The following is a 71,358-nucleotide window of genomic DNA, read 5'->3' on the forward strand; positions in this document are numbered from 1 at the left end:
TGTTTAAACTTTGCATCACCAGATCAACCGATTGGAGCTTTCCCAAAGAGGTCGGTAAACTCCAAATCCTAGCTGGTAGCGCAGAGGCCATACTAGGTTCATTTGACTGTTCTCCTACCATCCTAGAACTTTTCTATGCTACTGGAGGTCCAGCTCAGTTGTCCCTTGATTCCATGACACCTGGAAACTTCATTGCCACTTTTGTTGTTAGTAATGCAGGATTTCCAGAAGATGGCAGGAAGTATTAACAATAAACTGAAGTCTGGAGTCAGGACAGAGCTAGGAACTCTGACATGGATGATCTTACATGTAGAACAAACACAGAGGTTCTGACTTGATGATGTAATAGGGAACACACTCTGGAGCAGGCTTTTATCAGTGAAAAAGGTGCACTCCATAGCTGTTCAATTAGGTAATTACTCCCTTCCAGCCGGTTTGTAAAAAATAACCAAAAACGATATAAAATGAAAAATAAACTGCATAAAAAAAGGTTAGCGGAGCCGCATGTAAAGTAGATATTCTTCTGTATGTTTTGTGTGCTGCAACATCACTACCCTCCATGATGTGTAGCTACTATTCACTGCTACACTACGATAGCTAATTATCCTGCCCTGTTTCTATTATCTGCTGAAATCCTGTGACCTACAGATAAGAATGAGTCCTCTGATACAGTGGTTCTCACTTATTTTTTTTGGAGAGTACCATATAGCAACTATGGGAATAAATTGAGTACCACCTTGCATAAGGTATGAATTTATTGTAGACAGACATTTTTTCCACATAGCACATTTCCCCCTCCATAAGCCCCTCTGTCTCATCCATAGGCTCACCCTGCAGACCAGCTCTCTGCCCACTCCGCAGACCTCTCTTTGCCCCTGCACTTACCTTGAGGACGTTTCTTCATTTTGCTGCTCCACGCTGCATCCAGTTCAGCTTAGACAAGGTAGTGAACTCAAGTATCTCCACTGATCGCTCAGCGATCTGGGAGAGGCTGTGCTGCTAGATCAGCCTCATGCATTTGTGCTGAGCCCAGCTCCCAAAGTCATCTGCTACACTGCAGTGCTTATCCTAAGTAAGCACTTGGGAGAAACCAGCCGCAATCACCAACAAAAAGGTGCTGCAGTAGCTACATACAATACCCATATTTAAGCAGGTTCATGTACCAGTGGTACCTGATGGTGGCACCAACTACTCTCCTACAACTAGTGGGCGGTAGACACAGGCGGTGGACAAGATTTAAACCGGCTCCAAATTATATCCTTTATCTAATGTCTTCCATAAAGTAGAATTCTTAGTACATTCCTGTTTGGTACAGCCCAGAGGGAATGGTGGGAGTCCCTAAATTCCAGTCAGGGTCCCATAGAAGAGAATGGCGCCATCCCTGGGCACAATCCAAAAAAGTGGTATGATGGTGCCGCACCTTCAGAGAAGTATAGGGATTAATAACTGTTATAGGAAGTACCTTAGTAGGTTCTGCTTCATAATGCACCTGCCTCTAAGAGGCTATGTCCAGGTACACTGTAACCAAGCAAACTCCATAGCGCCATATTGCACACCAATTTCTCCAGTTGTACCAACAGGCCATAAATACTAATTATATGTATTCTATATTATATATCTATGTTAATATGATTTAGTTAGAGTATTCGATTTAGTTTCAATGAACCTCCATGTAGGTTCTAATAAATCCAGTTTATTGAATCAGTGTACAGTTTTTATTATAAAACAGCACTCATACAGTAGCCCAACCTACTAACCCTCTAAAAGGGTTCCCATGATGATACAGTACATATGCCCCCCTCTATATCTCAGGTTACCCATGGTGGCTTCTGGGTTCTCACCTGAGTCTCCTCACAATACCGTAAAAGAGGTCGCTCTAAAAACAAAAACAGCGTTGCATGATGCAAAGTCCATGATTTCCTCATGTCAGGATTGGACCAACAAGCAGCTAAGGTCAGGGACTGGGTAATTACACTAATGAGGCCATGTACCTGGTAGAGGAAGGGCGTGACTCAGACCTGCACCCAATTCCGCACCATAGAGGGGTTTCACAGTGTTTAGCACCTGAGCCTGCATCAGTACCCCCATCGGCAACTTTACATAACTACAGGCGATTCAGGGTCATACCCATCTCCCCTTGCAGCTTACAAGGTGTAAATGGGCGTTGGCAGATAGGATGTGTGCCGTGGGCATGTAAATAGAATTGCAGGTGACTCAGATGGGCGTATGCAGAGACCCGGCTGATATCAGACAGAGGGCAGGGCTGGTGCCAGTCCTTAGTGTTAGTGATGTGGCCACATTGCATGCAGTATACCTATAGGAACCTGATTGCAGACCCCTAAAGGACATAGTATGATATACAGCCAATGTGTAATGCACATGGGACCACCCCAAACACACCCTCTCTCTTATTTGTTTTTTTTACTTACGTTCATATAATTTTAACAGAAACAAGAACACAACTTGGTTGATAATAATACGTTTTATTACCTTATTTATGTATACAGCATAAAGTAGCATACTATGTCCTTATACACAATGTACTGTTATGTCATCTACCTACTCACTATATAAACAGTACCACAATATAGATATAACATCAAACTGAACGTAACACATATTCCTATAGCCACTGTGCAACCTACAGCACACAATACACAGTATTAATATAAACATAGGGCAGCAATAAACATGAACTTTGAATAGACATAATACAGAAATATAAAAATAAATCACGATTAAGTGTTACATATAAACCAGAACGGTCAGCGACACACAGTGCTGGCAGCCATTTTGGGGGTATCCTTCAGAATACAGTCGATCGAATCATTAAGCTCCACAATAATGTCACTCGTTCCAAATTGATAGGTTGCATTCTCATGTATGGTGTTTCATCCACAGAATGGCTGCTTCTACTCTTTGTTAAGCTGTAGTTCTCATAAGAACCATCCGACAATTAATAGAGCATTGACAGCCTTTATTTTACACATGCTAAAGACAAGTGGAGCAAGAGTTCGAAGGGGGGTGGATACACCTACAAGTCCCCTACTGACTGTTACTACTGGTGCAGGCCCGGGGGAGATGGCAGAATGATGTCACTGAGGGGCAGGGACGTGCGATCAGGGTAGGCAGATCCTCCCCTCTCCTATCATAATCCCTGTCATGATGCGCCAGAGTTTTGATATAAAAACTGTGTTTTTATACATGTGTGCCTCCCCAGCCATTGACCTCACCACATATCACTGCTGAGGGGGTGGGGCGTAGCCTACTGCAGTATAAAGCCAGCTGCAGGTTTATTATGAAAACCTATGGGCTTTTTGTAGCTTTGGAAAGGTGGATCAATGCGCAAGCAAAAGCAACAAATTATTTATGATTTACTCTCCCAATTTAACTAAAAAAAAAACAAAACATACAAAAACACTTCCTTGGCCATTTTGGGTGGATTGCATTTGCCGTGTCAAGAGGAATGAGCACACTGATGGTGTTTTCTGAAAATGAGGAGCCTTCTGAAAGGAAGACAAAAAGCTATAACTTGTGTGGGTTCTGCATAAAGCAATCACTGATACTGGAATATGGCCGGGCCTGGAAGTGTCTTCAGGTTCCTGTGACATTATATTACAGAGATGTCCACGTACACTTATCCTTAAATCACGCCAAATAGTCCTATTTGGGGCACCATGAATGCTGTCATGCAACTTTTTCTTAAAACGTGTCTTAGTCTGCTATTTCGTACCAATAACTTTGTGACCAAAAAATAAAATATATCCCAAGAACTTAGCACACTATTAGCGCATTAAAGCACAAAACTCAGGAAAAAGTACATAAGCTGAGTAAAAAGAAAAGAAGAAATGTCCTGTACAAGTGACTCGCGCCATGACTCGTTATTCATGATGTTATTAATCGTCAGCGGCTGTAACACTAAAGGTGCATACACACACGATTTTTTTAACGATTATCATTAACGATATTGTTTATCATTCAATCGTTGAAAAAAATCGTTCACTTTCTAAGTTAAAACTAACGATTATCGTTCATGCGCGTTCACGTTTGTAGTTCAGTCAGACTGACCAACTGAACGATTTTAATTAAGGGAATATGCAAAAATCGTTTATAGTTCAAAAAAATCGTTCATTACATTTAGTAAATGAACGATTTTCGTAAATTTTTTTCCCTTGAAAAAATGAACGAAAATTTACTAAAATCGTTCATTTACAAAATCGTTGTGTGTATTTTGCATGCAGATACACCGCAGTCGCACACAGAATATAGGCATGCTGCATATCAATATAATCAGAAGCCGATTGCGCGTCCTATTTGCATCGCTTTGTGAATAAGACACATCTGAAGGGAGAAAGTTGCACGAAAAGATGATCATCGATACAGAGTCGTGCCATGGCATGTCCTGACTAGAAGGGCTGTTCTAGGCCCGCTCAGGTCCTGGCCCTCAGCAAAATTAAGCGGGAGACCTGTCACTCTTCACAGACAACTGTAAAGAAGCAGCAGACACGCGGGCTGTCAGAGAGGGTACATCCCAAGAGGATGGGGAGCGGAATAGTCCCCTCCCACTGGGCCAATCACTATTAATCTAAATAGTGTCCCATTAATAGAAGCATTGTCCCTGGTGGTTTAGTGAAGGTTTTCAGCCTGCTCCCAAGTCTGCGAAGGCCGATCTTCTGCCTGTGGCGACAGTGCTTTGTCCGCTGCAGCTGGGGAGTCAAAACGGGTGGCGGATGTGAGTGCTGCAAAGCAGCAACTCCGCCCGCCAGCCCTAGTAGTAGAAATAAAAAAGGAAAATAAACTAAAATAATATATGTAAAGAGCAGCTTTAAAAATATTATGCCCAGCACCTTTGGTGACTAAAAAAATAATGCCTGCCCTGGGCAGGAGTATAGGAGAGGAGCCTGAGCTGTCACAAAGTTAACTTTTTAGTGACCAGACTCCAACAGCAGCAGCTATACCCCATGGATTTCCAGTGTCCCCCCATGGCTGAAAGAGAAAAAATGTGTATGTCCCTACTCTGAATGAGCTCACTGCCAGCCAGAGTGTGAAATCTTACGTGAGGTAACACGCAAATGTGCAAGGTGGAGAAAACTAGGCCACAAAATATATTTTCTTCCAAAAATACTGGGGACTTCAGCTGACTTCATGTGTATTTATGTCCCTATAAATGTGCTTTTCTGTATGAATAGTGACTGGGAGGCACACAATCCGTCCCTTTTCATGTCAGACATCTTTTGCAGAAATGTACTTGATGTTTGCATGTGGAAAAATACAATGTTTTTCCAGGGTAGAAATGTTGCGCTCTCCATCCCGAGACCATTATTTATACATCACACTCTGCGAAACAAAATAATGTTATCACAGGTGGCGCAATACAAGGTGCATGAGTGGGACCACAATTCCTCACACAACGCCCAGGTCTACTCAGCTCATTCAGAAAGAGCAAAGCTTTGCGCCACTGTAGATGCCACTTAATGATCCTGGCAAGCCAAAACATTTGGACCACCTGTCTAATATACTGTTTCTCCTCTATGTGCCACCTACACCACTATGACTAACCGAGGTGTGTACTCTACAAGACCCCTGAAGGTGACCTGTGGTATCCGGTACCAGGACGTCACCAGCATATCCTTTAGCTCTTGTATGTTGCAAGGCAGAGCTGTTGCAGAGCGGAGTTTTTGATCCTGATACCACATGTGCTCAAGTGGATTGAGATCTAGTGAATTTGGAGGCCAAGACAATACTTTGAACTCTTCATCACGCTCCTGAAATCATTCTCGAGCAGTGCATGCAATGCGGCAGGGCGCATTATCCTGCAGAAAGAGGTCACTTCAATGGGACAATGCTGTTACCATGGAAGGATATATTTGGTCAGCAATGAAGTGGAAAGGTGGAATGTGTCAAATTTAAATGCACATGAATGACCCGTAACAAGGGTTTTCTTGCAGAACATTGGCCAAAGCATCACACTCCCTCCTTCAACTTTTCATCCCACAATGTATCCTGGTCTCGTGTCTAGGTAAATGGTGCACACGTACTTGACCGTCCAGATGGTGCAACAAAAGATTCATGAGATCAGGCAACATTCTTCCATTGAGCCAAGGTCCATTTCCATTGCTCATGTGCTCATCGTAGATGCTTTCAAAGTTGGACAAGGGTTAGCATTGAAACTTCATGAACTGGGTGTCGTGTCTCATTACTCCAGTCATCATCAACAAATTTTCTATTTGTGCAACAGTAGCTATCCTGTTGGTTTATACCAGACAGGTTATACTTACGTATTCTCGCGCATCAATAATTACACAGGTCTGTGATGAAAAAGCTTTTTTTAAAGAATTTATGTGATACTGATAGATTTTTGGCTACTAAACACGAAAATGAAAATGACTCCCGATTTTGCACATCACCTCACGTTTTTCTGCAAAACGTGTATTTATGAATGTCAATTAATGTATTCTGCCTACATTTATTATAAAAAACAGTGTCTTAAATGAATCCTGTCGGTAGTATAGAACGTTGCAATTCAGTTCTCGTCATAAAACTCCCCCCCCCGCCCCAGTGCCAGATTAAGGTCCACATGGGCCTGGAGCTGAAATTTACAAAAGGCTTAAACCCCATACTGTCTAAAAGAACATTGCACACACACAACACCTACAAGGTGAGCTGGCGAAGGTGGAACCAAATACAACAGATGCAACACAGTTTTGCCCTGTGCCAGCTCATTTTAACCCCTGCCTACCACCACAAACACACACACAGTACACACACACCGTACATATAGTTTGTAAAAGCACTGCCTAAAGATGGAGAAAATTTCAAATATCTTTGCACCAAATTCCCTAACCTCTCCGATGCTAAACTGAACTAAGGCATTTTTACAGGCCCTGACATTAGAAAGTTAATAAAAGATGAACATTTCGGGCATGTAATGAATATTGTGGAGCTTTCGGCGTGGACTTCGTTCAAACAAGTGATTTCAAAATTTTTAGGCAATGTCAAGGATCCAAACTTCAAAGAAATTGTCAGGGAAATGCTTAATAGTTACAGAAACCTTGGCTGCAATATGAGATTAAAAGGTAAATTTTTTTAGAATTTTCATATTGAGCATTTCCCGAATAATCTTGCAGACTACAATGAAGAACAGGGTGAACGGTTCCACCAAGACATTAAAGATGTAGAAAGAAGATACCAGGGTCGTTGGCTGACTACTGCTGGATGATACACAGAGACGACACAGAAAAGCTTATAAGCGAAAAGCGACAAAACTAAGTTTGAAGTAAAAGAAAACAAGATAAACGATTTTTTCAATAATTATGGTTTTGTTTCTATTATTGTTTGATTTTATTATTTAATTATGTAATTAAGAGAAAAACACAATGATATCATCTACACTTCGGATTTCACAATAAATAAAACTTTCTTAAAAATGTATGTAACCCCCTTATAGGTAAATGTGTTGTGGTAATTTTTTTAAATATACAGGTTGAGTCTCCCATATCCAAAATGCTTGGGACCAGGGGCATTTTGGATAACGGAATATTCCGTATTTTGGAATATTTGCATATCATAATGAAATATCTTGGGAATGGGGCCCAAATCTAAACACAGAATGCATTTATGTGTTATATCCACCTTATACACACATCCTGCAGGTAATTTTATACAATATTTTCATTAATTTTGTGGCTCAAGCAAAGTTTGTGTACATACATGAAATTCATTTGTTTCATATACACCTTATACACACAGCCTGAAGGTAATTTTATTCAATATTTTTAATAATTTGTGCCTTAGACAAAGTTTGTGTACTTTGAACCATCAAAAATCAAAGGTTTCATTATCTCAGTCATGCCAAAATTATGCCGTATTTCGGAATATTCCGTATTTTGGATATGGGAGACTCAACCTGTACTATTTATTGATGTACACAGGAGTATAAGTAAGAATATAAAAGTATTATTAAAAAAGCTTTCAATACCCTAAATTTCGCAGAACTGCGTTTTTTGCCAATCAATACATTGTCTTCAGTTTGTGGATTTTCCCCTGCTTGGACCACTGTCGGTATGTACTCACCAAGCCTTGACATTTTGGAGAATGCTGACCCAATCATGTGGCCAGAAAGAATTGTCCCTTATCAAAGTCACTCAATTTTTTACACCCGACCATATCTTCTGTATGCAACATGTCCACTTCGAGCATCTAATGTCATCTTACAGTCAAATATATCCGTGACCTTGGCATGCAATGGGAAAGTTAACGTAATTCGCTCGATATGAACGTGGTCATAATGGTTTGGCTCATGGGTTTATCTAACCCGTTACTTTTATTACATATTCTTTAGGCGGCTATAGAACAATGAGATCTTATTACTGTGCAGAGCTATAGCCAATGTCAAATAGAAGTAAACTGCTGTACGTTCCAGTCATGTTGACAAAACACATTCCACCTATGCCGATGGCTGGTAATTAAACAATAACATGTTAATATACTGTGTGAGTGAAGTATTAAAAGGCCCTCCATAATTCAGAGATGTCAATACAATCTGTAAATATATCAAAACAATTTATCATTTACATTAATGTCTTTTTACAATATTTAGAATATAGCTGCAAACCTATTTCGTCTATCACCTCATTGTAATGATTTTTGATTTCCTGTGTGAATTTTCTGATGTACAACAAGGGTTGATTTCTTTATAAAACTTTCCCCACACACAGAACATTGAAATGGTTTCTCACCTGTGTGAGTTCTCTGATGTATAACAAGCTCTGATCTCTGTCTAAAACATTTCCCACACTCAGAGCATGAAAACGGCTTCTCGCCTGTGTGACGTCTCCGATGTGTAACGAGAGCGCATTTATGTGTAAAACTTCTCCCACACTCAGAGCATGAAAATGGCTTCTCACCTGTGTGACGTCTCTGATGTGTAACAAGAACTGTTTTCTGTGCAAAACCTTTCCCACACTCAGAACACAGAAATGGCTTCTCACCTGAGTGAGTTCTCTGATGTAAAACCAGATCTGATTTCATTGTAAAACATTTCTCACAGTCAGAACATGGAAATGGCTTCTCACCCTTATGATTTCTCTGATGTGAAACTAGAGCTGGTTTCTGTGTAAAACATTTCCCACACTCAGAGCATGAAAACGGCTTCTCACCCGTGTGAGTTCTCTGATGTGTAACTAGAGCTGTTTTCTGTCTAAAACATTTCCCACACTCAGAGCATGGAAATGGTTTCTCACCCGTGTGAATTCTCTGGTGATTAACAATATCTGATTTCTTAGCAAAACCTTTTCCACAGTCGGAACAAGAGAACGGTTTCTCACCTGTGTGTGCTCTAAGATGTCTAGCAAGATGTGATGTCTGTGAGAAACGTTTTCCACACTGTGAGCACGGAAAAGGTTTCTCACCTGTGTGACTTCTCTGATGTATAACAAAGACTGAATGGTGTAAGAAACATTTACCACATTCAGAACAGGGAAACATTTTAGCGCTTGTAGGACTTGTTCTTTGTGTTACAACATCTAAATTATCAGCAGAACAATCTTTATGATTAGAGGGAGCAGATGAATCTTCACTGTCAAACACTGGAAGTATATTTAGTGTAATAGGGTATTGTCCTGGAGAATCATGCTTGATGTTATCTTCTGTTTTAAAATCTGAAGACAACAGGAGATGTCCATCCGAGGTATTCTTGCTTTTGCATCCATCTGCTGGAAATAAAATACATATTTGGCAATAGATATTTTATTTCTGCATTGAGTAAAAGTTCATACTATGGGGGGAATTAGCTTGCGCAGCCCCATAGGAGCCTCTAGCGCTGTGGGCGCCGCTCTAACTAGCAAATACGGTAGAGGCGCCTTTGCGGATTTCTGCTTGCACCTCCTGAGGTCACAAGCAGAAATCGGAATAAACACTAAAGTAAACCCTGTCTGAGATCACACCCATTGACCGCGACTTAGCTAATTTAATGGCTTAACACGTGCTTTCTAACATGTACAATCCAAAATTATTTGGCTCTTTTGATGAGATAAAAAATTCTATCTAACTGGCTGACAGGACAATCAGCGTCCTGGCTGTTGATTGACAACCAGGGCACTCACAGCCAATCAGCGGGCAGTTACGATAGTAGCCGCCGCTGATTGGCTGGCGGTCTACAAGTGCAGGAAACCTTGTGGGTCCTGTCACTTGTGGAGAAGAGCTGCACGTGTTTACACGTACAGCTCTTGTGTGTCTGGTACGGCATGGGACAATGCTGTTTGGTTTTATAAATGCCCGGGAGAAGATAACCGACCTGCGCCAAGGGGTAAGTATTTTTTTTGTGATATATCAAACTAATCAGCATAGTCTCCTGGTGCGTCCTAGTCGCCTCGCATTGCTATTTTCTGAGTTTTTTGGGGGGGAAAAAAAAAAAAGATTGACACTAGGAGAGTTTCACAGGACCTGGCGGCTCTCTCACACCCGGCATTCCGTGCTGCATGGCAAATTGATACTAGATGAGGAAGAATACATCTGTAGGTAGACGACACACAAGTACAAGAGATCTCAGAATAGCTTGTTCATTAATCCAAGGAAGACCGTCAGGGTATTGCAGAGCCAGAAGGGTATCACCAAGTATTCGAAGTGCCCATCCCATGTGTTAAAAGTGGTTTTCCACTTATCTCCTTGTCAAATCCAAATAAGTTTGTGGGCCTTCCTCTAGCCTAGTTGCTGAAGACAGTGGCCTTTTCAGGGGCTCGACTAATTGCGAAATGAGTGGAATGGGGACACATTTTTAATGGTTAGGGCATTGAGTCCGCTGTAGTTGATGCAAGGACGGAGCGCTCCATCCTTCATGGCTACAAGGAAACACTCAGCTTTGGTGGGTGATTTGGACCTTCGAATAATACCCCTCAGCAGGCTCTCCTGGAAGAGGCCTGGGTATCCTGGTAAAGTGTGCTCTACCCAGCTGAGTTTCTCATATTGGTCATAAGGTGGTTGGTATGGGTTGCCCAGTTGGGTGACAGGTCCTGGAACCCTCCTCTCTCAGCTGACCTTTTGGTCAGTCAGAAGTCACACTTGATGAATTCAGCAATCATGCTATCTAGTGGCTGTGGATCTCTGGGTGCTAGGGCATCCTTGATATAGTCTGCCAATTCCTTTCAAATGATGGCTAGGAGTGCTTAGTCAGTCCATGACAGCTCGGAGGACAGACGACCTCATTTAGACCCGGTCGCAAGCGCTGAGCGCTCGCAACTGTGTCGATGTTTAGGCCCTGCGCCCACACAAGCCCCGGAGCGAGAGAGAAATTCTCTTGCCCTGGGGCCCGCTACCAACGTGGCAGCTGTCGATGTTGATCGGCAGCTCGCCCCATTTGATAGGCGGGCCGGGGGGGGGGGGGTGGCTGAACAAACTGAGGAGTTCCTTAAGGAACGCATGCCGTTTGTGGGCAGCCGCACTGACATCAGCAGTGATGTCAATGGGGAGCTTCCTGCTCGATCAGAGCAGGAAGCTCCCTGGGGCTTGCGGTTGCCGAGACCCAACCTTAGAGTCTCGTCGCAAGCCGTGATGGTCTTGACCATCGCGACCATCAACCTGGTTGGTCGCTAAAGCTGTGGGTGGTAACCCACACCTTAGCTAGCGACCAGGATGCCGCACTTGAAAAATCAAGCGGCCGCCCTCATTCAGAGCGAGCGCTCGCTTCTTGCGACCGCCTCTGAATGAGGGCCAGAGTCTGGAATTGGAGGACATACTCTCCCACTCTCAGAAAATAAATCACAGGAATACTTCTAAGTGAATCGATACTTGATGGAGGAATCCCCAGCAACCACTTGGGTCCCCTATATATACACCCTTAGGTTGGGGATCCATAAGTGGCTGGACATTGTCCTGTCCAACCAAGGCATAAGGCTGGCAGGCGGAACTGTTGATTTCCCAGAGGGTGTTAGGAGTTGGTGGAATTCATGAAGATGATGTGACATGTCCTGCGTTTGGTTGTTTGCTTGGTTGTCCACCTTTCCAATGAGGGCTTGCAGGAGATCAATTTCAAATAGAGTTCTGGCCATAAGCAAGGCCTGAGTATTTTGTGAAGCGTTGCGATTTTGCTTCTATGGGGGAACATACTGAAAGAGATATAGCTGCGATACTCCAAGAGGTGGTAGTTTGGTAGTGTGCAATACCGCACACAGATACGTTGGCACAGTCTGTACAGCGCATAACGTACAAGGAGGAAAGCAGTAGTCTAATAAAGAGTTTTGGGTCAGGATGGTCTTTACTGAGTAATTACCTAGTCTGGCCTCCCTTCTTCTTGGGCATCCCTCTAGCAGGTGATCAGAGACAGCACAGAACAAACATAGTTTGTCCTTAAGATGGCGCTTCCGCTCCTATTGGGCAATATGTACTCTACCGAGCTACATGGGTTCCTCGTATTGGTCACAAAATGGTTGGTACAGTGGTGCCCGTTTGGGTGACATGTTCTGAAACCCTCCTCAGCTGCCCTTTCGTTGTTGATGGTCTCCTTCCATCAACAACAAAAGGGCAGCTGAGGAGGGTTTCAGAACATGTCACATGGGGTTGGGGATCCATAGGTGGCTGGACACTGCCCTAAGAAACGGAGAAGGGCATGCAGGTGAATCTATTAAATTCCCAGAGGGTGTTAGAAAGAGTTGGTGGAATTCATCCAGAGGATGAGACATGTCCTGCTGACACAGTGGGCCTGATTCAGACCCGGTAGCAAGCGCTCAGCGTCCGCAACCGGGTCGTTTTTTGCCCACTGGGCATGCGCACGACGGAGCCGGCTCCGACGGGTCTCGCACCAAAGGGGGTGAGCTGTCGATGGTGATTGACAGCTCGCCCCGTTTGTTAGGCGGGCAGGGGGGTGGCTGGCCAAACAGGCGTTCCCGTAGGAACGCCTGCTGTTTTGGGGCGGCCCCACTGACATCACCAGTGATGTCAGTGGGAGAGCTTCCGGCTCTATTAGAGCCAGCTCTCTGGGGCTTGCGGCCACAAGACCCTACCACTAGGGTCTCGTCGCAAGCCCAATGGTCTTGACTATCGCCCTGGCCGCTCGCAATAGCTGTGGGTGGTCGCCAACAGCTATGCGAGCGGCCAGGGGGCTGAACAAAGAAAAAACACCCTGATTCAGAGCGAGCACTCATTCAGAGCGTCCATCTCTGAATCAGGTCCAGTATTATTTGCATTTGGTTGTTTGCTTGGTTATCCACCCTTCCAGTAAGAGCTTGCAGTAGACTCATTGCGAATGGAGTTCCGGCCGTAGTCATGGTGTGAATATTCCTTCAAGTCTTGCAATACTTCAAGAGGTACAATACGTTATACGGAGGTATTGGCACTGCTGGAACATCGTGCAGAGGCAAGGATGTGTTGGCACTGTGGGAACAGCGCAGCATGTAGCGTGCAATGTGATACACTGAGTAGATGCAATAATCCTGGAGATCAACACCAGATAGGGAATGTATCAAAGTACTCACATGCATATGGATCATACATGCAAAGAGTTAAAAATTTACACAACCAAGAAAACTATATTGGAAAAGAGGAGAACTTACCTTAGTATCAGGCATCAGGCACCATGCAGTTAATCTTTTTCCTCCCAGGATGCACTGGTCCCCCTCCATACCCCGCCTCCCAGCCAGGGCACTACTCAGTTTAGTAGCAAGTCAGAGGCCGGAGGAGAGTACTGTGAGAGAGAGAAGGAAGTCCGGAACATACAAGAATCACATTCTTGCTAGGAAGGAGACAGAGACTGTAGACCGGACAACCTCATAGCTCCCGTACAGAGCGTAAGGACGGATGCCTTGTGGACCCTAAGGACCTCATAGAAAGGGAGATAACTAAGGTAAGTTCTTACCATCTCTCCTCTTTTCTACTACGGGTTCCTTAGGGTCCACAGGTGACCTTGGGGATGTCCCAAAGCAGTTCCCCCTAAGGGTGGGTACACTCCTGTACAGAAAGGAGGAACTGCCACCCAAAGGAAGCATCCTGAGAGGCGAAGGTATCAAATGAATAATACCTCACAAAGGTCTGGACTGAAGACCAGGTGGCTGCCTTACAAAGCTGAACCGCTGAGGCGACACGCTGAGCTGCCCATGAAGGGCCCACAGACCTCGTAGAATGAGCAGATACAGAAGTCGGAGGTGGAAGGCCCTCCCTAGAGTAAGCCTCCGACAAAGCCAACGTGCCAAAGTCTGTTTAGTGGCAGGCCAACCCTTTTTATGGAACCCAAAAAGGACAAAGAGAGAGTCCGACTTCCTGTAGGACCCAGAACGGTCCACATAAACACGGAGGGCTCGCACCACATCCAAAGAGGCCTCCCCTGCTGAAAGACCCGGCCCAAGAAAGGCCGGAACCACAATTTCCTCATTAATGTGGAAACTTGTCACCACTTTAGGAAGGAAAGCAGGGCGAGTTCGCAGAACAGCCCTGTCCTGGTGGAACACCAGATATGGAGAGCGACACGAAAGGGCTCCCAAATCTGACACTCTTCTAGCTGAAGCAATAGCCAGAACGTAAGCCATTTCAAATCCACTGATTCCAGTGGTTCAAAAGGTGGGTCCTTCAAGGCCCGAAGGACAAACGCCAAATCTCAAGGCTCCACCGGAGGCACAAAGGGTGGCTGAATTCGCAGCACACCTTGTAAAAAGGTGCGCACATCCTGCAGTCGCAATCCGTCTCTGAAACCACACAGACAGGGCCGAGATCTGTACCTTCAGGGAAGCCAGTCGGAGTCCTAGGTCCAGGCCTGCCTGGAGGAAAGCCAGTATCCTGGAAATCCTAAACATCCGAGGATCATAATCCCTTAGGGGTGCACCACTGAAAGTAGGAGTGCCACACTCTGTGGTAAATCCTGGCAGAGGCTGGCTTCCGTGCACTCATCAAGGTGTTAACCACCGCACCAGAGAAGCCCTTTGACCTTAAGAAGGATGTCTCAAGAGCCATGCCGTCAAAGCCAAGCGACGCAGATCCGGGTGAAGGCAGGGACCCTGTGGCAACAGGTCCTGACGCAACAACCACGGAGTGTCTATCGACAGACTCTGAAGGTCTGAGTACCAGTGCCTCCTTGGCCACGCCGGAGCCACCAGCAGGAGCCTGCATCCTTCCTGCTTGAACTTCCTGAGTACGTGAGGAAGAAGGAACACCGGAGGAAAAAGGTACGCAAACCGAAAGGTCCACCTGACCGATAGAGCATCGACTAACAGAGCGCCTGCGTCTCTTGTCCTCGATCCGTACCTCGGTAGCTTGTAATTGTGTCGGGAGGCCATTAGGTCCACGTCCGGAACACCCCATCTGTCCAGGAGTTGAAATACCTCTTGGTGAAGAGACCACTCCCCTGAATGCATGTTGTGACGGCTGAGGAAGTCCGCTTCCCAATTGAGGACTCCGGATATGAACACTGCCGATATGGCCGGCAGATGGTCTACCGCCCATGTCAGGATGCGTGACACTTCTCGCATAGCCGCCTGACTTCGAGTCCCTCCCTGGTGGTTGATGTATGCCACCGTTGTGGCGTTGTCTGACTGAACCTGCACAGGTCTTCCTTGTAGGATGTGTCTTGCTCTTTGAAGAGCCAGGAAGACCGCCCTTAGTTCCAATATATTGATTGGAAGGACGGCTTCCTCTTGCGTCCACCGACCCTGAAAAGAGTGGGGACCTGACACTGCACGTCAACCCCGCAGACTGGCATCCGTTGTCAGTAGGGTCCAGTCCGGTATCCAAAAAGGGCGGCCCTGGATGAGATGCTGAGTCTGCAGCCACCAAGCCAGGGATAACCTGACTTCCGGGGAGAGCACCATTGTCTGTGCCTTAAATTTCCGAGGTGATCTGTCCCATCGGGCAAGAATCAATGTCTGCAGAGGCCTCAAATGAAATTGTGCATACTCCACCATGTCGATTGTTGACACCATCGACCCCAGCAATTGCATTACTGCATGCACAGAGACCTGGCGACTGTGGAGACATCTGCGTACCCGCGTCTGTAACACAGAGATCTTGTCTGACATCAGGAAAATCCTTTGCTGCTGCGAATCCAATAGAGCTCCTAGATGCAGCATCCTCTGCGACGGAATTAGAGACGACTTGTCCCAATTTATGACCCATCCATGCGACTGAAGCACCGAGATGGTCACCTGGAGGTGATGGAGAATTACCTCTGGAGATCCTGCCAGGAGCAACAGATCGTCCAGATATGGTAATAGGTGAATCCCCTGCAGCCGCAGATGGGACGCCATCACTGCCATCATTTTTGTAAATACCCGAGGGGCCGTGGATAGGCCAAAGGGTAACGCCTGGAACTGGAAGTGTTGCACAGCGAACCTGAGAAACCGTTGATGCGAAGCCGCAATCGGGATATGCAGATAGGCATCCCTGATGTCCAGGGATACCATGAAATCCCCCGCTTCCATAGCCAGTATGATAGTACGTAGCGTCTCCATCCGGAAACGAGGAACCCTGAGGAACCTGTTTAGGCACTTGAGGTTCAGGATAGGGCGGTAGGTCCCATTGGGCTTTTTCTCCAAAAACAAGTTGGAATAAAACCCCATAACCCGCTGGGGCTCTGGTACTGGGACAATCACTCCTGCCTTGCGCAGGGAACATACCGCCTCCTGTATCGATAAGGCTTTGTCCTTGTTGGAGACGTCCGAATTGAAGAGGGCATAACCCAGAGAGACCACCTCTCTTACCCAGGCATTTGTTGTGGTTTGATGCCAGTAGTGGGCAAACTGAAGAAGTCGGCCTCCCACTGTGGGGTCCCCCAAAGGGAGGCCCGTCTCGTCATGCTGTGGACTTGACGTCCGGTTTAGAGGCTGGACTCCTTGTACTCCAAGCTTGCTTTTTGGGTCTGCTAGTCTTCCTGACCGCCGTCTGCTTGGGAAATGACTGGCTTTTAAGCCTATTCTGCGCTCTGTAGGGCCGAAAGGATGAAGTTCGGGAACCAGAGGGGACTGAGGCTGATGGGAGGCGAGCCGACTTGGCCGCTGTCAAAGTGTCCACGATCTTGTCTAGATGTGGGCCAAACAATACCTTCCCATTGTAGGGTAAAACTTCCATTCCCTTTTTAGAGTCTGCATCCGCCCTCCAGAACCGGAGCCATAAGGACCTGCGCGTTGTGACAGCCGCGGCTAACACTCTGGAGGATAACAGGCTGACATCTAGAGCTGCCTCATTCATATAGGTAGCCGAGTCACGTATCTTGCCCACCAGCGACAGCTGGTCCTCTGAAGCATCAGGAGACAGGGACTACTCCAACAGATCTGCCCAGGATTCCACGGCCCTAGCTACCCAAGAGATAGCCATAGACGGTCTGGCCACTGCTCCTGACAAGGAGTAAATGGACTTTAGGCAGTTTTCCACCTTCCGGTCAGTTGAGTCCTTTACGGACGCAATGGAAGGCATAGGTAAGGTCACACTTCTGACTAAGCGTGTTACATGGGAGTCCACTACAGGAGGTGAAACCAACTTCTTGAAGTACTCCTCAGGAAAGGGGTATGCATTGACCAGACGCTTTTGCGGCTGGAACCGCCTCGCCTCGCCGAAACCTTCCACGCCTCCTCCAGATGATCCACTAGCCGATCTGACAGAGGGAAAATGGCTGTAGTACTTTTAACCCTCTTAAACAAGGGGTATTTAGATTTAACAGCCGGAGGGGGATCTTCCTCCTCAATGACCAACACCTCTTTTACTGCACGGACCAGGCCCGGAATGTAAACACTGAACTTGTGCTGCTCATCCCTTGGGGATAGTCAAGTACCCCATCGTCTTCGGACTACATAGGGATGGCGTGGAGACACAGACAGCCTTTTTGCCAGCACCCTAGGGGTCCTTGATAGTGAGTCAGGGTCAGAGCCTGCAGACAGGTTGACCTGAGACCCCTGTGGTACATTAACCACCTGTGGTGCCAACTGGATCTGCGGCACAGGAGCCAGAACCAGCGGTTGCTGTGAAGACCCCACTTGGGGGATTACAGGGGGCACAGTCATGCGAACCATAAGCGTCTGCAGTGCCTGAACAAAGCACGCCCACGGGGGTTCTTGCGCAGTCCCAAGGACTGAAAAGGGACCTGGAAGTACATAACACCTACCGCATAAGCCCTCACGCAGCACATCAGTCTCCCCGATGCCCGCAGCACAACGCACACAAGACTGCAAAGCGGGGATTGACACCCGGGTATTATCCTCACCGCTGGACATGGTGAAAGGATATATATATACAGGTAAACTGTTTGTGACCTAACCAGACCTGGACAGCAAGTCCGAGTTAAACGGAAAAATAGTGTACAGCAATAGTTATAGTAGAAAGTAAAGCAGACACATTCAGATGCTAGCAACAGTCACAAACAGTGCAGGAGAAAAACTACACACTACCTGGCACTTTAAATTAAGTCTTAAAGACTGAAAGGGTTAAAAATGCTGCAAATCAACTTCAAAACCAAAGGGTTAATGAAGGCTGCAACTACATACCAGACCTGGGAATCAGAGTATGTAGGGGGATACAGGACACCAGCTACTCACCTCTGCCTGGGGAAAATGGCCACCAAACGCTTGCTGTGGGGTGATGCCTGCAGGAGGAGTCCACTGCAGCATGTCCTGAGAGCAGAGCAAAGGCGCGCTGAGGGGGGGGAGGGGCCGGCTGCTGTGCAGGCGTGCCATCTCCCCCGGCCAGGCTGAGATCCTCCTCCAGAGCCCGGCGGTTTACTTGTCCCCGGTGGTCTAGTGGACGCCGGGGTATGGGGGCCGAGCGTCACTGCTGACTGGCGCCGGGCGTCCCCTACCCGGTGCTAACAGGCTGCCCTGCGGCGGTTCCATCACCTTGGATACCGCGCGCAGCATTCTATCTAACCTCCCGCCCCCCAGCTGTGCAGCCTTGGAAGCCGGCATGTCCCGCTAGCAGGGCCATGCCGCTCCCTGCCGAGACTCACGGCACAGTGCCGGGACGCAGCTCCAGCGGGTGAGGGGGGGGGGGGGGTGTAGGAGCGGCGGTCCTGACTTCCGCTGGACTGTCAGGGCTGCAGCTCATCCCGCTGACTCCAGTCAGCAGAAATGTTCTTCAGGGGCTCTTTTGATAGCCCCCCTGCAAAGCAACCTCTCCGGCCAGGGCACCACACTAAACTGAGTAATGCCCTGGCTGGGAGGTGGGGTATGGAGGGGGACCAGTGCTTCCTGGGAGGAAAAAGATTAACTGCATGGTGCCCGATGCCTACGTCATCCACCTATACCCCAAGGTCACCTGTGGACCCTAAGGAACCCGTTGTAGAAAGAATAGTTCTTGGAGCAGGAGCATTTATGTAGACACAATTGATACTCTGCAGAAATTCACTGAGCTGGTTTATATAGTGACTGATTGATAAGTGATTTCCCTCATCTGAGAGAGGTGTCATGTCATCTCTAGCTTGAGGCTGAACCCAGATGGCTTCTGTTAAGGATTTTAATTGAGAAGTCCAGCAATTGGAAACCTGCTAAGTGATGGAGGCAGGCTAGTGATGTCCAATACTGCTGGTCATATCTCTGGGCTGGCAACACACAGTGACATGATGTGAGGGGGAGAGCAGGAGTCTAATAGGGGCTGATGGCTCCTGATGTATGAGAAACACCAGAGAGTGTGGGGAGGAGACAGGTCAGATCTCTGGGCTGGTAACACACAGTGACATGATGTGAGTAGGAGAGCAGGAGTATAATAGGGGCTAATGGCTCCTGATGTATGAGATATACCAGAGTGTGAGAGGAGGAGACTGGTCAGATCTCTGGACTGGTAACACACAGTGACATGATGTGAGGAGAGCAGGAGTATAATAAGGGCAGATGGCTCCTGATGTATGAGATACACAGAGAGTGTGGGGAGGAGACTGGTCAGATCTCTGGACTGGTACCACACAGTGACATGATGTGAGGGGGAGAGCAGGAGTATAATAAGGGCAGATGGCTCCTGATGTATGAGATACACAGAGAGTGTGGGGAGGAGACTGGTCAGATCTCTGGACTGGTACCACACAGTGACATGATGTGAGGGGGAGAGCAGGAGTATAATAGGGGCTGATGGATCCTGATGTATGAGATATACCAGAGAGTGTGAGGAGGAGACTGGTCAGGTCTCTGGGCTGGTAACACACAGTGACATGATGTGAGTAGGAGAGCAGGAGTATAATAGGGGCTAATGGCTCCTGATGTATGAGATATACCAGAGTGTGAGAGGAGGAGACTGGTCAGATCTCTGGACTGGTAACACACAGTGACATGATGTGAGGAGGAGAGCAGGAGTATAATAAGGGCAGATGGCTCCTGATGTATGAGATACACAGAGAGTGTGGGGAGGAGACTGGTCAGATCTCTGGACTGGTACCACACAGTGACATGATGTGAGGGGGAGAGCAGGAGTATAATAAGGGCAGATGGCTCCTGATGTATGAGATACACAGAGAGTGTGGGGAGGAGACTGGTCAGATCTCTGGACTGGTACCACACAGTGACATGATGTGAGGGGGAGAGCAGGAGTATAATAGGGGCTGATGGATCCTGATGTATGAGATATACCAGAGAGTGTGAGGAGGAGACTGGTCAGGTCTCTGGGCTGGTAACACACAGTGACATGATGTGAGTAGGAGAGCAGGAGTATAATAGGGGCTAATGGCTCCTGATGTATGAGATATACCAGAGTGTGAGAGGAGGAGACTGGTCAGATCTCTGGACTGGTAACACACAGTGACATGATGTGAGGAGGAGAGCAGGAGTATAATAAGGGCAGATGGCTCCTGATGTATGAGATACACAGAGAGTGTGGGGAGGAGACTGGTCAGATCTCTGGACTGGTACCACACAGTGACATGATGTGAGGGCGAGAGCAGGAGTATAATAAGGGCAGATGGCTCCTGATGTATGAGATACACAGAGAGTGTGGGGAGGAGACTGGTCAGATCTCTGGACTGGTACCACACAGTGACATGATGTGAGGAGGAGAGCAGGAGTATAATAGGGGCTGATGGCTCCTGATGTATGAGATACACAGAGAGTGTGGGGAGGAGACTGGTCAGATCTCTGGGCTGGTAACACACAGTGACATGATGTGAGGAGGAGAGCAGGAGTATAATAGGGGCTGATGGCTCCTGATGTATGAGAAACACCAGAGAGTGTGGGGAGGAGACTGGTCAAATCTCTGGACTGGTAACACACAGTGACATGATGTGAGGGGGGGAGCAGGAGTATAATAGGGGCTGATGGCTCCTGATGTATGAGATACCCCAGAGAGTGTGAGGAGGAGACTGGTCAGATCTCTGGGCTGGTAACACACAGTGACATGATGTGAGGGGGGGAGCAGGAGTATAATAGGGGCTGATGGCTCCTGACTCCCCCACTGGGCAGATAACTTTCCCTCAATAGTCTGTAGTGATGGAGGAGGGTGTAGGAAAGATTGCTGTAGTGACTGAACAAGGAGAATGTGTGGTATATTTACTAAAGTGAGAGTTTTTAGAATAGAGATGGTGCCCATAGCAACCAATTATATTCTACTTAACATTTAACTAGCACCTTCTAGAATATAATAGCTAGAAACTGATTGGTTCAGTGGGCAACATCTCCACTTCTAAAAACTCTCACTTTAGTAAATATACCACTGTGACTCTGTTCTGTACTTAGTGATTATTACTCACCTGTGCTGATACCTGTAGGGATTTCCTCCTCCTTACACTTATGATCACCCATCATATACATCTCTTCTCCCTGTATATCTTCTATTTTAATATTAATCCGGTCTTCACCCTAAGTAGCCCAAACACAAATTGATATTAAAGAATAAGATCTGTCTAAGACATGTATAACTTGTAATTTAGTGCAGAGTCATTCTTAGAATTGGTGAGACCCCCCCAATCCCACCTACCTGATCCTCCTGTGGGACACTGTGATTCTCCTCTGTATCATCCTGGGAATATAGAGGACGGGGACATCTCTCTGGGGTATTCCTGTTACTGGCCCCATCTGTAGGAGACACACAGTGACTGATTACATTGTATATATGTGATTATCAGATGATGTGCATCTAAGTGGACAGTAGGACTACTCTCTGCATTGTGGATGGAGTTCTGGCCATGGTCATCGCCTGAGCATTCTGTGAAGCCTTGGGAATTTGCTTCAATGGGTGGAGATGGGTGGGGGGGGGGGGGGAGAACACTCTGAAAAAAGTACAGCTGCGATACTCTGAGAGGTAGTAGTTTGATAGCGTGCCATATGGTACATAGATACGTTGACACTGTTTGTAAAGCGCGCAACCTGCAATAAGGTCCACAGGAGTGTGGAAACAGCATATTGTGTGCAAAAAGGTCCACAGAGGTGTTGTTATGGTTTGCACAGCAAGTAGCGTGCACTGAGAAGCACAGATGTGTTGGCACTGTGGGTACAGTGCATTGCATGCAATGAGAAGCACGGATGTGTTGAAACAGCGCTTATTGTGCAATGATATACACGAAGTATAGCCAATAACCCTGGAGCTAAAAAACAGACATTGAACGTATCAAAAGTGCACACATGCACATAGATCATAATTGCAAACAGGTACAAATTGACAACAAAATACACTGGTGTGGAGAGTAACACCCTCAACGCACTTAACCAAGGATCCCAGCCAGATATGCTGCTGTCGAGACCGAAGACCAGAGTTGAAACAACACTGGAAGCAAACTATATTGGAAAAAATAGTTCTTAGAGCAGGAATTCTTGTAGAATTAGAGAATGCTGCAGTGACTGAACAAGGAGAATATGTGACTGTTCTGTACTAAGTGATTATTACTCACCTGTGCTGATAGCTGTAGGGATTTCCTCCTCCTTACACCTATGATCACTCCACACATACGTCTCTTCTCCCTGTATATCTTCTATTTTAATATTAATCCGGTCTTCACCCTAAGTAGCTCAAACACAAATTGATATTAAAGGATAAGATCTGTCATAGACATGTATAACTTCTCTACGTGTCACTTAATCCTTTTTGTGTGTTTAATCATTTTTAGAAGTGATGAGACCCTGAGATCCACCTACCTGACCCTCCTGTGGGACACGGAGATTCTCCTCTCTATCATCCTGGGAATAAAGAGGACGGGGACATCTCTCTGGGGTATTCCTGTTACTGGCCCCATCTGTAGGAGACACATAGTGACTGAGTACATTGTATATATGTGATTAACCAGATGTGTATCTAGGTGGACAGCAGGACTAATCACTGTTTTGCAATTATGATCTTTTGAATCTAAGGCAGCACAAAGAGCCGTACAAGGTGTAAACATAATGTAAAATTACACAGCATACACAAGGTTCACAACAGTAAAACCACAGACCTCAAATACATACACATAAAAACCACAGGGCCTGATTCAGTGATGGACGCAGGTCACGTCGCTGGTGGGGCTTCGGACACAGCAGCGATGTCAAAATATGCTAATACCGCAGGAGGAGTCTGATGGAGAAAGATGGCTACTGCCGGCATCACAGATCTGAGTGCTGCATCCTAAGATGCAGCATCAGATCATTTGCGAGACCAGCGCCCATTTGAGTAAGCTCGAGGGCACTCAGATTGTCCCTTGCAAGCTCCGTAGCTGAGGCCAGGAAGACGAAGACTCTGGCCTCAGCACCCCAAAAAAAATGAGGGCGCACAGACCCATTTTTTGGAACAGAGGCCAGCACCACTCCTACCCTGGCTCCGCACTGCTTGAATTGACACAGGATGGCACGGCTTGAAATGTATGCTTATCATCAGGTTTGCCAACATCTATGAATTCGTCCCACAGACTCTTAAAATCACAGACAGGATAGACTGGTACATAGGGAACAGATATAGGACAACTCGCAGTAGCTTTATAAGGCAAGTGGAGGTGAGTCGCAGGGAGGTTAAGATGATCCAGCACTCAATGAGCTCGTACCCACCATATGTGCCAACACTCAGTATCAGACTCACTGAGAAGGAACCAAAGCTAGGCAGCACCTATGGCATGGACACTGCAAGGGGAAACACAGCCCTGTCTTACATAGTAAAGGGAAGGGTTAAAAAGTTTTAGAGGTGACCTGGCAAGAAGAGCAGGTAAAAAAACAAAGTCTCCTCTCTTACCCAGTGATGTGAGGGGCCTGTGATTCTCCATCATAACATCCTTGTATAGACCCCTGTGTCCTTCTATATACTCCCACTCCTCCATGGAGAAATAGACAGTGACGTCCTCACACCTTATAGGGACCTGACACACACAATGATACAGTCATCACCCAGACACATCCCCCGGTGTTACTGTATAATGTCCCATTCCCAGCAGTCACCTCTCCAGTCATCACCCAGACACATCCCCTGGTGTTACTGTATAATGTCCCATTCCCAGCAGTCACCTCTCCAGTCATCACCCAGACACATCCCCTGGTGTTACTGTTTAATGTCCCATTCCCAGCAGTCACCTCTCCAGTCATCACGCAGACACATCCCCTGGTGTTACTGTATAATGTCCCATTCCCAGCAGTCACCTCTCCAGTCATCACCCAGACACATCCCCTGGTGTTACTGTATAATGTCCCATTCCCAGCAGTCACCTCTCCAGTCATCACCCAGACACGTCCCCTGGTGTTACTGTATAATGTCCCATTCCCAGCAGTCACCTCTCCAGTCATCACCCAGACACATCCCCTGGTGTTACTGTGTAATGTCCCATTCCCAGCAGTCACCTCTCCAGTCAGCAGCTGAATGATCTTGTTGGTAAGTTCCAGGATCTTCTGGTCATTGTCTCTCTGATGTATCAGTGAGTAAGGTGGAGGCACCGTGATGGGGCTATGGGTCCTGCTCAGTCCCTCTGACACACGGGGGTGGCCGCTGGGTGTCTCACACTCTCCTGATGTTTCATTTACCATTGTGTAAGACTGTTTATTGAGACAGACACAATCATTGATAACATTTCCAAAAATGCCCACCATTCCCATTAGGCCCCTGTGTTAGTAATGGAGATAAGAGTGATGTCACTGTGACACTTTCCAGAACCCCACACCGCCCTAGTGAGGTCCCTAAGAGTGATGTCACTGTAACACTCCCATACTCCCTCACCTCCCCAGTCAGTCCCTGTGTTAGTAATAGAGATAATAGTGATGTCACTGTGACACTCCCAGACTTCCTCAACTCTCCAGTCAAGTTCCTCTATTAGTAATAGTAAGAGTGATGTCATTGTGACACTCTCAGACTCCCCTCACCTCCCCAGTCAGGTCCCTGTGTTAGTAATAGATATAATAGTGATGTCACTGTGACACTCCCAGACTCCCTCACCTCCCCAGTCAGGTCCCTGTGTTAGTAATAGAGATAATAGTGATGTCACTGTGACACTCCCAGACTCCCTCACCTCCCCAGTCAGGTCCCTGTGTTAGTAATAGCGATAATAGTGATGTCACTGTGACACTCCCAGACTCCCTCACCTCCCCAGTCAGGTCCCTGTGTTAGTAATAGAGAAAATAGTGATGTCACTGTGACACTCCCAGATTCCCTCACCTCTCCAGTCAGGTCCCTGTGTTAGTAATAGAGATAATAGTGATGTTACTGTGATACTCCCAGACTCCCTCACCTCCCCAGTCAGGTCCCTGTGTTAGTAATAGAGATAATAGTGATGTCACTGTGACACTCCCAGACTTCCTCAACTCCCCAGTCAAGTTCCTCTATCAGTAACAGTAAGAGTGATGTCATTGTGACACTCTCAGACTCCCCACACCTCCCCAGTCAGGTCCCTGTGTTAGTAATAGAGATAATAGTGATGTCACTGTGACACTCCCAGACTTCCTCAACTCCCCAGTCAAGTTCCTCTATCAGTAACAGTAAGAGTGATGTCATTGTGACACTCTCAGACTCCCCACACCTCCCCAGTCAGGTCCCTGTGTTAGTTATAGATAATAGTGATGTCACTGTGACACTCCCAGACTCCCTCACCTTCCCAGTCAGGTCCCTGTGTTAGTAGTAGAGAGAATAGTGATGTCACTGTGACACTCCCAGACACCCTCACCTCCCCAGTCAGGTCCCTGTGTTAGTAATGGAGATAATAGTGATGTCACTGTGACACTCCCAGACTCCCTCACCTCTCCAGTCAGGTCCCTGTGTTAGTAATCGAGATAATAGTGATGTCACTGTGACACTTCCATGACCGCTCACCTCCCCAGTCAGGTCCCTGTGTTAGTAGTAGAGAGAATAGTGATGTCACTGTGACATTCCCAGACTCCCTCACCTCCCCAGTCAGGTCCCTGTGTTAATAATAGAGAAAATAGTGATGTCACTGTGACACTCCCAGATTCCCTCACCTCTCCAGTCAGGTCCCTGTGTTAGTAATAGAGATAATAGTGATGTTACTGTGACACTCCCAGACTCCCCCACCTCCCCAGTCAGATCCCTGTGTTAGTAATAGAGATAATGGTGATGTCACTGTGACACTCCCAGACTTCCTCAACTCCCCAGTCAAGTTCCTCTATTAGTAACAGTAAGAGTGATGTCATTGTGACACTCTCAGACTCCCCACACCTCCCCAGTCAGGTCCCTGTGTTAGTTATAGATAATAGTGATGTCACTGTGACACTCCCAGACTCCCTCACCTTCCCAGTCAGGTCCCTGTGTTAGTAGTAGAGAGAATAGTGATGTCACTGTGACACTCCCAGACACCCTCACCTCCCCAGTCAGGTCCCTGTGTTAGTAATAGAGATAATAGTGATGTCACTGTGACACTCCCAGACTCCCTCACCTCCCCAGTCAGGTCCCTGTGTTAGTAATAGAGAGAATAGTGATGTCACTGTGACACTCCCAGACTCCCTCACCTCCCCAGTCAGGTCCCTGTGTTAGTAATAGAGATAATAGTGATGTCACTGTGACACTCCCAGACTCCCTCAACTCCCCAGTCAAGTTCCTCTATTAGTAACAGTAAGAGTGATGTCATTGTGACACTCCCAGACTCCCTCACCTCCCCAGTCAGGTCCCTGTGTTAGTAATAGCGATAATAGTGATGTCACTGTGACACTCCCAGACTCCCTCACCTCCCCAGTCAGGTCCCTGTGTTAGTAATAGCGATAATAGTGATGTCACTGTGACACTCCCAGACTCCCTCACCTCCCCAGTCAGGTCCCTGTGTTAGTAATAGAGATAATAGTGATGTCACTGTGACACTCCCAGACTCCCTCACCTCCCCAGTCAGGTCCCTGTGTTAGTAATAGAGATAATAGTGATGTCACTGTGACACTCCTGTGACCGCTCACCTCCCCAGTAAGCAGGTAAATGATTTCCAGAGTGAGATTTAAGATGTTCTCAGTTATGTGTCTCCTGTCCTTTTCCATCTTGAAGACTATGAGAAAGTGCTCTGGTTCTGGTGACTGACCTGAGATGTCCTCTGTAGAACAGAAAATATACATCAATAAAATTGCAATCTTCTTTGTATCTATGTGGCCTGTGTATTATGTACCCATGGTCCTTCTCATGTGTCTGGCTGCACAGCATATAGGCAGTTTGTGTTTATACTATTTAGAAAGAATAGGCAAAACAAAACAATAAAGGCATTTTAAGTATATAAAGTCATATAACCCTGCTGGGTTTTCTGGCTGTGAGGAATTAGGCCCTAATAGCCAGGCTTTCATGAGTTATAGTCGAATTTCTCCTCGCATCCCCAGGCGGGTGCGAGAAGAAATCCTTTGCCCGCCCAAACAGCGCGGTGTACTGAATAGCTGCGGGAGCTATCTCCCTCAGCTATTCTACACTGAATTCCCCCCTATATCTGTATCTAGGAGTCTACATATAGATAAGTTTATATAGTTATTTATTTCTCTATGTATGCATATATCTACGGAGCTATCAATATGGGCCTGATTCAGAGATGGACGGATTTGCAGAGAGGCACACAAGCAGCTGTGCAATTCCGTCCATCTCAGATACAAATGCACTGCGACCAACGTCACAGGCTGGGATCACCATTGCTACCGATGATCTTATGGTCAGGCTGTGGGAGCTGAACATTCCTGTAGCCTGACTGGGTCCTGGTCGCTTAAGAGGCCAGGAATCTGCTCATTCCCTGACCTCGTCCCTCCCAGAAAACAGGGACGACATGCCCCCGCTTCTGGGAACGGTGATCAGGCACGCCCCCCAAACGCAGCAGCATTTTAATTATGCTGCGGCGTGGGAGAGTCAGTGAGCGAGATTGCAGGACCCAGTCTGCACATGCACAGAACAGGTCCTGCGCAGGCCCCTCAACATCAGAGATGTACAGTAAAATGTTGATTACTGTACATCTCTGAATCAGGACATATATATGAATTTATATAGGTATGGATTTATTTATGAGTCTACATAGGATATATATATATACACACGCATATATCCATAGAGCTGTCTATGCCTATATATATTAATGTATACAGGAGTCTATATAGCTATGTAGTGTATCCCTGCGCAGCTCTTGGTCAGTGACTGGATCATTACACCCTTTACCCCATTGCTAGCGGCGGCTGCTTCCAGTTCCCCTCACCCTCCACATGTACATACCCGGCTCCGACTGCGGAACCTCTTGTGTAAAGGTCGGTGACCCGCCCGAACTTTCGGACTTTTGCGTTCCAGCCGGGCCCAGGGCCACGTTTCCTGTCTCCGCCCCCTGACTTCCTACCAAGCCCCGCCCACCCTCTGTAACCTCTCTGCGTTCCATCGAGCTCCGCCCTCTGCGTTCCACAGTGGGGAAGTGATTTTCCGGCGACCGCTTAGTGGGCGGGGCCAGTGACCAGCAGCTTCACAGGGAGAACATTGTGATTGTTATCATATTTGGCAGCAGGTAATGAGGTTCCTCTCCTTACTGTTACGGTGTCACCTTGTTGTGCTGCTAGGGGGGACCCAGGTGTCACCTCACTGTGCTGCTAGGGGGAACCCAGGTGTCACCTCACTGGGCTGCTAGGGGGGTCCCCGGTGTCACCTTACTGTGCTGCTAGGGGTGGGGGTAGCCAGGAGGAGTCACCTGACTGTGCTGCTGGGTGGGGGGTATAGGTATAGCAGAGAGTCTGGTGTCATATCTTATAGGTATAGTAGACTCTGGGCCTGGCTCAGCACGGATCGCAAGTTTGCACACGCACCCGGCCGCTGCGAAAACATGCTAACGATTGCAACCGCAGCGCAATAAGCCGACGCCCAGCAATACATAATGCCGCCCACATCCGCAATACCTCGCTAGACAGCGAAAACATCGGGAACCATCGGACCCACACGCTCAATATTGGTTGTCCAGACCTCACTCAGAAACTTAAACTTCCTGTGTGCATCTAAAACTCTGGCTGCGTATTCCGGCGCAGGGGCTTAATTATGCACGCCCCTGTAACAGCGTTCAAACGCTCTGGCACGCCTGCGTTTCACTGACCACCCCCCTTCACCACCCTCAAATGGTCACTTCCTTTCAATCAATGTGTGCCGAGTCTGCGTGCTCCCTGCAATCGCTACCCGATCGCAGCAGCCTATTCTCACACTGCGAAACAATCAATCGGGTGCGTGCGAATTTACGACTGCGTTCCATGATGAATCAAGCCCTCTGTTGTCATATTATAGGGTTCACTCTAGGGAAGGCAGGGAGCAGGGCATCTATATAAGAAGGGCACTTCAGTGTGCTCCTGAAAAAGGGCCGTGGACACTCAAGAAGTGGGCATGACCATGAGAAGTGCTCCACTTTCACCACTGTAGATGGTGTGCCCAGCACTCATTGAGATTTTGGGCTGCTCCCAAGCTCTCCCCGCAGTGTATATAGATGCCGGGCTCTCCTGTGTACTCTCCCCCTCCCCCACGTTCTTCTCTTCCCATTGCTATATTCCTTCTCTCTTATGTACTATCCCCTTCCACCCCTGTGCACCATGTCTTTATCCCTTCTGCTCTCCTGTGTCCCCTATCGTCCCACCCCTGTGTCCCCCGATCACCTCTCCCCATGTCTATATCCCTTCTGCTCTTCTGAAGAAAGTCAAGTCCTTTTGCTAGAGAATTTGGAACAGAGTAGCTACTACGCTTAACTTGAATAGTAATTTCTTCTACAGGGTCCATGGGCTCCACAGGGGGACCTTGGGGTGTAGGCGATGGGAACCAATCCGGGCACCACGCAGTTAAAGCTTTAGCTCCCAGGATGCACTGGGTCCACTCTCCCTATACCCCGAGCCAGAGGCACCTCAGTTTCGTTGGTGCCCGGCCGGAGTCGGGTCACCATTTTGCAGGGGGGCTGTTCATTAGCCCCTAAAGCCTTTTTCTTTATTTTATTTAGCTACTTCTACAAGCGACTAGAGCGCACAGCAGCAGACTGTCCGTGGGACGTCTGCGCTGTCGCTCCGCCACACCCCCGGTGCCACGACGCCAGTACTGATCTGGGGATCTCGGCGTGCTTTCCGGGGGTCAGCGCTAGCCAAGGGCCTCCCGGAGAGGACCCAGACATCAGGGGACAGGTTAGGCGGGTCGCCGCTTGCCGTGATCCGCGTATAATGGCAGTTGATACCTTCGGTGTCAAGGGACAGACCGGAGGTGCTGGGTGTGGACGCAGGCTCCAGCCATCGCGCTCCAACTTGACCACCAGGGACATATTGGTTGCGGGAAACCAGCGTCCCAGGAGTTTATAACCGCCCAGGAGAGACAGCTTCCCTGTTTAAGCGGCTCCTTAGCTCAGCACGCCTTTCCACTGCTTTCCTCCTCTGGACACACTCCCTTTGAGTTCTCCTGCGGCCATTTTCTAAGTGTTCAGTCACAGTTCTCCCAGGACAGCGCGTAGTCCGGTCCCCCTGCATACCTCTTCCCAGGGTCAGCGTACTCTCCCCAGGGTCAGCGAATGTAGCACTATTTCCTACCAGACACTGCGTCTGTGTAGTTGAGTATAGTGCCGCTTTGCAGCGTCTTATCTGAATTGTATGTGACTCGTGCTAGCGCTATCACTCTGTCTTTTTTTTCAATCTGTCAATTTATGACTATACCCTTTCTCTCATTCTGCCCTAAATACATGTGTTGTTAAGGGTAGCTCATACCTGACCTCAGATAGATTTTATATTTTTATATATATATATATATATATGTATGTATATATATATATATCTATATATATATATATATATATATATCTATATATATATATATATATATATGAATGAGGGCCAAAAAAAATAGTTTTTGGACAGCCACCGATTGTGCAAGTTGTTGCACTTTAAAAGATGAGAGAGGTCTGTAATTTCCATCATAGGTACACTTTAACTGTGAGAGACAGAATCTGAACAAAAAATTCCGGAAATCACATTGTATGATTTTTAAACAATTTATTTGTATATTCTTGCGGGGAAAAAAATATTTGGACAATCAAAAAGTTTAACTAAATACTTTGTAAAGTAACCTTGGTTGGCAATTACAGAGGTCAAATGTTTCCTGTAGTTCTTGACACTGCCGCAGGTATTTTGGCCCACTCTTCAACTTTTGCGAGCCGCCAGGTGATGGTCGCGACCATCACGACCATCGGGCTTGCGACGAGACCCTTGTGGTAGGGTCTCATCTGCCGCAAGCCCCAGTGAGCTTCCGGCTCTAATAGAGCTGGAAGCTCAGTATGGCTGCCCCCAAACGGCGGGCGTTCCTTCGGGAATGCCTTAGTTTGGCCAGCCACCCCCCGACCCGCCTACCAAACGGGGCGAGCTGTCGATCAACATCGACAGCCGCCCCTTTTGGATGCGAGCGCCGGAGTGAGTGATTTCTCGCTCGCTCCGGGGCACGTGCGCACTGCCCCGCCATCAACCCGCTTGCGAGCACTAAGCGCTCGCGAGAGGGTCTGAATCAGGCCCACAGTTCGCTATTGTGCGTCATTTACCCTGCAGACATTTCTGACACAGGTAATGGACACATGCCTGTATTTTTGTTGCAAACTTGCAGACTATGTACTGTGGCTTTGAGTGAGGAGGATGTGGTTCGGGATGGGTTATATATGAGATGTTATAACTCGCCATGTGCCCCAAACTCCCCAACATCAGTACAGGAGCCCCCTTGGGCATTTTTTTCTCAGATGCTGGCCTCTATCGTGGATTGCCTGGCGGTCCCGACTGTTGTTCCTCCTATGGGGGTACCACAGCAGCCCGTCCCTCACTCACAGGGACTTCCACTAATTGTGCAGACCCCTCCTGTACCACAGGAAGCGGTCATTCCCACAGTAGGATTATTGCAGGGTGGTCCTCCACCATGGGTGGATGTGTGTCTACCTAAGTACAGAGTCTGGCTACGACCTCTATGGCCATTCAGACCATGTTGCAGAGTGAGAAACCTGGAAGACCAGCTAAGCGTCCTGTGTTGTCATGTCAATCCACTCAGCTATCAGAATCTGAGAAGTCATCTGATGACTGAGAGGTGGCTCTATCCCTCTCCCCTCAGCAGGAGACGGAGCCCAAGTCCAGAAGTAATATTCCTGCCTTGCTGCGTGCGGTCAGGTCCGCATTGCTTATAGAGGATGAAGAACCAGCCCCTAAATCCAAACACCCTCTGTTTAAACAGATAAGGGCGTCTTCGGCAGTATTCCCTCTATCAGATCAGCTGGTGGAACACATGGCTTAGGCCTGGCAATCGCCTGGTAAGAGGTATCAACCTCAGAGACATTTGACCTTATGTTACCCATTTCCTGAGGCTCATTGTAACAAGTGGGAATCACCCCCTGCGGTGGATTCACACGTTTAATTAAAAGTGCAACGTTACCTATGCCTTCAATTTCTTCCTTAAAGGACCCCATGGATAGGAAGGTGGAAACTTGCTTGAAGTCTATATACTCTCTTGCAGGAGCTGTTGCCCGGCCATCCATGGCTATCTCCTGGGTAGCTAAGGCTATAGAGAGTTGGGCTGATACAGTAAAGGACTCCTTGGAAGTTCCAGAGAATCAGGTGTCACTGGTCAGCCATATTAGGGATACAGCTGCTTATATCGGTGAGGCCACTCTGGATGCAAGTCTACTGACCTCTAGGGTCTCGGCTGCGGCCATGTCTCCTCGCTGTTCCCTGTGAATACGTTATTGGAGCGTGGATGCCTATTCTAAGAAAGGCCTGGAGGCTTTACCCTATAATGGGGAGATTTTGTTTGGCTCAGAACTGGACAAGATTGTTGACACGTTGGCCAAATCCAAATCTGCATTTCTGCCCTCAGCATCTGCTCCTGCAAAGTCTCGAAGCTCCTCCTTTCGTACCCAAGGAAAATCCAAAGGGCAGTCCTTCCCTAGGAAGTCCACTGCCAAGAAAACTGCCAAGGCTAACAAACAGGCCTGGAGCACAAGACGCCCGGCCTCCAAACATCAGGATAAACCCGCAGCCTGGTGGGGTGGGCCTCCCTCTGGGGGACCCCAGAGTGGGAAGCAGACTTCTTCAGTTCGCTCCAGTACTGGTGTCAAACCACCAAGGATGCTTGGGTAAGAGAAGTGGTCTCTCAGGGGTACACCCTCTCATTCCTTCGAAGGCCTCCCCACCAGTTTTTCTGCACAGACCCTCCTTCAGACAAACCCAAGGCCTTGCAGATGCAGAAAGTCATACAGTCCTTGCTGCAGGCAGGGGTAATTGTACCAGTTCCGCTATCTCAATGAGGGACTGGTTATTATTCTACTCTCTTTCTGGTTCAGAAACCAAATGGGTCTCATCGGCCTATCCTCAACCTCAAAGCTCTGAACAAGTTCCTCATGGTGTCCAGGTTCAGGATGGAAACCTTATGATCCATCATACTGGCTTTGGAGTACAAGAAGGAAGGTGCACTGTTTAGCAGATGTTGCCCTATATAGAAACTTGCTGCTGACAACCGAGGGGTTTTGTCAAAGAACCCTCACAAAAAACATAGAAATTTAAATAGTGTCTGCGCTAGTGTCTATACAAAAAATCCCCCCAAAAAGCCTTAGGGATCTTTGTATAGACACTAGCGCAGACACTTTCTATTTATACTGGCTATGGAACCTGGGGATTACATGGTATCGCTGGACATTCAGGATGCATACCTTCATGTTCCCATAACGCCTTCTCAGCAGTTTGCTATACTGCAACAACACTTTGGCCTATCTACGGCTCCAAGGGTATTTACCAAAATTATGGCGGTCATGGCAGCCCACCTGCGGAGTCAAGGTATCCAACTCTTACCATATCTGGATGACCTCTACTTGTTGGCGAGTTCTCCAGAAGTGCTTCACCACCACCTGCAACTGAGAGTTGCTTGTCTACAAACACACGAGTGGTTGATAAATTGGAAAAAGTCCTCCCTAATCCCCTGAGGATGGTTCATTTGGGAGCCCTTCTCGACTCTCACTAGCAGAGAATCTTTCTGACTCCAGAAAAGATCTCTACGCTGCAGCTGCGAGTACGCAGATGTCTCCGCAGTCGGTGTCAGTCCACTTGGCGAAGCAGGTTCTGGGATCCATTGTATCCACATTCGACTTGGTGGAATATGCTCAGTTCCATTCCAGGCCCCTGCAGGGTCTGATCTTCTCCAGGTGGGACGGATTACCCCACCGGATCAAAGCTCAGACATGGTACTCTATCCGGAGGTGCATCTGTTCCTCTCTTAGTGGCTACAGACAGAAGTTCAAGCAAGACTGGCCCACATGTCATTAATTCTCAGATCTTCGGAGACTCTCCTTCGATACTCCGTTCCTGCTGCCTCAACGTCCGGACTTGTTATCTCAGGGTCCTTACCTTTACCCGGACCTGGATCATCTGTCTTTGAAGGCGTGACTCTTGAGACATCCCTCCTAAGGTCCAAAGGATTCTGTAACTCTGTCATCGACACAATGATTAGAGCACGTAAACCTGCCCGCCAGGATCTACCACAGAATGTGGCATACATATTTCCAGTGGTGTCGTACAAAGGCTTACTACCCTCAAGTGTTTTGAATTTCCAGAATACTGGCTGTGAGGTTCTGAATTTGTTGTGGACCCGGGGTGGTGATAGGAGCAGACACAGAAACAGACTTAAATGAAAAAGTGGAGTTTTTAATAAGTGACTTAGAAGCCAATAAGCAAACATTGGCTAGATGGCTTCGTATGACTATCTCAGAAGCTTACACAGAGGCCTGTTCCGTCTTCTGTTAAGGCTCTCATTTTAATCGGTCTGTGGGTCCCTCGTGGGCAGCTCGCCATGGCGCCTTGGCTATTCAGGTTTGTAAGGCGGCCATGTGGTCTTCGGTCCAGACCTTTCTATGCATTTGATACCTTTGCCTCTCAGGATTCTTCCTTTGGGCACCGGATTCTCCTCTCAGCACAGGAGCGTCCCCACCCTTAAAAGGACTGCTTTGGGACATCCCCAAGGTCTCCCTGTGGACATAGAGAATTTATGGGCAAGATTTTGGAGCATAAGGAAGCAGATCCAGGTCTGTGTAATCATAGCCAAAGCAGACCCCCGATCTGACCCAGGGTTGTGAGTTAGTGTGTGAGAGCCCCACAGGGAAATCTTATTTGTCCCATAGTGTAGATATAACAAAGGCGTACTCGCCCTGCTTTTATACATGTCCCATTTCTTCCCCGAAAAGCGCAGCTTAGGGAGAGAATTAGCCCGATTTGGTCAGCTATGCTTAGAAACCTCACATATGTTAAAGGTGGAGGTCACTGGCCTCTAGGTCATGCCAAAACAATGTGGCTGGTGGGGCAAAAGAGGCCATAATTTGAGAGCTGCAAGTCTTTTTGACTTGCCATGATCCTTCCCAGCTACAAAAGTATTATTTTGATTATTTCTAACGTCATGGATCTTGCAGAAATAATAAAACATATTTTTAACTTGAATTAATAATAATAATTGTAAGTTTAAAAGTACATGATACTTGAGTCCTCCCACACACATTGTTATTTTTCTGCTTTGTGTGTGTCAGGTTCCTATAAGGTGTGAGTACGTTACTGTCTATTTCTCCATTGCAGGAGGGGGAGTATATAGAAGGACACAGGGGTCTGTACAAGGACGTGATGATGGAGACTCACCGGCCCCTCACATCACTGGGTAAGAGGAGACTGTCACTTACTGTAATGGGTAGAGCAGCTATGGGGCCACCTATATACACATCATCTGATAATCACATATATACAGTGTAATCAGTCACTGTGTGTCTCCTACAGATGGGGCCAGTAATAGGAATACCCCAGAGAGATGTCCCCGTCCTCTTTATTCCCAGGATGATGCAGCGGAGAATCACAGTGTCCCACAGGAGGATCAGGTAGGTGGGATTGAGGGTCTCATAATATAGAATAACACAGTGACTTTTCACTATATGATCTGTAGGGAAGCTGATTGGCTGTTTAGACTGAGAATCTTCTGTTTCAACTCAGTTAATTAGTTCAGATATGATTAAAGTGTTATTTTATTGGTTGGTTTGTTATTTAGGGTGACGGCCTGACTATTATTAAGGTAGAAATTGTAGAGGGAGAAGAGACATATATGAAGGCTGATCAGCAGTGTAAGGAGGAGGAAATCCCTACAGCTATCAGCACAGGTGAGTAATAATCACTAAGTACAGAACAGAGTCACATATTCTCCTTGTTCCACCACTACAGCAATCTCTTATCCTACACCCTCCTCTGTCAGTGCAGACTAATAAGGACACAGTATCTGCCCAGTGGGAGAGTCAGGAGCCATCAGCCCCTATTATACTCCTGCTCTCCCCCTCACATCATGTCACTGTGTGTTACCAGCCCAGAGACCTAACCAGTCTCCTCCCCACACTCTCTGGTGTATCTCATACATCAGGAGCCATCAGCCCCTATTATACCCCGGCTCTCCTCCTCACATTATGTCACTGTGTGTTACCAGCCCAGAGACATGATCAGTCTTCTCCCCAGACTATCTGGTGTATCTCATACATCAGGAGCCATCAGCCCCTATTATACTCCTGCTCTCCCCCTCACATCATGTCACTGTGTGTTACCAGCCCAGAGATCTGACCAGTCTCCTCCCCACACTCTCTGGTGTATGTCATACATCAGGAGCCATCAGCCCCTATTTGCTCCTGCTCTCCCCCTCACATCATGTCACTGTGTGTTACCTGCCCAGAGATCTGACCAGTCTCCTCCCCACACTCTCTGGTGTATCTCATACATGAGGAGCCATCAGTCCCTATTATACTCCTGCTCTCCCCCTCACATCATGTCACTGTGTGTTACCAGCCTAGAGATCTGACCAGTCTCCTCCCCACACTCTCTGGTGTATCTCATTCATCAGGAGCCATCAGCCCCTATTATACTCCTGCTCTCCTCCTCACATCATGTCACTGTGTGTTACCAGCCCAGAGATCTGACCAGTCTCCTCCCCACACTCTCTGGTGTATCTCATACATCAGGAGTCATCAGCCCCTATTATACTCCTGCTCTCCCCCTCACATCATGTCACTGTGTGTTACCAACCCAGAGATCTGACCAGTCTCCTAATTTTTTTACCCACACTGTGCACCAGTGTACATGTCTCATTACCTAGCGTCAGTGCCCTGGTATTATGCCTTTCTGTTGTGTGCCAGATTCCTGCTTACTCCTGACCTTAATCCTGTGCCCCTGATTTACTGATTACGAACCTAAGCCTGTGACTCTGCCCACCTCCTAGGACTGACCATTCTCTCTTGTGATTCTGTCCCACTCTACGCCCCACCTAGTTGCAGTAAGGGGGCAAGTAGAGGGTCATGGCCTGTGAGCTCCTGGCAGAGAAGCCCATATCTACATGCGGTAGTATCAGGTGAAGACCAGGGGTCTGTTAGCCTCTGCACTCCCATGCTGCCAGCGTCAACCATAAGCCTACAACACAACCCTTCCAACTAGTCTACCTCGTGACAGTCTGGTGAGCTTCATATATGAGTACCCCTGACCCACTGCAGTAATAGTCACTGGAAGGATATTCCCCATGATAATATATAATATTACCCATTATTTCTGTTGTGTAATAATACCTGAATATTGTTTTTCTGCATATGCTTTAAAGAAACAGTGCAATAATACCGCAAACTCCCAGGTCATACCACTCCTCCCAAAACTCACACACACCTTATTACAGCACTCACTTCACACAAACTGCACATTTAGACCCACATATCCACACAGCTGTCATTGCACATGTGATCCCCTCCAGTCTCGGTGCTAGCTCTTCATCCCCTGATCATCGTCCTCTATATCCTGTGCTGCCCTTATGCATTTTTCCACTGCACCCGGCTCCATTCTCCTTCTCTGTCCCGATGTCTACCCTCCGCTCTCTGCTGTCATCATTCTGTGTTTTTTCCCATTCTGCTGTCCCTTGATGCTGTACTGTGCTGTACTGCCGTGTCTATCTGCTTTCCTTCCCATGTCTGAAGCCAATGGTTTGTTTGTTCAGCAAGAGCCATATTCGCCTTGTGTACATGGAGATAAAGTGGTCATGGTTTGCAAATTGACATTTACCAATGGAACATTTTGAACCTACTAATAGTATGAAAGTTTCGTGGCATTTTTGGCTGCTCCTAAGCTACTTCACTGAAGAGGATGAGTGAGGCTCATCCTCCACATATGCCTTAAGACTGCTGAGAATGAGCCCCACTCGTCCTCCACAGTGACGGGGGGTATTGAAAAGAAAGAAAAACTTTTTTCCCCACAGGTCATTCCATGCCAAATATTCACAAAAGAAGTAACTTTTCAACCCGACCATCTCAGATTTTCGTGAAATTAGGTAGGATGATAGATGGCATAAAGTAACTTTCATATATAAACTTTTAGCCCTCAGTGATACATGTTGCTACAGGATTTCAAACATGACAAAAAAAATTTAATTTATGCTTGGTATGGGCAACATCTCCACTTCTAAAAACTCTCACTTTAGTAAATATACTCCGTAGTGTGTCACTGTGTTCTAGGGATAACCACCGGTGGGTTTCTATCGATGGTCACCATCGGTGATAACCATTGATGGTACAATATCAATCTATGCATTGAGTACTAGTGGGTGATACAAGAAATACTTTCCTTCGGGAGGGGGCACCCAGGTTGGCATAGGAGGGGGGTGGGGGGCAGCATAGGGGGCGTGGCTATGGAAATTACCCGGCATTAGAATCATTTCAAGGGAAGAATTTTCAAGGGAGATCGCATCGTGTATGGGCACCTTAACAAAGAGAGATTGTATTTAAGTGTATAACATACTTTATGTACAGAAACATTAAACATACACTTTTTTTTTTTTATTAGATATTCAAGGTCAAAGGTTACATCATGTGACCTTGAAATGTAAAAGTCAATATTTAAATATAAAACTATTTTTTATGAAAACTCCGGTTCCTTAGCTTTAAAACAAGACCAACATGAAAGTTCTACCACAATTAGAAGCAAAGTTATGATTGGTTTTAGTTGACCTTACAAGCATACATTTTACATTTGTTGTCATGTTTGCAACCCTGTAGCATGAACACTGTGTATCACTAAGGGCTAAACTTCTACATACAAAAGTTACTATGTGCCGTCTATCACCCTACCTAATATGATGAAAATCTAAAGGCCCCCATACACGGTGCAATGGCACCGTGCGAGGTGACAGGGGATCCGTCGTCCCACATATCGGGCGGTCCACACACACGGTGCGATCGGGTGGCCGACAGCCCGATATGCCGGCTCCCCCATCCCTCACCCGCATAGCAATCCATGGGATCGCACATCGCATCCCCTGATCAATTGGTCCTGCAGAAAGATCAGGGGGTGCGATGTACGACCCCACGGGAGCGCGCTCGGCCCGTCATTAGGGACATACACTGTGCGATGTAGCAGGCAAATTACACCACATCAGTCGGATCGCCTGCTTTATCGCCCCGTGTATGGGGGACTTAAGATGGTCGGGTTGGAAGCTGTGATGATTTGGCATGGGATGACTCCCACCAGTCTTACAGTCAGCAGGTGGTATAACAAGGTTATATTATGCAGCGTTTTATTAGATATTGTCTGGTAGACAATATTAACCTGCACTACAAAAATGTTAAGATTTCCACAGATGGGGAAGGGGATCTGCAGGCCAAATCTCCCCCATCTTGTGTTCAATAATAAAAAAGGCCCTTATTTAATGCGGTAGGTTTTCTAGAATAAAAATGGGTAACCGTATTGGGGGTACCATATTATTTCCAAAAGTTATAAGTATTTAAATTATCAGGAAAAAAAAAATTTTTTTTAAATTGCAGATTTTGATATGACACATGAGACCGTGTCCAGACAAGTACCATAACAGATTTCTTTAACTTTTTTGGCCATCTTGGTTAAATTGTATTTGACATATATGAAGGAGTAAAAAGTCTTGCGCTATTTACTGAAAATGCAATGCCTTTTGAAAATCATCAAGATATAATTTCTGTGGGTAGTGCCTAAAGGCATTGTGATACTGATGTTGGATTGTGATGAGCGCAAATATCGGAAAATGAGCTCTGCAAGGGAATCAGAAAACCATCTGCTGTGCATGGGCTAATATATAAGTTGTCTATTTCCATATATGTATGTTATTCCCAGCAGTTGAATGCAAGAGCAGGAATCCCACAAAGGAACATCTCCTTTTATCTCCAGATTTTGAAGTGGATGATCACCGAATCGCACAAAATTATCCAGGAGAAAACCCCACCGCCCTAAATATACATCCAGTACTTGACAGTACATATATATTATACAATACCTCTAAACAGATGGAATGTTCTCCTGATAACTCAGACAGTATTACACATAGGACAGCCCGTACCGGTGATACAGTTTATCCCTGTCCTGATTGTGGTAAATGCTTTGTACATCGTTCAATCTTCGTTAGACATCGGAGGAGTCACACAGATGACAAACCATTTCCATGCTCTGAGTGTGGGAAATGTTTCACCCACAAATCTGGTCTTGTTACACACCAGAGACTTCACACCGGCGAGAGGCCGTTTCTGTGTTCCGATTGCGGGAAATGTTTTGTAGACAAATCGGGTCTTGTGTCACATCAGAGAAGTCACACGGGTGAGAGACCATTTCTGTGCGCTGAGTGCGGGAAATGTTTTACGCACAAATCAGGTCTTCTCGATCATAAAAGAATCCACACAGGCGAGAAGCCATTTTCCTGCTCCGAATGCGGGAAATGCTTTACACAGAAATCAAAACTTATCAGACATCAGAGAGTTCACACGGGCGAAAGGCCATTTCCATGTTCTGAGTGTGGGAAAGGTTTTTCACAGAAAGCAGAGCTTGTTGTACATCTTAGAACTCACACGGGTGAGAAGCCATTTACATGCTCGGAGTGCGGAAAATGTTTTACAAAGAAAGAAAAACTTATCAGACATCAGAGAATCCACACAGGCGAGAAACCATTTCTGTGTTCTGCGTGTGGGAAATGTTTTGCGCAGAAACAAAAACTTGTCGCCCATCTGAGGACTCACACGGGTGAGAAACCGTTTTCATGTTCTGAGTGCGGGAAATGTTTTACAATTAAATCTACACTTATTATACATCAGAGAACACACACGGGCGAGAAGCCGTTTCCATGTTATGAGTGTGGGAAATGGTTTACACAGAAATCAAAATTGGTTGAACATCAGAGAACTCACACGGGCGAGAAGCCATTTTCATGTTCTGAGTGTAGGAAGTGGTTTTCAAAGAAAGAAAAACTGATTAGACATCAGAGGACTCACACAGGCGATAAACCGTTCCCATGTTCTGAGTGTGGGAGATGGTTTGCACACAGATCCAATCTCGTCAGACACCAGAGAACTCACACTGGTTAGAAACCATTTAGGAAAATGTTTTGCACAAAAATCAAGTCTTGTACATCAGAGAGCTCACTGGTATGATGAACCGTTTTCATGCGTAGATTCTGAAAAAAGTTTTATATACGTCTTGTACAATTCACGCAGCAGAAAAGTAGTTTCTGTGACCTGACCAATATGACATGAGGTTGCTTCAATAATCAAAATGTTGTAAACACTACATTAAAACAGACATACATAATGTCATCAAACATAATTAAAGACAGATATCAATCCATACTCAATTCAAAGCTTTAGTCACACAGTAAATGAACATGTTATAATTTGTCAGCATGGTTGGTGTAATGGTTAGCATTGCTGCCTCACAGTACTGATGTCTTGGGTTAATTTCCTGCAACGGCCCTAACTGTGTGGAGTTTGTATGTTCTCCCCATTATTGCTCTAAGACTGAAACAGCTTGAGCAAGTGTGGAACGTAAAGCAATTTCCTACATTTATTAAATATTATTAGTGATAACAAGACCATGTTGCTGTTTATATAAGGTACTGTCTATATGGTCCTGCAATGTCCTGGACCTATGGGTCCTGACTGAAATCTCAGAGGCGAACACACAAGTTCTGCGAGCAATTCAGAGTAGCTCGGTAGTGAGACGAATGGGTATAACTAGACGGCAATGGGGCTCTGGCACTTAGGATAAGTGTGCTGTGGGTCTGTAGATGGAATTGCGGCCTACTCAGAGGTATATGTAAGCAGAGACCAGACAATTTCAGAGGGATCTATTGCCTCAGCAATGAGGCTGCATCCACACCGATGCTGCAGACGGGAAATACAGGTGGAAATTCGCCGCTGTATTCCAGCACACAGCAGCGGCTTTGCGCGAGACTGAATCAGCTCCATAATGTGGAAACTGGGACACTATTATTGTACATTACATTCTCACTCTGTAATCGAATGTGTGAGATGGTTCATATAACGTATTCTGTGATATAGGGGTCTATTTACTAAGCCTCGGATGGAGATAAAATTAACGGAGATAAGGTACCAACCAAACAGGTCCTAACTGTAATTTTTCAAACACAGCCTGTGACATGGCAGTTAGGAGCTGATTGGTACCTTATCTCCATCGACTTTATCGCCATCCAAGGCTTAGTAAATAGACCCCTATATACTAAACCTTGGAGAGTGATAAAGTGGATGGAGTTTGAAACACGACAGGAGCTGATTGCTTGGTACTTTATCTAAAATCACTATCTCTCTACAAGGCTTAGTACAGCTATATATATGACTTAGAAGTGGACAGGTCAGGCCTCTTCATCATCTTGATTCAGAAATGTGCAGATAATTGTTTGGTTTACATCTAGTACGCACTTTTTATTTATAACTTAGACAGAATGTTGTGAAGGTGACACGGGGCACTGGAAACTGATGGCTGTCTGTCTTGTTACAACAACCCCCTAAATGTTTTATATCAAGGAGTGAAAATAGTGGATAAGTGAACCAATGTTGCCCATATCAACCAATCAGCTTCTACCTATTATTTTATAGAATGTACTTGACAAATGCTACCTCAAAGCGGATTGGTTGCTATGGGTAACTTCTCCACTGGTCCACACGCAATATTCATACTTAACCAATCTCCTAGCAAGACAGGGAGAATCCCAAATCTCGGGTGGCTCTCTCAAACACCTCAGAAGAGTAGGAAAGTCACCATTAAGTACCTCGCTGCCCCCTCCATGTTGTGTTGGCATGTGTGCCAATGCTCAGGTAGCAATGAGTATTTCCGTGGAGATCTTCATATTGCTATATATATGGAGGCATGTTTGATTAAGGTTGGACCCATGCTGTCTTTCCAGAGAACTTACCTGGAAGGAAATTCTTTGGCAGCATAAGGATATGGACCCCATTTTGTGGGGTGATCCAACGTTCATGGGAATTCGACCTAGCGATTCAATAGGAGCCAATGACTTTGCTGAGGTGCTTCATGAATTGATTGCCCACATTCTGAGGAATGCCACCTCAAAATGGCTGCCTGCACTGTTTGTCAGCGACAGTTGTACTTTAATTTTAATTTGATGGACTTTACGTAACACCTGAAACATTCGAAAATTTTAGTCTTCTATTTCTTGCTATTCTATGCAAGTTTAAGTACATTGCTGGTCTCTGTTTTGTATATTTATATCCTATATTGTGTACGGTAGTTTGCACATTGACTAATGTAAAGTGTTTTAAGGGCCTGATTAAGCATGGTTCGCAGCCACGAATTTGCATGCACCCGGTCGATTGTTTCACACTGCGCATGCGTGAAAGGATGGTTCTCGATGTTACCGATGTTTTCGTTGTCTAGCGAGGTATTGTGTATGTGAGTAAAGGGAAGTGGGCGGCATTATGTAGTAGTGGGCGTCTGGTTAATGTGCTGCGGTTTCATTGCGATTAGTTCATTAGCATATTCACGCAGTGTCCGGGTGCGTGCGAACGGAGCCTTGCGATCCTTGCTGAATCAGGCCCTAAGTTTAGTTTGATTTTATGTGGCAACTATACTTTTCACTCTGTATATAGTGAATAAGTAAAATAAATAACTGTAAAGCAGATATATGGACATTTCACATAATTATGTGGTCAGTACACTATTAAGATAATAAAATATATAATAACCAACCAAGTTGACTTTTTTTTTTCTTTAAGATTATTTAAACAAGTAAATGGTGAAAAAGAAAACTAACTAGGAGCCCATTTGATGATGATGATAATTTTATTTCTATAAGGCTTTCCTCCAGCAGGACTCAAAGTCGCTTTACAGGCTTCAAAAGGCCGGACCCTATATAAAAAGTGAATGGGGGGGGGGGGGGGGTCACATGTTGGTTAGCTGTAAATAGTTGCTTATGCTGGGTACACACTGGCAGACTTGAACGGCTGATATATCATGTGTGCGTTGGCGAGTGTGTACAGATAATATGTCTGTGAACGACCTAGTTCACAGACATATCTCGACGGCTGTACTGCACAGCCAATGTCCAATATATCTGAAGATATATCGGCTCATCGCGCTGTATGTACGGTCGGTCAGCTACCAGAATAAGGATAAACGACAGTTTTTTTCAAATTTCATCTCTGTAGAACCTTAGAGGAAGCGTATACTACTATACAGCGAAATGCGTTAGTATTTATTGCCTTTACCCTCCCTGCTAAATTGCGGAATTACTAATAGCAAAATGCCTAAACCAGTTTTCCGGATCTACAAAAGTGAAACTACCATTTCAGATTATTCCATCAAATCTCCACTCTTTTGGACTTTATCCAATACAGACACTGTGATCATCTGAGGGATCCATCTTTGCGTTCTGAATCCTCACACTTAAAGGACCATCCCTCTATCAGTACCTCTATCGGTGAAGAGACATGGTCATTATATACCCATTGGAGAGACGGATCTGTTGAGATGTTTATCTTTATTGATTCCTGGAAGCATATATAGGAACAGGCTTTTTCTGCATAATAAGGCATCCTGCTCATATACATGTCATGAATTTTATTGTGTAATTTTTATGTAAATTATCTTTTATTCCATCCATAGTTATATACAAATATTTATTCTTTACATGTGAATTTACTTTAGCGCTACTATTTTGTGTATGTTTTTGTGTATATAAGGCACTGACTACCCCTATCCTTAGCTGCTTGGCTAAACCGACCATATCAGCATCTGTATAAAACCTTATTTGGTATCTACGATGTCCATGGTTAGGTTAACAACAAATCCAGAAACCTCCCAAATAACGTTCAGTTGTGGAAAATTGGAGCTAATGACTCAGAGGCGCTTACAATGTACAGCACAATGTCATCTGCAAAGGTGGTCGATATTATTTCTTTGGTACATATCTTTATCCCTTGAAATTGAGCATTATTTTTGCAGTAATCGTAGGAGTAGATCAATAGCTAAGTTAAAGAGAAGCTGGGAGAGGGGACAGCCTTGGCATGTGCCGTGAGACGTAATGAGAGGGTCCAGTACAGTCTAGTACAATATCAAATCCTTTGGCGGTGTCCAATCTTGACAAAATATTTTGTGTCCATGGCATTTGAGAAGATGCAGTGAGTACAGCCCCCGCCACCCTCACCCCTTTAGCAGAGTGTTTGTTGCGCCCAAAACCCAGTCGATGGCTGGTAAGGTGATGCGGAAGAATAATTTGCAGCCTGCCAGCCATCATTTTTGCCAGCAATTGTATGTCTGTGTTGAGCAGTGCAATAAACCTATAAAGCTGGGTTCACGTTAGACTTGTGTACCCCGCCGAGCCACGGTGCGACGGACGACATATCGTGCAGTCCGTACACACTCTACAATCTGGTGAACGACTGCACGATATGTCGTTCACCAGCCGCATCCAAATGCATGGGGTCGTTCATCACATTGACAGATTGAGCAGCATGTACGGCAGATCTGTTGATTCGGTGAACGTCCATGCGGTGGCACGCATGGGCCAACATGGTGTGTGTTGACGGTATGTCCCCATCTGGGCCCGTGGTAATTTAAGCTTGGAAATAGCCACAGTTATCTCCGACAGTGTGATATCCTGGCTGATGAAAGATTCCAATTGAGAGAGGGTAAGATGAGGTAAGTCCCCACTCCCGACTCAGTGGAGAGGGCAGTGTACAGACTAGTATAATAGGATTCAACGTGCTTCAAAATGTTAGCGGAAACAGTAGGAGTCCCTGACTGCGGATCTTTAATTGCTGTAATAAATCTTATAGATGACCAGGTTCTAGACACAGTCACCAGGAGACGACCCGTCGTGTTCCCCCATATGGAATTTTTTAACCTAGAGAACACCAAATCTCGTTTAACCTGGGACAATAAAAAGTTGTTTAACAGTTTTGCTTGGGTGTACAACTGTAAGGATTACTCAGACGAGGAGGCTGAGTGGTCATTTAAAGCTTTGGACAGTGAATCGTGAAATGTTTGCTACTGTGCAGTCCATTTTTTATTTTGTCTGGAAATGTAATCAATTATATGGCCACATAGAACAGTTTTGGAGGCCCCCCAAACCAGTAGACCTTTCCCAATAATCAAGATTACCATTCAGAAAGTTCATGCATTTATCAGTAATAAATTCATTGAACTCACCAGAATGATAAAGATAGCTTGGGAAACGCCAAAGTCTTGCCCCACCAGACTGTACCAATCTTTCAAGTAGCAAGGATACAGGAGCATTATCTGATATCAATATGGTATGAATGTCGGTGTGTTTGCCCTGAGTAACCAAGGAATCGTTCACTAGAATGGTGTCTATATGTGACCCTAAAAAAAAAAAGCAGTCTTGTCCGTCGGATTCAGGAGGCGACAAACGTCCGTGAGCTGGAAAGCGTACTTAGGAAAATGAACTTGTTTCCATGATGGAGATGCACTATGTCACAGAGGAGGTTGCTTGTCAAGTAGGGGGTTCTCTACAGAATTAAAGTCCCCTTCTACAATAAGTGGTAACTTGGAATGTTGTGCCAGAATATGAGTAGGTTCCTTCAAAAGTTCAGGAGTAGCTAAATTAGAATCACATACATTTACTAAGGTGTAGATGGTGCCCCACATCTCCACAGCTAAAATTACGTAAAGGCCATTGGGGGGTCAATTATTTCGTTCAGCATAGTATAGTTTAGGCTCTAATGGAACATCTCTACCCTTCCCCTGATAATCAGTAGAAATATACAGTATTTACCCAACCTAGAAGCTTAGAGAGAGGACCTGTCACCAACGGCCCAGTGTGTCTCTTGAAGAAAGATAGTATGAGAACAAAATTGTTTAAAATGCTTATTCATTTGATGGGGGAATTAAGACCTCCCATGTTCCATCGGTATCAGGAGTAAGAGATATACTACCAGAGGGTGATAAAGGGAAAGTAAAACAAAACAAACCTTTTAACATCCTCCCATCCCAGTGAGCAGGAGAGATGAGGTAACTCAGAAACCCACGTGGAGCACCAACTAAACCAAAGGAGGGGAAGAGGGAAGCGAGCATCACATTGCTTCCTACCACATTTTCCTAAATTTCCCATCCGAACCAAAAACCAGGTGAGCACCATGGCAAAAAGTGCATGCAAAATGTAGTGAGACTTTAAAAGAGAGCTGTTACTCCATCGCGAGTAGCTCTAACATAAATACGTTGCCAAAACAGTTATAAACAGCGGTGGCTCCTACATTCTTGGACCAGGGGGGCTGCTCATGATATAGTCCACAGTCCTAGCGACTGCGTTATGGCTATGGCAAGCTCCGGGACTGGCGCATGCGCACAAGCAGCATCCACAGTATTGGCGCTAGCGCAAAGGATGTTGCAGGAGCATGTTCACAAACACCAGCTTGTAGATACTGCAATATCTACAGCCCCTCGAAGCCAGGTAGGGCTGTCGGAAACACTCTCTGTTAATTGAGGCCCGGACTGGCAGTCCCAATGGGAAGGAACATCTTCCCCTGGGAGTGCCTGTCCTATGTGTGATTGGTCCAATGGGAAGCCACTGCCAGTGAAGCTAGAGCATGGACTCACAGGAGGTGTCGGATTTTACTTGGGGGGAGCTGCAGCCTCCTGGGTAAATTCCACCACCGGTTATAAGCATAGATTAGCCAAACAAAAGAATCAGTCAGCGGTTAGGTGAAAAGAGAATATGAGTAAAATGCTATTTAGCGAAAAATAACGTACGGCCAATATCCTGAACCCTAAGTTTTGCCACATACAGCAGTGCAAATCTAGTGTTGTCATAGAGCAACTTGAAGACGTCAGAGAATTACCTATGTTTTTGGGACACGAAGGAAGAAAAATCTTGGAAAATTAGTATGTGATTGCCATCAACCTTCAGATGGAAAATCTTACGAAAGGCACATAGTAGGTGTTCAGTCATGTTAAAGTCGAGGTACCTTGCTATGACCGGTCTAGGTCTATTGTCTGGCCTGTTGGGGCCTAGTCTATGTGCCCGCTCAATATGCGGGAGCAACAAGCAGTCTGCAATGTTTAGTTCTCTAAAGACAGCTGTGGAGATATACTCTGAGATTTGTGAGTCTTTGATGCTTTCAGAGATATCTATAAACTGAAAGTTGCTTCTCCAGAGTGTGTTCTTCAAATCATCCAGTTTGTAAGACCTGAAAAGAATTGTTTTGTAGTATCAGCTGAATTACTGTAAGACATGACCATGGTCCTCAGAGTCACTGACTCTCTTATTCAGAGAATTAATCTAGGGTGTATATTTACCAATGTGCAGTGTTGCCCATAGCAACCTCCTCACTCATTATTATTATCAAGCATGGTAATGTCTAAATCCTCTCCACGGAGAGGACCCTGACGTCATCAGCCAGTGTCCAGCGTCATTCCCTACCATCCAAGTGGGCATAGAGGGGGAATAAAACCTTTTAGAGAGCGGACAACTTTCTTCTTTAGGTGGGGACAACTTTTGGTACTTGTGTACGTAAAGTACACAAGTACCATTTAAAACATTTATTGGGTTCTCTCTGCAGAGTCCGTAAACTACACAAGTGCCTATATAGATAGAAGCACTGGATAAACAGCGGCACTGGGAGACTATCAAAAGAAGTTTTATTGTGATCCTTCACAGTACCAACGTTTCGGGGCTTACGCGCCCCTTTGTCAAGCCCCGAAACGTTGGTACTGTGAAGGATCACAATAAAACTTCTTTTGATAGTCTCCTAGTGCCGCTGTTTATCCAGTGCTTCTACACATTTTTCCGCTGGCACAGGAGCAATTCTTCCGCTGTTTAGAAGAGTGCCGATCCATTGGGTTGCTGTATATATATATATATATATATATATATATAAATAGAGAGTGCATAATGAATATACAGTGACTGTGTTTATATATATATATTATATATACAGTGTAAACTGAATGACACATATAGACACTTCTACACAATGTACATTGAAAAAAATATCAGCATCGGCCATTTTTGTGAAGCCGGCAGCCGGGATGAACTTGAAGGCGGAGACAAGTCTATATACAGAATCTGCCGCCACTTGTGTGACTTCCCCATCTAGGTTCCCGCCCCCTCCCTCTAGTTCCCCGCCCCTTCCCTATCTTGGCCGTGCATAAAGCCCTCACAGATTACGGTGTGAGTGGTCACGCCCATTCTTCTTGTACGGAACTTCTGATTGGTGGCATGGGTGGGGACTGTGAGCCTCCGTTAGTTCTTCTCCTTTCTCCGGCCGTCTCCTGGTGAGATCATGTGATGTGGCGGGGACGGGGGACACTGGTACCGGGCTGGCGTCCGGGCTCCCCTCCATCTGTCTGTATAACTGTCAGAGTACACTGCTATAATGAAAGCACGGCTCCCAAACTGGGGGGGGCGCTGCTGGTGTTTGTGGGCAACAACATTAGGGCACACCACAGTATATGTGGCCAACGCTGGCACAATATGGGGGCACTCTGGTATTATATGTGGTCAATGCTGGCATAATATGGGGGCACTCTGGTATCTGTGGGCAATGCTGCTATAAGGTTACGCTGGTAAAGGGGAACACTATATTTGGGCAGTGCCTGTATAGGGGCACTCTTGTGTGTTTGGGCAATGCTGGTATAGAGACACTGGTATATGTGGGCAGTGTTAGTAGAGGGGCACACTGGTATATGTGGGCAGTGTTAGTAGAGGGGCACACTGGTATATGTGAGCAATGCTGGTACTGGAGTACACACTGATATATGGGGCGGCAATGCTATTGTAGGGGCAAACTGGTATATTTGGGCAGTGTTTGTATAGGGACACACTGGTATATGGGGCGATTCTGGTGTAGGGCCATACTGGTATATGGGGCAATGCTGGTACAGGATAATGACACTTCTGGTTTTCGTTATTCTCTTTATATATTTAAGTCCTATAAAAGCAGCAGTGCTTCTGAAATCCTGGCCTTGGGACATACTAACAGTGCATGTCTTCCTGGTCTCCTAAAGAATCACAAGTGAAACAATTAGTACTACCTGTGTAAATTTTTAAATAAAAGTTTGTAATGAATACAGCAGTACACCAGGGTTGCCTAATTCTGTGGATGGCTGACTTCTCGGGGTATACTATCTATAGCCTATAGTTATTAATTATACCCTTAGAGGTCAGCCATGCACAGAATCTGTGTAATTCATGTGGGTATGCAGTCGGGAAGCCAACGGACCTAATCCCGACAGTCGGCTTCCAAACTGTCATATCCCAGCAAGGGTCTAAAGACAGGCATAGCGTTCCCGCTAGGATGTTTTAGCGGTGCGTGGCGCCCTGCCCTCCAGAAGGAGGGCAAAAAGCGCCCTGCCCTCACAGCCTGCGGGTGCCGTCTTCACCCGCGGGTCGCAGTGTCCCACGGGTGGAGAAATTTGCGGTGACCCGGTCACCGCCGGAGAATAGACGCCGGGCGCATGCGCCCGGCATCTATTCTCACTGCAGCGCTTGGGGGCTGCCCGGCGTGTCCGTAAGTGCCGGGCACGCCCCCAAGTATGACGAAAAGGGGACGCATCTTGTAGACACGCCCCCCTTTCGGGTGCGCGCACACCAAAGGCGCACGCACAAAGTTGCCCTCTCTAGCTCCGGCGCCCTGCCTGCCGCCGGAGCTAGAGTGGACACTACAGGCGGCAATATGCCGACGCCTGTCATTAGAAATACGCCGGGAGCCCGACGCCCGGCATCTCGATCGAAGGAGCGCGGATAGCCACGGGGGGGGGGGGAGGTTTAGGGTTCCCGGGGTGGACTTAGGGTTAGGCGCCCCCCCCCCCCCCCCCGGGAGGTTAGGTTTAGGCTAGGGGAAGGGGGTTAGTGTTAGGCACCCGCAGGGGGGACTTAGGGTTAGGCACCCCCCCTGGGGACTTAGTTGGCGGGGAAGGGGGGGTTAGGTTTTGGCACCCCTAAGGGAGGGTTAGGGGGCAGAAATAGATTAGTATATAGTTAACTTTGACGATCAGGATTTTCTCCTCTGTCGGGATTCCAACCGCCGGGCATGGGTCTGGCGGTAAATACAGATTCCATTCATGTGTTACCTTTTAAAGAGACGATCTGGCAACCTTGCCAAGGAGATATGGAGAACAATGTGTTTTAGTGTGTCCCGAGGACAGAATGTAAGAAGCGCTTCTATAAAGGATTACCATAGCTAAATAAATATATAAATACGTGGTTACTTGATTAATATTCTTGTATCATTGATTTATTTGTGTTTCATTTATTTAAATCTTATGGTTCCCATGTAGAATAATATGAATACTGACATAGAGACCTATGTTTGGCCAATGGTTGTGTGTATTATGATATTGGTGTTTTTTATGGATGTGATTTAAATGTCTTATATTAGAGCATATATTTGTTGAGTTGTATAGATGCACTTTTAAGCATATTATTTATAATTATTTACTATTATCATTTTTTAATTATTAGAAATTATAGCAACTACGATCTCGAGCTACAACTCACGCCTGTACTTGTGGGAAAGTAGCCTCCCCCCTCCCCCCACGTCAGCCCACTTCTACAGTGTGGGTGGGTTGGAGGCTTGACAACATGATTCACAGGCTCGATGACACAAATTGCGGAATTGAGAGGAGAATGCTGGTCCGCGATGGTGAGATTTAATGCGGCATGCCCCCTGTGCTTTCCATTTGTACCTCCCCTATCGGCAAGTATCATTTTAAGACATGGGTATGAGTTAATGATTAGGAGTTACAATGTGGTGTACTTTTCAGTTACTAATTCATAACTATGGTGTGCTTGTATATTAGTAATGGTACCTATATATCATTGGGGAAATCACAGGAGTTGTGAAACGCGTTAGTGGGAGGACATTAATCACAGGAGTTGTGAAACGCGTTAGTCGAGAGGACATTACAAAACAGTATTTTATACAGATATGGGGATAACTGCTTTTCAATATGTTGTCCGTTCAGTAGTTTTTTCGTAAAGGAGCAGCGGCATTTCCTATGGGGCAGTTTATAACCTGGAATAACCAGTGCCAAATTCACCCTGCTGGGTGCGGGATGCCGATCCTGTATGTAACATGCAGTTATGTCTGCATTAAAAAGAGACATATACTTGCTTGGTATCTATACAAAAAGTGAAAACTTTTTATTTGTATGTTTAGTGGGGAGATGTATCAAGCAGTGAAAAGAAGAGTGGAGAAGTTGGCAATAGCAAACAATCAGCTTTGAAGTAGGGGATGTGCAGGCTCGGATTAGTTCGGATTTTCCCGCCAAATTCAGATTTTTTTTTCCTGCCAAAAATCGGGTCTCAGAAAGAGGCAAAAGGTCATGTTTAATGGACAAACATCATCATTCCCGGACAAAAGTCCATGGAACATGATGTTTGTCCATGAAAGATGACGTTTTGCCTCTTTCTGAGACCCGATTTTTGGCGGGAAAAAAATAATCAGAATTTGGCGGGAAAATCCGAACTAATCCGAGCCTGCACATCCCCTACTTTGAAGTAGCATTTATCAAGTACATTCAATTATATGATAAATAGAAACTGATTGGTTAGTATGGTCAACTTCTACACTCTATATACATTTTCCCCTAATTCTGCTCCTGTAACATGCACCATGTCATTACAGATACAGCCTTATTGCTATTGGTGCAGCTGTGAAGAAATAGCGTAAGAGAGGGACCAAAGCTGACCTGTGTTGTCTCCTCTATGTAATGCCTCAGGTACGACTGAGCCTTAATCACCACTTCCTAAATTATCTTCTAATTATACTTTATTTCACTGCTGTCTAAGTGAAAGGATTATGCAGAGGGTTGCTAAGTGTTCATTCTAGCACCCTGCGCCCTTCACAACCGCTGCAGTTTCTCTTTCCTGCCTGGGGTGTCGCTCTCTGCTCTGGTGCTTCTAGCACACTCAGCTGATGCAACAAACTGCTGAGCTACAGACCCGAGTGAGCTAGAAGCACCAGAGCAGAGAGCGAGACCCCCAGACAGGAAAGGGGAACTGCACAGGTTGTGACAGGTGCAGGGTGCTAGAATGTACACTATTTCCATTAATCTACCTAGCTGGATAGTTTATTGGTTATAGATACAAAGAGGCAGATGTGTGACCGTATGTTTAATGTATTTGCGGTAACTCCGCATGTTACGTGAAGCAGTCAAAGGGAGAGTGTGATTCGCCGGAGGTGAGTTAATACTCTCCCTCTTTGGCAAATGCGTCGGCAATTGACCCTGCTATGCCGCGATAATGGGCGAATTAGGACCATGCAGTGAAGGTTCTTACCTTTCCCCCAATATTACCTCTGTAATAACTAAGTAAGCAGTGAGAGACTACAAAGCAACCTGAAATTTAACCCGTAATCTGCATTTTTATTTTATACTAGGACCCGTAGAACCTGATTTCATCCTATCAGATGGCCGCGTCCTACTTAATAAGTGAGTGATCGCTTTTATTATTGTAATAGTGAACAACAGCGACTCAGAAGCAGAAATGATGGGGCAATTAGATCTTATTACACTAGCAATTGGGTAGAAAGTGTGCGGGTTTAATTACCGCTTTATCAAACTGATATTTTTCTTTTTCTTTCTATAAAAAAAAAAAGTTACTCCCGTGTCATCAGTTAATGTAAAATAGAACATAGCAAACATTCTACCTCCACTGATAATCCTCCCGTTGCCCACCACCAGGTCTATGGATGAGGGTCATAGTCTTCAGCCCGTGCAGTTCCTCTATCCTGCCTTGGGTCACTCTCCTCTGGTGCTTCTAGCACACAGCTTATGCAAACAAACTGCAGAGTTCTGGTAGTCTGTGTGCTAGAAGCACCAGAGCAGAGAGCGACACCCCAGGCAGGAAAGAATAACTGCAGTGGTTGTGGCAGGTGCTAGAATGAAGACTAACCTGTGTTACTCCCACTATTGTGCAGCTACACTGTTGTACAATTGAATACAATGTACTCAAAGCAAACGGTTTTAATTAGGAATGTGATCCCTACTTGGGTCATTTTTTTTTATTTTTTTTACAAAGATATCTAAATGGTTATTAGATTAAAACATAACTTTTATTTATACACCTTCAAAGAAATATAGGTTATCCAGATAATGTAACAGTGAATAACCTTCCCTTTTATAATATGTTTAATAGATGCTAGATACATTTTGTCATAGTGTGTGTAGCGTTCCCGACTTTAATATGGTAAAATACCTTCCTTTTGGAGGCGCCATCTCTGTAAGTGATCACGCTCCCTAAAGTGTTGGAAAGGGGGGGGGGGTCACAGGAGGTCATGCCTCTCCTCCGAGAGACTATGCCCTCTTTCCGGGAACGCACAGATGTGTCCTCTATCCTGATCGGCCTTCCGTCCCATCAAGACCCTAGAATGAACACTATGGAGGCGATTCAATTGTTTTTTTGTTTTTTTTCAGGTCCGCTAGTTAATGGGTGCCCAATGTAGCAAAGCAATTGTTTTTGGGTGCCCATTAATTATTGTGCTTGTCGTGCCCAATTAGACCAATCTTAGCTGCGTAAAATAGCTAAACCCTTTTAAAGTCCTGGTTAAGAATGCCCAAACCACGGACTAATGGCACATTTTTGCTCCCCAACTTAGGAGGCTTTGTTTAATAATGCTTGCGCCGGCCTCTAGCCCGATGGAGCAACAATTGAATTGCTCCTTGGGGTGCCCATCACTCACAGCTGCCTGCGCAAACAATTCAATTCCCCCCATTGTGAGTGTATACCCCTTTAAAGCTATTATAATGTTTGAGGAAGTTTCAAAAAAGACTTAAAAAAATGGCAAAATAATATTTTGGATAAGTATCACAAATGAGACCCTAGACACAGGAGACAATAATAATTTTAGTAGTAATAGTATAGTAGAAATAGTATTTCTGTCCATTTTCTCAATTTTGTACACAGAAAAAAATATACAAGAAACATTAATATTAACCACTTAACTGTCGTGGTCGCATGTAATGCAACAAGTGGCCTGAAGTGGTTCAAATGCGACCACGCCAGCCGGCTCTGTCGCCCGGCTTTAACAGAGGAGATCCGTTTTGTACAAGTGCAGAACAGATCTCCTCTTTCTCCCTGGAGTCCCTGTAAGTGATGCGAGAGATCAGCTGCTGCAGGGGGGGACTAATGATCAGTCCCCCACGGGCCACAGGGGGAAGAGGGGTTAAGTGGGGGTATGGGGGGATTATGCAGGGTATCAAAATATTTTTTTGGCCTGATGGGGTTTTGGTACCTAGAATAGTTTTTTACATATATAGAGTGACTCTTTGGGAGGGGTACTAAATTGGGCACCCATTGTCTCTCGGTTGGGGGCTCTTCCACAGGCACCTACTACCACTAGGAGGATTGGGGTTGTTATTGCTGGGGATATTTTGCCAATGGGGGGGGCCTATTTTTGATGTTGGGGAGGGACATTAAATTACAATGGGGGGCTATGGACTGCGGGTTGTGGGGGATGCAAAACATCCCCAGGTATATATTTATTTTTGTTTACCGAAATATTTAAATATATTTAAAAAAAATACTTTCTAAACTTTAAATGTAAAAAAACCCGACAATTTCTGTGCCATTTTTATAGAAAAAATTGTTAGTAATGTGGTTAAAGGATATCCACTTTACTACTAAAATACCGTCTCTTTAATATAAAGCTCCATCAACTAAGGGAGCATTATATAAATCTCTCACACACTCTCTGGAAAATACACTAAAAAGCTGCATCACAGACAGTTAGACAGAGGCTGATATTTGCAGCTGCATAGCATTGTATGAAAAGCGTCTTAGAATTTTGCAAACCATGTACCAGTAAAGTATCAAAACTACACAAATGGAATTCTCAGCAAATACACTGTATTTAAATCCAGTGGCTGATTTATAGCATGCATGACATAAACAGGCTTTTTGTGAGAGTAGAATAGAAAATTACAACACTAAGGAGTCCCTGTTGCCTCTGCTGTTTACTGTTATACAAGGATAGGACGGCAAATGAGAGAGCAACAAGGGACAGTGTTGATAGAAGTTAAAGTAGACATGGGGATATGAACTATCTCTGCATGGAGTTAGATTGTCCCTCATATCTTAGACATTGCAGGGGCAAAATGCTCTGAGGAAGTGGAACCCCACACTGAAGTATTATTTTGCCGTTAAACCTGTTTTTAAGTCTTTGATGAAACACCCTTAAACGTTATAATTGCGACAATTTATGTAGTAACTATTAAACCTATTATAAAAGGGCAGGTTATTCACTGTTACATTACCTGGATACCATATTATTCTTAAAAGGTGTATTAATAAAATATATGTTTTAATTGGGTTATGTACGGAATGCCGGCACTCTGGATCCTGGCAGTCAAAATCCTGATGCCGGCATCCCGTCAGGGTTAGGATACCGACACCTGTCAATGGGTTTCCTAACCCTTCCCCTCTCCCTACCCCTATCCGTCCCTTCCCGGTCCCTAAACCTAACCTCTCCCTCCCCGCAACCTAAAGCTAACCAACCCCCCTTAGTGCATAACCCTAACCCTCCCCCTAACCCCGCTACTTATCTTTGGAATGTTTTATAGATCTATCTGTCCCCAATTCCATTCTTCAGGGGCTCGGTGTGAGAGGAACAGGACACCTGGAGATCTTCTGTGTGAGGCTCTGGAAGATCTGGAGCAATATGACTTCAAACGATTTAAGGACAAGTTATCTGATTTCATGTATGGAGGGCGAGGCCCCATCCCACGTGGGCGCCTGGAAATGTCTGACTGTGTTACCACAAAGAATCTTATTATAGATGTGTATGGAGCAGAAACAGCTCTGACTGTGGCAATAGAGGTCTTTATACTGATCAAACTTAGGGGACCTGCAGGGGATCTCCAAAACAGTGTGACACAGCATGGTGAGTACTAGTAAAGCGGTCTGGTGTTCTGGGCCGCTGTATCAAAACATTTTACATAGGAGTAAACCAACTTATGGAAACTCGAGTGCATTGACAATTGTGGGTGTACGTAATGTTTGATTGTGTTTCTGCAGTACCTGTAGCCTCGCAGTGCCTTTACTCGCACTTCTACACTTTAAGCATACCATTTAAAAAACAAAAAATGATATATACACACATACATAGACTATGCTATACTTTTAGTTAATTTTCCAAGCAAAAAATTCTGCTAAAAGACGTGCTATAATTTGTGCATAAAAAACTTACCCCAGGGACAAGAAAACCTCCGGTTAAAAATCTCTGGTGACTTTTAATATTATTACTTACACCAGGGTAAATGATACTTTCTATAATTACTTATGTTCTCTTTCGGCTTTTATCGTTTCAGTTGAATCACAGAGGATGTTTTCAAATCTAACACTTGAAGGTAAAATATTATCTTTAAATACCTTAACAAGGAGCTAAATTGCATATGTATTAATAAGAGCAAGCGTTTTGGGACAGTGAAACGAGGAGTGATTGTTTTTCTTACCGCTGGGGTGACTTAGGGGCAGTGACTGAAGGCAGATGAAGTCCCAGCCAATTAGCTCCTAACTGCCATGTCAAAGGCAGTGTTTGAAAAGTGACAGGAGCTGATTGGTTGGTACTTTTTCTCCGTTCACTTTATCTCTCTCTCTCTCTCTCCACGGCTTAGTACATAGACCCCTAAGAACAGTTCCCTACACATGCCCGACGGTATGCAGTCCATGGTCAAAATGCCTACATTCACAATGTTGACACCAGACGGTCAACATCCATGATGTTGACATGGTTCAAGTGCCGACATCATAAATACTGACACCTGGAGAATGTCGACATTGTCAAAATGTCAACATATGCATTAGGGTGAGTGTCACGGTTAATGATAGATACACATTAAAAACAGCATTTTATCTTGTCGACATGACATCAGTGCTGGCGTGCTGGATGACAACATAATGGCTATGTCTACGTAACGAGTGTTGACATTATTAGTAAATGCAGACCTTTTATATACTGCTCACCACCAGCTAATAGCCTCTCTCTGACACAGAGGCACCCACATTGGTAGCCATTGTCTGGGGATGCGTATTGTACAAGCTCTGTTTGCATAAATGTTTCATTGATGCCCAAAGGCTCCCTGAGCCAGAGGAGCTGTATTACGGCCTGGCAATTGGCTAAACTTACCCCTTTGGGTTGTAGTTACTGTTTATTGATATATATATACTTTTTAATCCTATACAGACTGCAGATTAAGATACATGGGTCGGATGAGAGAGAAATACCATGTTATTAAAGATCATGATAACAGGTTAGGGGAAGACTTCAATCTGAAGAAAGGATTCACCAGGCTACTTCTTATCAAGAATTTTCGGGATGAAGGGGAGAGACATCATGAGATAACCTCTTCAGGCCAGAGGCATCTACAGATTATGGAGGACAGATCATCAGATGAGTATTCTCCAACCACTATACAGGCTCTGTTTGATCCTGGTGATGGTGGCATTGTTCCCAAGACTGTGGTGTTACAGGGACCTGCCGGTATAGGAAAGACTATGACATCCCAGAAGATCATGCTGGACTGGGCCTCTGGGGATCTGTATAAAGACAAGTTTCAGTTTGTGTTCTACATAAGCTGTAGAGAAGTCAACACCATCACTGGTAACATAAGCCTGGCAGGATATGTATCTAAATATTGTTGCCTACCAAAATGTCCACCAGAATTGTTGCAGTCAATCTTCACTAAAGCTGAGGGGGTTCTTTTTGTTGTTGATGGTTTGGATGAATTAAAATGGTCATCAGTGAATGACACAGAGGTTTGTGATGACCCGTTTCAGGTGGTCTCCAAAGAAATCCTTCTAAACAGTTTATTTAAGAAAGCACTGCTCTGGGAACGCTCACTGATCATCACTACAAGGCCATTCTCACTGAAGAAGTTGAAGGACTCTGTTGAATGTACTCGAACTGTTGAAATTCTGGGGTTTACAGGGAAGGATCGTGAAGAATATTTCTATAATTTCTTTGAAACCAAAGAACAAGCAGACCTGGCTCTTAGTACAGTTAAGGACAATGATACTCTGTTCACCATGTGTGTTGTCCCTATAACCTGCTGGATTATATGTACTGTTATGAAGCCACTACTAAAAAAGGGATTATCTGTGATTGATTCCAAGACATGCACATCCATTTACTTGTTGTACCTAAAGGGTTTAATAAAGTATCATGGAAGGGACTCTGCCCAGCCTATAAGCAGATGTATAAAGAAGCTGTGTGCTTTGGCCAATGAAGGAGTTTGGGACCAGAGCATTCTATTTGAAGAATGGGATCTAGTAAGACATGGACTCTCTGTGTCGGAGGTGGAGTCTGTGTTTCTGAATGAGAACATCTTCCACAGGGACGTTGAGACCCGCACCTGCTACAGCTTCATCCATCTGAGTGTGCAGGAGTTCTTTGCTGCTCTGTACTATGTCCTGTATGATACATCTGTAAAGCAACCTTTTCTCAACTTCCTGATCAGGAATGTGAGGAATTTACTGAAGGCATCAGAAGACAAACCACATCTAAAACTAACTGTACGATTCTTATTTGGTCTTTCAAGTGAAAAACAAATTCAGGAGACTCAGAAAACCATTGGTTGTCCCGTTTCTTTTAGAGAAAAGCCAGAATTGGAGGAATGGCTAAAGAGACATCCATCCTACTACCATAACGAGGTACTATGCTGCTTGTACGAAACCCAAGATGACTGCTATGTGGAGAGAATGATGTCTCACTTTCTTAATGTGAAAATTAAAGGTCGTCTTGATAGTCTAAAAAGCGACCCGGAGAACATTGCTTGCCAAGCTGTGGCCTACTGCTTGGAGAGAAGTACAATAAAACATACTGTTACTTTTGATAGCTACATATTAGGACCAAAGGCTCGGAGAGTTCTATCTAAAGCACTTTCTAAATGTCCAGAACTTCGGTACGTATTTGGCACATTACTGAGAAATTTCCTCGTGACTTGTAGGTGCTTGGGAAATAAGTAAAAAGTGTATTTGAGCTAATACAAGTTATCAAGTATGAGCTATTTTGAATAAAGACGAAAGCAGGGAATAGGTTTATAAAGGGACAAGTTGGTGCGTACCAAATATGAGGGTAACTCACCCTGTTACAACAGAAGACAATTACAAAATAAAGATTCAAGTTTAAGGAGCAAAAAGAGCACCCAAGATAAGCTCATGTTATATTATATATTAACATGACGTGTTATATTTGCCACTTATCCAGTTTATATACCTATTTATTGTACTATGTGGCACTCTTGTCTTTAGTTATTTTACCGCATACAGTATCTTTCAAACCTCTGGCTTCAGTAAGTTAATGACCACTGCCAGCTGCTCTCACAAATGGTCTTGTGCTGATGTATTTATTTACTCTCCTATATGTTGCTTATGATGTATTTGCACTAAAGTCAAAGTGCCACTCTGTAACTAATCCATTTAATTATTTTTTTGTCAAATATGAGATACGATTTAATTTACTTCACTTTTTAGGCGAGAGGCTATGGTGGGGAAAGAATTGTGTTCTGGAGATCTTTATATAATTCAACTAGTAGAAAGTGGTTAGTATAAAAGAGAAGAGATGGATTGCTTTTTTTTTACAGCAGGCTAAGGATGTGCGTTTGGTACGTCCTGGTCCCCCACCTCTCATCCGTGTACTCTAAGGTGTTGCTTCCAGGGAGTAAATGGTGTTGCAGGTAGAGACCGCAAACTCCATGCTGCCTGGACCATCAGGCAGACAGAGAGCAGGCACAGAGATGTTTAGGAAGTGTAGAAACGGTGTTATATTTTGAATATGTGCGGTGAAGTACAGGGAGGAATCAAGGATGACACTCAGGCAGCGGACTTGGTGGCCAAGAGAGAGAGAGTGTCAACAGAACGAGAGACCGGTGGAGAGGAATGTGTTTTGGAAAGGGGAAGACAATGGGTTCAGATTTGGCCTTGTTGTCAAAAACGCTGGGACATGCAGAATGAGATACCTGAGAGGCAGGAAAGGACCTGGGTGAGGACCGAGGGAGAGAGGTCAGGGGACGAAAGGTAGTTTTGTGCATCATCAGCATAAAGGTGGAAATTAAGCCCAAATGAGCTGATGAGTTTTCCAAGAGAGAAAGTGTATAGTGAGAAGAGGAGGGTCCCAAGTACAGAGCCTTGGGGGGGACAGCGATAGGTAGAGGAAGAAGGGGGAGGCGGAAGTTGAGGTACAGATAGATAAAGGATTGATTAGTAAGGACAGATGAAGAGAGGGGAGATGGAAGTTGAGGTAGAGACCCAAAAAGAAAGATCAGTAAGGTAAGAGGCCAACCATGAGATTCACGGAGACCAATGGAATGGAGCATTTGAAGCAGAAGCGGGTGATCGAGCAGTAGGGTGAGAGTATGAAATTGAAATGGAGGAAATTGGCATGGGAGTGCAGAGTCCTCTGATACCGCTTAGCAGTACATGAGCATTTCGGTAAGAAGCGTGTAAGCTCTAAGTGCCTGGGTCGGGTGGGCTGATGGACAAAGGGACACAGTGATACCTGGGGCAGCCGTGTAGAGGGCAGAGGTAAGGTCGGGGTTGTAGAGGGAGACAATTTGTGCAGAACAGGAGAGGTTGGCGACGGGATAGAGGATGGAGTACAGAGAAAAGAATAAAGCTGCCTCAAGAGAGCCAAGTTTGTATTTGGTTAGATTGACCTTGGGAGCGTGAAGAGTATATGGGGAAAAAGATAGGCTGAAGGAGAGAAGATGATGGTCTGAGAGACGGAAAAGGAAGTTTGCAAAGTTACAGGTGATACAGCGGTGGGAGAAGACTAGAACCAAGGTATGACCACTGAAGTGGGGGCTGGTCCTTTGTGTGAGGCCAAGAGAGGATGAGAGGGAGAGGAGATATTGGAAGGGGGTAATCAAGTGGAATACTGAAATATCCAAGTATTAGGAAGGTCGGTGGAGAGGAAGTGGGACAACTAGGCAGCAAAGTTATCCAATAAGAAGGGCCAGAGGGACCAATCTGTCATTTGTTTCAGAGTTTTTGTGCTACAGTATACTGTATATGTGTATGCTTTAAGATTTCATTTACAGTAGATGTGTTTTTTCTGTTTTTACATAGCTTCATGAACTGCAGTTTTCCAGTCATAGAAGAGGAAGGTTATCTGCCTGCATCCAGCTTATCCGGGTTGTTTAAGGATTGCCAGGTGAAGGAACTAATGTAAGTACTGTGAGACACCCAATATAGTATGTTTTGCAGCATTTATACAACCACAAACACTGGCCTATAATCATCAGGCCCTCATTGTCACGCTCTGAGTTATGCACTTTTGGGACCAAGGACACTAACTGATATATAGGCACACATCCATCGCTATATGTAAGGACCCCCAGCCTCACTCATATGGTGGTATCAGAGATCCACACCATGACGTTCTCACAGGTAATCTAACCTAATGGGATGTGTTCCGCATCTATCCTTCTATTCCTCTGTCATTAAGCCAAGCTGCAGATCTGGGGGGAGCAGGAAATTAATTGTAACACTGGGCAGTATATACATTACTATCAGGCAGTGCCAGGGCAGGTGGGTGCTGCCCCCACACTGGGCACTATATACATCCTCATGGGCCAGGCCGTGTTATAGACAACAGAAGGCTATAGAATTTGGATTGCACTAGTGAAAAAAACAAATTAAATAAAATCATAGCAGCCGATCAATGAGAACTGAGGTTCTAATTCAGAGATGGAGGCAAATCCCGACGCGACTGCGATTCCGCACGCAGTGGACTTGCGAAAATATGCTAATGACTTAGGCAATGTCTTGTGCGCTGAGACGCCCACCTCCGGCATCTAACACCCGCCGCATATGTACAAAAGCAGAAACATCGGTCGCACTTTGAATTTCTGCGTAAGCCTGTGTTGTCTCAGACAGAGCGGCTCTCCTAAGACACCGGGGAAATGCAGCGTTCACGATTCTTGGCAGCCAGATCTTGGTGAGTAGCACCAACCTGGCAAGGGTAAAGCTGGGTACGCACAGTGCGATTCTCAGCCTGTATCTGTCAAATAGGGGTGATCATTGTGTAGTGTCTACGTAGCACTAGGGCTTGATGGTCAGTCTAAAACCCATGGGTACCGCTCCTGATATAATGTGTGCTGCAAACACGTCATTTTGGCATCGTTCAGAAAGTGCAGCGTGTAGTGACCTTGGTCCCGATGTCTGCCGATAGTCTATTGTTCAACTATGACGTGACTTCCGTAAAACTGAATAGTGTCTTAGCCTGGGAAGTTGTGATGCTGGAGGTCAGTGGTTCTCAAACTCTGTCCTCAAGACCGCACACAATACACGTTTCCCAGGTCACACAGCAGGTGCACAGGTGTACTCATCACTCACTGACACATTTTCCAGGTCACCCAACAGGTGCACAGGTGTACTCATTACTCACTGACACATTTTAAAAGATCCACAGGTGGAGCTAATTATTTCACTTGTGATTCTGTGAGGAGACCTGGAAATCATGCACTATTTGAGGTCCTGAGGACCGAGTATGAGAACCTGTGCTGTAGGTGAATGGACTCAGTGAGTCAGATGAATGATAGGAGATAGCTCAGGACGGGATGTGGGCAATATCCCGATCGCTGGGATTCCAGCAGTCAGAATGCCGACGCCGGAATCCCGACACTAGTCAGAACACCGGTGCTGGCATCCTGACTGCCTCTATCCCCAAGGTAAGTACTAGGGTTAGGGACTAGGGGGAGGGTTGTGTTTAGGATGCGGGGAAGGGGAGGTTAGGGTTAGGCACTGGGGGGGGTAGCTTAGGTTCAGGCATCGGAGAGGGGGATGGTTATGATACCTACCGACAAGTGTCTGTATCATAACCCTGTCGGGATGCCGGGGTCTGGATTGTGACCGTCTGGATGCAGAACGCCGGCATCCCGTATGTATTCTGCTCAGGACACGTGTAGGAGCTGCATATCTTCCTGCGTGTTCTGAAGAGTGTCTGTGTGTGTGTGTGTCTTTGTCCAAAGCCCATGACCTCTGATAGGATGACCTCTTGTAAGAAGTCATGTGACAAGCGATATAGATACCAGAGAAGATCCAGACCCTATGAAACATAATTGCTTTGATGACTAATATCTCCGTACGATGTTACTGACTGTCACCTGTATAATCCTCACAGTCTGTGCGATTGCACACTGACCTTACCCTGCTGTGATGACCTCCGCACTGTTATCGCCGAGAGCCGCTCTCTGGTCCGACTCAGCCTGTTGCTGAACAATCTGCAGGACTCCGGAATAAGGCTCCTGTGTGAGGGGCTCAGACACCCGGCCTGTAGGCTGCAAAGACTTTGGTAAGGACCGTCTTATTACTTAGTAGCTGTTGTCCGTGGCTTCACCCACGATGAAATTGATTCTGCCAACGATTTTTTTTTTTTTATATTTGAGGTGTTATAGCTGTATTGCTGTGCACAGGGGCCCTGTCACATGACCAGCAGCGCTATACAGACTGCTGGGAGCAGCGCCTTCATCCACCACTTATATATACATATATAGTTAAAGAATGCGACTATGGCAGTTGAAGCTAACTCGGGACCAGTCCCCTGCTGTGCATTTCGGTGTAACGTACGCCCGTTTTGCTACCTACACTGCGTTATCCGCTAAGCCCTTGAGCAAGCTCTGTTTGTAGTGCTGTTCTCTACCCTTATCCCAGCCGTCCCTGGTTCTTCCTAATTATTACACTATTTAAGGAACCATCCTGTTTACATCCAGTTACCTGTTAGTGCAGTGATTCCCAACCTCGGTCCTCAAGGCACACTAACAGTCCTGGTTTTGGTGATATCCATTGCTAAGCACAGATGGTTTCATCAAAATAACTGAGGTACTAATTAAGTTGCCTGTGCTCAAGTATGACTATCCTTAAAACCTGGACTGTTAGTGTGCCTTGAGGACCGTGGTTGGGAACCCCTGCGTTAGTGAGTAGTCTCTACACAGTATTGAGCACTGCAGCAGCTCTGGTTTCTTATTTATGCCCCCTGTTGCCCCTCTGGCTCTCCCAACTGTGGATTGTAATTTGGATATTATGGATTCTTGAACACCTCTGCTTGCGCCATACCCACTGCAGTGCTCAAGCCTATAACCAGCTTCCACAGTTCTATGGGGTTTGCGCTGCACTGCAGGCTCCGCAGTACTCTAGTGCTCCTAAAACCTGTGACCACTTCCTATAGTCTCCTGGGTCTTCGACTACTGTGCAGATGATGGCGCGCCTCAAGCCCTGTGTCCCAACTTCTGGTGTCTCTGGTGCCTACACTGCAGCAGCACCTCAAGCATGTGACCAGCGTGCTGTCCCTTATACCTTAGCCGCTGGATGGCTACAAGGAACACCCACTGCTACCCGGGCAATAATATCTTAGTTCATCTCGGTACCATGGGGTTGATGTATCAAGCAGTGAAAATACTGGAGAAGTGGCCCTTCGCAACCAATCAGCTCCTACCTATCATTCTATAGCATATACTTGATAAATGTTGCTTGAAAGCTGATAGGTTGCTATGGGCAACTTCTCCACTGGATCATTTCGACACTCTTTTCACAGCTTGATACACCAACCTTACGTAAGGTCTGTCTTGCTTTGCTGCCAAATCTGGATTTTGTTGCTTGAGGAGATAAAAGGTGTTCCAGTTCCAGTTCAGGTGCTGCTTCCTGCCCCAGGCAAAGGAGGCAGAGCCTCCGCTGTAATACTCCTGAGATTGGATATAAAAATGATTAGAATACTACAAAGAAGATATTTATAACTTATAAACATCTTCTTTGTTTATTGTAATAATTTGTATAGTTAACACTCACCACATTTGTGGAGCTCCCAGGGACTGCAGTTAGACAAGAGATGAGGCAACAACAGCTCAGCCTCGCTTCTGTATAGTCACACAGCTTGCAGAGCTGGGGGAGGGGCCACACCACAGGCACGAAGCTGCACAGAAGGAGAGCTAATAGAGGAGTGCCTCTGAGTATGGGGGGTGTGCCTTGAGCACTGATGGACACTTTGGATGTGTCATGTGACCAGGAAGTGCACTGCAGTGTTTAGAGATCAGAGCTCACTCAGCAGCAGCAAGAGTAGACACAGTGATGCAGGTAGGATGATCAATGGACACTATATCTTAGGGGAGAGTTACAGTGAGTAGGGGATGAGACAGGCTCACGGCACTCAGACCCGTCTCCATGTGTGCCTCCCCAGCCTTTGACCTCACCACAAGTCACTGTTAGCTAAGTAACATATATTATCCTGTTCAGTACATATACATCCAATAATCTGATCAGCAGCCCTGCACTGTCCAGCACCTCAACTCCGTCCCATGACTTGCAGTATAAAAGAGGCTTCTTCAGGGAGATACAGTCAAAATGCTGACGTCCGGGAGGCCGCTGACTAAATCCCAGCGTCTAAATCCCAACGCAGGACTAAAGACAGGCGTCGAAATCCCGACACCAGAATCTAGACAGACAGGTTCCTGAACGAAGCTAAGCCGTTCACTGTTAGCACTTAGCCGTGGGGAGGAGGATGGTTAGGTTTAGGGACCCCCGAGGGGGCTTAGGGTTAGGCACCATCCCGGGAGGGTTAGGTTTAGGGTCTGGGGAGGGGGGTGTTAGGTTTAGGCACCACCCCGAGAGGGTTAGGTTTAGGGTGTGGGGAGGGGGAATTAGGTTTAGGCACCCCCGGTGGGAGGTTAGGGTTAGGCACCACTAAGGGAGGGTTAGGGTACTTACGAGCCCCAGTCGGTATTTTCATCATTGGGGCGTGAGGCTCGAGATTTCATACCCATCCCTCTTCAGGATTATCCCTAATGAATAACATTCTTGACATCCCAAATGTGAAGTGGGGGGCACACCCCATTTCCGAATTAGACTACTGGCAAATTTAAAAAAGCACCACTTACATCATATTTTTGTTTCTTTTTCAAATCATATAATAATTTTTTTTTTTTTAAACTCAAAACCAGAAATAAATAAACATACAAATGATAAACAACACAATATAAAAGGGGACAGTCGGATGAAGTTATTTCAGGCCCTGTGGTTGGAACAGAGCATAATAATAATAATAATAATAATAATAGCTGTAAACTCCATGACATAAAAGGCATAAAGTTACAAGGGCAGACCTATGCAGAAGAACACGTTTCCTTTAGGAGAAACTGAAAGAAAAGAGAATCGCTGCTGATAAATGAGACCCCAATAAGGCAGCCAGATAATATTATCTCAGGGTAAAAACCATTGTATCTGGAGCCCTTCCTCCCCAAATCTCATACATCCAGGGCCGCTAAAACATCGGTGGAACACAGGTGATACGAAGAGGGCGTGGCCATGCCCCTATGGAAAAAATGAATGTATCTAAAATACTGTGCACGCTGACACTTTGCAGAAGGGCACATGCTGTGAATGGGGACATATGTAGGAGGATAAACTAAGCAGTACATTAAGAGTACGGCAGAAAAGTGTAAATGAATGAATGAGATGCTACTAAAGTGTCAGCAGATTGGACCATGCGGATTTGCAGGTATATCCAGAAAACTTGAAAGGTATAAATAATAAAGGCACCTGTAGTTATGAGGAAGTCATTCAGAGGTCACATGATCTTTCAATAATCGGGCATACCTGCTAACTTTGGTGTTCTCAGATGCGGGACATTGCTCGCACCGAAGGGGATAGCGGGTGGGGCCTTAGAGAAAGGCGGCATCCCGTTCACGTCACTGTGGGAGGGTACCCAGCGCTCTCCAAGATACTGGGCTACCCCCAAGCTCTCCCCTATTCTACCGCTGTTTTCCCGTTGCCCTGCTGTGACGTGCAGCGGTGTGTGCTCCCCCCAACTAGAATGTGGGACAGTTGGGAGGTATGCATTAGGAGACATTACCCAGCCACACATCACACTGCTCTCGTTTGTAGTCAGTAAACCCATAGCAACATTTTAAGCGACTTACACCTACTCCATCAATTGTATGTTCTATACACCAGAGGTTCCCAAACACGGCCCTCAAGGCTCTCCAACAGGTCAGGTTTTAGAGATATCCATGGTTGAGTACATGCGGCTAAATCAAATGGACTGAGGTACTAATTAAGTCACCTGTGCTCAACCATGGATATCTCTAAAACCTGGACTGTTGGGGAGCCTTGTGGACAGCGTTTCGGAACCTCTGCTATACACTGTTTTATTCTTCCAGTGACGTCCTGCTGGGTTTAGCCCTTTTGACACTCAGCGCTTGCTGGTTAGTTTGGGATCACTAAGGCATAAAGCTGGAAGGTATCCAGAGGGACTTTATTGTAATAGACACACAAACCATATAAAACCACTGCAACTAACAGACACAAAAAAATAACCCTACCCAACATAGCTCTTTGTAAGCAGAGTCCCTTTAGGCACTGCCCCAGTAACTGATCTGTACCATTCTGGCACAATCCTAGACCTGCCCAACAGGAGGCCAAGCAGGGTTATTGGTATTATTCCTCAGTGCTTTACAGAGAATATTTCACATCAGCCCCTAACCTAGTGGAGTTTATAATCTGTATTCCCTATCATATGTACATAGACATTTGGGCTAATTTTGTCAGCATCCAATTAGGACAGGTAGTAGTAGGTCAGCGCTCACTCTCCCTTGTATTGGTGGTGGCAGCGGGAACTCGAAGAGGAACCTTTTTCTCTTTTAGTTAATGTGGTATAAAAATAGGGGGGTACCCGCGCTCAACTACCAGGATGATGGAGTGATGTAACCAGCCAATAGAAGTATGTCACAATGTAATTTTAATTCTGCTATACCATGTGTACTAAGAATCTTGGTTGTACAATCAAATGCTTAGTGCAATATATGTACTGTTTGGATACAGTAACAAGTGATAATGGAAAAACAAATATAAGACAAAACATAAGTACATAGATAAAATGAATCAATGAAAACTGCAGATGAAAGATAAAATAAAAAATAAATCTAGGTCACTAAAAATGAATAAATGAATGAAAAATTGTAAATGAAGGAACCAAGAGTACTCTGGTGAAAAATTGCAAATGGGCGTATTGATAGTCACCGCTGTTTTAAGCTGAAAATAATAAGGAGATGTCTCAATGAAGTATAATGTTAAATATGGCAACCCTGGTTAGGGTAGGTCCTGATGTAAATAAGTATTCCAATGGTATGAAGGGCCTAAGGGTGCGGCGTCCCGTAACCCCAGGTACCCCACTTACCCACAGTGTTTCCTCCAGTGAGCTGTGTTCCAATACTACTTGTATGTTTTTGGAGTGTGGGAGGAAACTGGAGCACCCGAAGGAAACTCGCACAAACACGGGGAGAACGTGTAAACGCCGCACAGAAGGTCCACGAGTGTGTAATTGAACTCATGACATCAGAGCCGTGAAGCAGTAATGCTAACCACTGTGTCAACCCTTATACCCGATTAACCTATATCTTCAACATGCCTGGGAACTTATTCTCATCACAATAAGAAATGATCTAATCCAGATCCTTCATCTCTCATCAGGTTACAGAGATGTGGTCTGACCTCCTCCTGCTGTGAGGCTCTCTCCTCTGTTATTACACACCGCTGTCTGACTACACTGGACCTGTCGGGGAACGATCTGCAGGACCACGGAGTAAAACTTCTGTGTGAGGGCCTGAGACATCCAGCCTGTACCCTACAGGATCTTACGTAAGAACTATTGTAGTTTATATATAAATGCACCCCAAGTGGAAGGCATAGACCACACAGGTCAAAACCACAGAAAAATAACTTTTTGCCAATTTCTTTCTGGTCATCTGAGTACTGTATTAAAGGAGCTATTTTTGTAATAATTTGTTCTCAACTTTTTCTCTTAGTAACAAGTGTTTTAACCCGTTTTTTGTATCACTAGTCAAATTATTACACGTTGAGTTTGTTATGTTGATAATTACTACGTAATATAGTCTTCATTCTAGTACCCTGCGTCTATCACAGCCCGTGCAGTTCCTCTTTCCTGCCTGGGTTGTCACACTCTGCTCTGGTGCTTCTAGCACACTCTGGTCTGTATCTCAGCAGTTTGTTGCATCAGCTGAGTGTGCTAGAAGCACCAGAGCAGAAAGCAACACCCCGGGCAGGAAAGAGGAACTGCACGGTTTGTGACAGGTGCGGGGTGCTAGAATGAAGACTATACTATTTGTGAGATTTTTAAATCCTTGATAAATATGTTTGTTACTTGACAGATGAGGGGTGACTTTATATTAGAAGCTTTGCCTTAGTGTGATATAGGCATTATGTGATTCTTAAGTTTTTAATAACCAAAAACACCTGTGGTCGTGGAAAGTCATTCTGAGACGTGACCCGGTCGCACGTATATCTACCCACATCCATATCTACATTACACTGTTCTATTCTGTCAGTTATGACTTCATGCTTGTTGGGGCTTGGAAATGATAGGAAATAACCGATACTTAATAACACATTTCTCATTAGGTTACAGTACTGTGGTCTGACCACCTCCTGCGGTAACGATCTCCGCTCTGTACTTACTGCAAACCGCTCCCTGATCAGACTGGACCTGACCATGAATATGCTGGAGGACCGCGGAGTAAAACATCTGTGTAAAGGACTAAACAATCCGGACTGTGCCCTTAAAGAACTTATGTAAGGACTGTATTGGTATTTATATCATTGTCATCAATTTATTGTTAAATTACAACCACTCTTTTGTTTCCAAGTATTATTACTTCATACCGTTTTTTGGGGGGGTTTGAGTTATTTTATCTATCATTATTATGGCCCATATCCAATTAGCCGCGATAAAAGCTTTTCCCCAATAAATTTTAATTTCCAAGAACTCTTCAGGAAAGATGG

The 71,358-nt window shown here is 45.6% G+C and overlaps 4 protein-coding genes across 6 annotated transcripts in view; 2 read left to right on the forward strand and 2 right to left on the reverse strand.

Moving 5' to 3' along the window:
* Positions 1-7,311: 7,311 nt before the first annotated feature.
* Positions 7,312-28,587, reverse strand: LOC148500728 (uncharacterized). Of its 2 annotated transcripts, none has more exons than XM_088451363.1 (9): positions 28,498-28,587; positions 27,222-27,352; positions 24,675-24,866; positions 24,076-24,199; positions 23,013-23,110; positions 22,769-22,877; positions 21,859-21,956; positions 21,632-21,740; positions 7,312-9,713 (listed from the first exon to the last, which is right to left on the reverse strand). In XM_088451363.1, the coding sequence occupies exons 2-9, from the start codon at positions 27,297-27,299 to the stop codon at positions 8,632-8,634; spliced, it is 1,890 nt and encodes a 629-aa protein (XP_088307489.1). In that variant the 5' UTR covers positions 27,300-27,352; positions 28,498-28,587; the 3' UTR covers positions 7,312-8,631. The 2 variants fall into 2 exon arrangements, with proteins under 2 accessions (XP_088307489.1, XP_088307488.1); XM_088451362.1 differs by having other exon boundaries at positions 7,312-9,710; positions 28,498-28,580.
* Positions 14,910-16,535, reverse strand: LOC148500729 (uncharacterized). The gene is made up of 2 exons (XM_088451419.1): positions 15,963-16,535; positions 14,910-15,629 (listed from the first exon to the last, which is right to left on the reverse strand). The coding sequence occupies exons 1-2, from the start codon at positions 16,533-16,535 to the stop codon at positions 14,910-14,912; spliced, it is 1,293 nt and encodes a 430-aa protein (XP_088307545.1).
* Positions 28,588-28,727: 140 nt separating the features above from the next.
* LOC148500730 (uncharacterized) lies at positions 28,728-43,593 on the forward strand. Its single transcript, XM_088451396.1, has 5 exons — positions 28,728-28,777; positions 35,859-35,937; positions 36,054-36,151; positions 36,319-36,427; positions 40,428-43,593. Exons 2-5 carry the CDS (start codon positions 35,904-35,906, stop codon positions 41,663-41,665), a joined length of 1,479 nt encoding a protein of 492 aa, XP_088307522.1. The 5' UTR covers positions 28,728-28,777; positions 35,859-35,903; the 3' UTR covers positions 41,666-43,593.
* A 6,178-nt stretch (positions 43,594-49,771) lies between these two features.
* Positions 49,772-71,358, forward strand: part of LOC148500731 (NACHT, LRR and PYD domains-containing protein 3-like) — a 24,254-nt gene continuing 2,667 nt past the window's right edge. The window contains exons 1-11 of one of the 2 annotated variants that reach the window (XM_088451321.1): positions 49,772-49,847; positions 52,036-52,216; positions 53,201-53,294; positions 53,954-54,005; positions 57,164-57,454; positions 57,882-57,920; positions 58,757-60,473; positions 62,638-62,736; positions 64,694-64,864; positions 70,030-70,197; positions 70,978-71,148. In XM_088451321.1, coding sequence (XP_088307447.1) covers positions 53,984-54,005; positions 57,164-57,454; positions 57,882-57,920; positions 58,757-60,473; positions 62,638-62,736; positions 64,694-64,864; positions 70,030-70,197; positions 70,978-71,148 — 2,678 coding nt within the window. In that variant the 5' untranslated portion in view covers positions 49,772-49,847; positions 52,036-52,216; positions 53,201-53,294; positions 53,954-53,983. Of the gene's footprint in view, positions 49,848-52,035; positions 52,217-53,200; positions 53,295-53,953; positions 54,006-57,134; positions 57,455-57,881; positions 57,921-58,756; positions 60,474-62,637; positions 62,737-64,693; positions 64,865-70,029; positions 70,198-70,977; positions 71,149-71,358 lie in introns of those variants that run through there. The other variant, XM_088451323.1, reaches the window with a different exon arrangement.

This window comes from Taudactylus pleione, unplaced genomic scaffold (assembly GCF_031769625.1).
Source record: "Taudactylus pleione unplaced genomic scaffold, aTauple2 ptg000547l, whole genome shotgun sequence".
Lineage (NCBI taxonomy): Eukaryota > Metazoa > Chordata > Amphibia > Anura > Myobatrachidae > Taudactylus > Taudactylus pleione.

What these genes read in the sequence shown, in the direction of transcription:
- LOC148500728 (XM_088451363.1), bottom strand. Translation starts at nt 27,299, where the DNA reads ATGGAAAAGGACAGGAGACACATAACTGAGAACATCTTAAATCTCACT. An exon ending in TTTACCTGCTTACTGGGGAG is followed by an intron (nt 24,867 to 27,221) that starts GTGAGCGGTCAC and finishes CTCAATAAACAG; the next exon opens with TCTTACACAATGGTAAATGA. An exon ending in TTCAGCTGCTGACTGGAGAG is followed by an intron (nt 24,200 to 24,674) that starts GTGACTGCTGGG and finishes TGTGTGTGTCAG; the next exon opens with GTCCCTATAAGGTGTGAGGA.
- LOC148500730 (XM_088451396.1), top strand. Translation starts at nt 35,904, where the DNA reads ATGATGGAGACTCACCGGCCCCTCACATCACTGG. An exon ending in GTGTCCCACAGGAGGATCAG is followed by an intron (nt 36,152 to 36,318) that starts GTAGGTGGGATT and finishes TTTGTTATTTAG; the next exon opens with GGTGACGGCCTGACTATTAT. An exon ending in CCCTACAGCTATCAGCACAG is followed by an intron (nt 36,428 to 40,427) that starts GTGAGTAATAAT and finishes TGTTATTCCCAG; the next exon opens with CAGTTGAATGCAAGAGCAGG.
- LOC148500729 (XM_088451419.1), bottom strand. Translation starts at nt 16,535, where the DNA reads ATGGGGTTTTATTCCAACTTGTTTTTGGAGAAAAAGCCCAATGGGACC. An exon ending in TCTCTGTGTTACAGACGCGG is followed by an intron (nt 15,630 to 15,962) that starts GTACGCAGATGT and finishes CACTCTTTTCAG; the next exon opens with GGTCGGTGGACGCAAGAGGA.